Source organism: Notothenia rossii (assembly GCF_949606895.1).
Source record: "Notothenia rossii genome assembly, chromosome: 1".
In the NCBI taxonomy this organism is placed as follows: Eukaryota; Metazoa; Chordata; class Actinopteri; order Perciformes; family Nototheniidae; genus Notothenia; species Notothenia rossii.
In genome coordinates, this window is record NC_136912.1 from 38,402,833 (window position 1) to 38,474,921 (window position 72,089).

Sequence of the window (72,089 nt, forward strand, 5' to 3'; positions counted from 1 at the left end):
CCTGTAGTGTGTAGTATAGTTTTGTGCATATAAATCAGGGGTGGGGAACCTTTTTCCTCTCAAGGGCCATTTCAATTCTTTCAATATCCTCCGAGGGCCGTACAAATGATTGACCTCTGCTTAAAAAAACTAAAATCACAGCCCATTCATTTCGCCTTTCTTTCATGCTGTGCAAAGAAAAAGCAACCTCTTAATCCAGATATCTTACCATGACTCGTGCATGCATGCACGTGCACGGTTGTGGCATGACCACCAAAACAGAAAGATATGGACACAAGATGTGTGCAAATGTATTTAGTTTCCTATCCATGTGAACATGATTTAAGTTACCATCAATACTCTTCAGCAACGTCCGTTCCCTTAGAAATAAGGTGGAGGAGCTACGCCTCAACACTAGGATCTTAAATGAATACCGTGAGTCATGCATGATGATTTTCACTGAGACCTGGCTTCAGGAAGACTTCCCAGACTCATTGGTTCAGGTACAGAGCTTTTCAAACGTCCGTATGGACAGGAACAGTAACTCGGGGAAAGTGAGGGGGGGAGGCATTTGAGCTTATATAAAAGGACTCTTGGTGCAGCAATTACACAACAAAAGACACTGTGTGTACTCCCGATATCAAACTCTTATGCCTAAGTCTGAGACCATTTTACCTACCTAGAGACTATGGGAACATTTTTATCTGTGCTGTTTACATCCCACCCAATGGGAACGCATCAAAGGCTGCCTCACGTGTAGTGGACTGCGTGCACAAGCAGTTAAAGAACAAACCTGATGCACCTATATTTGTTATTGGAGATTTTAATCACTGTAAACTAGAACCAGCACTTCCGGGATTCCAGCAATACGTAAAAAATGGCCCCCGGAAAAATAACATTCTGGACAAATGTTATGGCAACATCAAAGATGCGTATGCTGCTCGGATTAGACCCCCCCTTTCAAATTCGGACCATAACACCGTCCAGCTAATCCTCACCTTTAAGGCTGCCATCAAGAGAAGTAAACCTGTCTCTAAAACTGTCAGTCTATGGCAGGATGAGCATAAAGAAAAGCTAAGTGGCTGCTTCCTGGCCACAGATTCGGAAGTATTCTACCAGGACAATGACACCGATACCATCGCTGAGACCATCACAGACTACATTCATTTTTGTGTCGATACTGTTGTGCCAAAAAAAAACATTAGGATATATCCAAACAATAAAGACTACATCTCATCGGATATTAAACAGTGTATCCGACGAAGAAATATCGCTTTTCAAAAGAACGATGCAATACAACTGAGATCAGCTCAAAGAGAACTAAAGGGGAAACTTAAAGAAGCCCGAGAGCAACATAGTCTGAGTGTCGGAGAGGCTTTCTCAACCAAGAACTGGAAAGAACTGTGGGACTCTGTTTAAGAAATTACAAATCTGAACTCCGGCAAGAGGGAGATGCATGTTCTGGAAGAGCTTAACAGAGCAAATGAACTTAAAGAGCATCTTGCAGGTAGTTTTTTTTCTACATTTATGCTTAAACTTGCTTGAAAATTACAATTAAAAAAGTGAATGTAGGATTTGATATGTTTTACGAGACATAAGGGCAGGAATTCAGAGGGAAAGGAGCAATTTTGAGCTCTTCTCTTAAAAAGTGCTTTTTTTTAAGGTCATACGTCAAACGCCTCATATTACATCACAAAGGGTAAACATCTCCGCTCTCTGACCGCGGGTATAGTTAGTAGTTGCGTTGAGTTGAGCGGTTGTGTTTTAGTGAGCTGGTATTTTTCGGTAGTTTTACATTGTATTTCACCATTTGTAATCATGGTGCAGTATCGGAGCTAGCGTTCGTTCCTAGGTGCGTTGTGCATCCACCTCCCTGCAGCACATACTCTCCACAGCTTTATTAGGAAACTGTATTACTTCTCTCTCCTCCCCCTTCGCTGCTCTCTCTCTCTCCCCTCCGATACAGGGCACCGTAAGACGTAGTGTGGAGTTGCATTAGGTAACGCTGTGGTGGCTGTACTGCTCCAGCCGTTTCCTTTGTGTTTGTTTGTTTCCCCCTGTCTGTGTTGTTTGTGTGGGCGTGGTGGCTGTCACTCCTGTCTCCCGGCTCAACCTCAACTCACCTGCTGCAATCAGCTGTGCACCCTCCCCGACTACACACCTGCTTTCCATCAAGCCATTTCAACGGAGGCTCCACAACCTTTCTCCGCTAGATCGTCAAGTATCAGCCGTATCTCGCGTCTCTCTTCCGGTACACAGCACCGTAGTATGGAGTTGCATTAGGTAACGCGAGATACGGCTGATACTTGCGCATTAGTTTCTGTTATGGATCAGTATCAACAGTCCTGCCAGTAACGTTACTATATTATGAATACTGCGTTAGTTATAGCCTGATATATGATAGCTAACTTCACAATGTTGTGATGTGACGTTAGCTAACATTCTGTAGCTAACGCCGGTCACTCACCAAGATAGCTGCCCAGTTCTCCACTGGTTCTCCTCACACCACAGCTCAATTTCTCTCCGATTGCCGTTATTTCTTCTAATCCTTGGCTGCTCCTGGTCTCTTGGACGCCTAGCAGGCTCATAATTATAAGGTTGTGGTCCGTCATATGCATTCGAATATTCATGTCCAACTTCTTCTGTGTCGAAACTAGCATTGGGATCCATGTTTATTAATACGTTACACCGGCCGCTCTCCCCCTTGTGTCCCCCGTGTTACGTCACACGTGGGAGGTCACGTGCCGAGGCTTTTTTATGCGGAAGTGAATATTTCTTACAAAAACGATGCCAGATGTCACTGTTGTGTATATTTCTGTATATTTTTTGGAAAAATCTAGTGTATTCATCATTTTCCTACACATTTATTCACAGGTGTCTTTAACCTGGAAGTTGCTCTTTAACAACTTCTACAGATGTAGCACTTAATTTCAGACTCCAGTTTACAGCTTCCTGCCTACGACCTCCCTAAAACCAGTATAGAGGAATGTTAAGCCCTCCCACTATTTTCCAAGAGGGCGTTGCCAGATTTTCAATTTCAGGTTTTAACCAGGAGATGGCGTTTCATTCACAAATACAGAAAGAAAAGTTTCATGGACTTTCAGTTGTGTTTTGAAGAGCATTTGAACACATCAATATTTTAGATCAACTAAAGTATATCTAATCTTGTAATTCAATAATATATAGTCTTTATATATTAAATAATCATAATAATAATGTAAATGTTTACATTACACTACTTTATTTGTTATGCTCATACTTTTACTTTTACAATCGTTTGCTTTAATATGCAGTATATTTTTTGTATATTTTTGTGTTTGCTTCCTCCTGCTCCCTTTCGGACACATACTGTATGATTTATTATTATTAATATAAGATAAGATGTTACTTTATTGATTGAACATTTTAGTTTAGAATGTGCTGTCCCACGGTAATTCAGAAGGCTCACAGGTCACATTCCGACCATTATTTAAAACAATAGGTGCTTTCACACCGTCTACAGTTTGATTTGTATAGAGGGAGCTCTGTGGCTGAATGTCCAGCGATTAGGTGTGGCGCATTTATCATAGGTGATCAGAGCTAACTACCTGCCGTCAGATTTCATTTAAAAAACAGATCTGATTTTAAGACTATTTCTGCGCTCATAAAGAATGATAAAAATAAGAATAATGCGTATTGAACTGGTTTCATTAATTAGTGAGTTTAATTAACACTAGAACCGCCAATCGGGTCAAGTGATGTGTGTTGTGTGTGTGCAATGTTACTTTTTTTCAATAAAATATTAAAGTCTCCCAGTCCGTGACTTTTCCTGTGTGTTATGTAGCACCCTATGTTGTTAAAAATTGCATTCTAATAGCGGGATTTGACGGGTTTAGGTAGGCCTATACAAAAACCTCTGGCGGTTCTAGTGTTAAGGTAATTAGGTACAGTAGAAGCCCTTTTTTATCAGTAACGAATTTAGCAGTTAAACATAAAAGTCAACTAACTGAGGGTCGCTTGCAATGACAGTGTTGTGTCTACTGTAAGCTTTTCACTCAGAATAACCTACAGTTAATTTAGCTGCTGGAGAAGAAAGATCAGGGGGGAGGGGGGGAGAGAGCTTTGGTTGATGGGCCATTAGTTGTGTAAATACACAGCTGAGAGCTGCCGTTTCCTTCAGACTGTTTAAAAAATGGTAACAACGGACTATTTTTCAAGATCAAGATCCCTCCGCTATGCTTTGGGATCCTGATCTGCCGACGAGGCTCCTTTAAAATACAAATATTTTTAGTGAATGACTGAGTTTAGGTGCGTTAATAACGTTTTAATGAAGTTGAATACAGTATATTCATATATGTCAGTGATTTCGTGTGTGTGTGTGTGTGTGTGTCGTGTGTGTGTGTGTGTGTGTGTGTGTGTGTGTGTGTGTGTGTGTGTGTGTGTGTGTGTGTGTGTGTGTGTGTGTGTGTGTGTGTGTGTGTGTGTGTATGTGCTGTGTGCAGCAGTGAGTGTCACGGACATGAATTCATAGATCAAGGCAGACTGGTGCACACTCTCCTGCAGTGGCGGCGCCAGAGATTTTCTCTAGGTGGTGCTGTGGGGTAGCTTGACGTTTCATAGAGGGTGCTCAAACTTTAATGGTCTCCCATTAATGCACCAGCGCTACAGTTTAATTTTCTACTGCAACTCATACTTGTCAACCCTCCCAATTTTCGCGGGAGACTCCTGATTTCATTGCCCTCTCCCGGTTTCCTCCCGGGGTCATATTTCTCCCGCATTTCTCCCGATTTCTGACAAAACTCAGGACTGTTTCCACTCTGACTTTAATACAACTACACCATTGTTTGGTTTCCATGGTAACACGTCTCATTAGTAGCGCGCGCAACTGAAAGTCTGAGTGGTTGAGATAGATATTCACAGAAAACAGAACAAAAATCGACAACAACTCTACTCTCTGCTCACTCCTTTCCTGCCCACACATATGCTCCATCAAGGATGGTGCTACAGGCCGCAAGGCATTGCACTTAGAACTACAATAAGCATGTTAATGTTAATCTAACAGCTCCGGCGATCCACTAGCACCTCCCCCATCTTGCATTTTGAAATGCTCCCGAAGATATTTTTTTAAATATTGAAGTTAAAAGCATCAATCTGGTGCACTTTGAGAGCAAAATGAAGAGATCTATGGATACATCTCTCAACATACATATGAAACACAACTGTAAACAGATTGACTATTTATTTATAGATATTTTACAAATCACTCCCCTTTTAACACTAGAATCGCCAGAGGTCGCTGTATACCTAAAACCGCCAACGGGTAAAATGTACCCGCTATTGATTTGCAAGGTACAATGTTATTTTATTTATCGTACAGAACAGTGAGTTTTGATTGCACAGGGATGACATTTATACCAATAGAATATGTGGACTCTCAGCTTTTCATATGACATAGTTTGTGCAGATAGCATGAAGTATAAAATATCGCTACAAGTGCTGATTTAAACGCTTGGTGTTAGACTTGTGTTTTGTTTAGGTACAAATCTCTCAATCTCTCTCTATCTATCTATAACTATCTATCGATCCATCCATGTTCTGTTCTATGGACATATAATTGTCTACATAAACAGACGACGCGGACTACTTCTCTCATTCCGAGTGTCCATCTTTATTCAACCTGCACACATGCATTACGTCCTCAACGTGAGCTCAGTCATCCAAGATCTTGTATTCTCCAAGATGTTACACTATCTATAACTATCTCTCTCTTTCTCTATCTATCTATCAATCAATATATCTATATCTCTCTCTATCTATCTCTCTATCTATAAGGAACCGCAGTAGACGAAAGGCGTTGCTATAGCAACACGTCATGTTTACGCTGCATTTTCTATGAGGTAAATATTACCCGCTGGTGGATATGGGTATAAATGGCAATTTATTTGGCGATTTTTTCAATCTGACTTCCTATTGACAATTTTTATCAACAGAGGGGGCTGTATAACACACTTTCAGGAAAAGTCACGGACTGGGACACTTTAATATGTTATGGAAAAAAAGTTACATACAATAAAAAAACAGCTGCGGGTAAAATGTATCCGTTGGCGGTTCTAGGCGGTTCTACTTTCCCGGGTCGCCGAGGATGCTGGCGTTGTTTGTTTGCCGCTCCTCCGCCCCAAATATTGTTCTTTAGTCCAGATTAGAACCTCTCCTGTCTGGCTCTCTACTTTTCAAACGTCAGTCATCAGCAAAAATAGCAGCATCTCCATATCGAATCGACACAGATCTTTGTGTTGTCATCTCCTACCTGCTGGCTCTTTCCTGCTCATCGGTCCCTAGCCCGCTAGCTAGCTAGCATTATCGGACCTAGTAGGCTGCTACCTAGATGCTCCTTGGCTCCCTGAAGTCTGCCGAGCTAACAATTCTGTCTCCACCCCAACTCCACCCTAACTCCAGCCTAACTCCACCCTAACTCCGCGGCTCGTGTGGGTCTTCCCATCCCGCTGCGATCAGCCGGCTTCCCCGCTGACATCGTCTCTCCCTGCCGCCTACAGCCGGTGGCTAACAAGCTAGCTAACAAGCCATTAGGCTGGTCACCCAGCTCCCACTCTGCAACAGGCTGTCAGCTCCTCCTACGATTCTCCTCCGGAAACCACTGGAATCATTCTCCTGATATGCTGTGGATTATCACTCTCATTTTATCTGGACTCACACCGCTCCTTCTTCCACGGTCATCCGGCTCCTGGTCTCTGCTGCCCGGGTCCCCAGCATTAGCTAGTTCCGTGCTAGCGCCACTTCACGGGATCATGCCGCCGCTCTACTCCCTGTCAGATCTCCACTCCTTTAATAACCGCCTGCCTCCGGACTGCATGGACATCCTCGCAGATAATGAAATACTCCGCAAACGCCGTCCTCCACACAGAGGCTCTGGCCGTACATTTTTATTTTATTCCACGTCTCCACACTCCATCCCGTCCATTCGGTCCTGTCACGCGCCCACACTATGCCATCACAACAAAAAAAACGTGAATCTGACCAATCTCCTTCCACTTCCCCGGTCCACACAACCACCCCCAATGCAACGTCACCTCAGAGCAGCCCTGCTCAACACACACTCCATCCACAATAAAAGCCACATTCTGAATGAATTCATTAAAGACAATAACCTGGACTTTCTGTATCTGACCGAAACATGGCAAAAGCCCCTGGACTATTTTTCTTTAAATCAAATCACCCAAGCAGGATTCACATACATTGACAAACCTCGCCCACAAGGGCGGGTGGTGGTATAGCTGCTATTATCAGAAAGGAAATAAAAGCTACCATAATCCCCTTCCTGATGCTTATTCATTTGAACACCTGATCTTTAAACTCTCTGGTCCCACTCCCCTGGTCACAGCCATCATCTACCGTCCCCCGAAGCCAAACCCCTCCTTTCTCTCCGACCTCTCTGACATTCTCACTCAGCTTTCTGCCATATCCCCATCTGTTCTCCTCTTAGGTGATTTTAACATTCATATTGACGACCCAACCTGCAAATATGCCTCTGAATTTAAGGAAACCCTTCATTGCTGCAACTTCTCTCACACATCAACTTCCCAACACACAGCCGTGGTCACATCCTGGACTTGGTCTGCTCCACTGGTCTCACCATCCATCATCTGTCCAGCCTCAATCTCCACGTCTCTGATCACCTGGCCATCATCATGGACATCAACATCCCCATCCAAAAGCAAAAACGCACAATAACCTACAGAAACCTCAAATCCATCTCACCTTCAGCAATCACTGCCTCCATTACCTGCAAGATGTCTGTCTCCCCCCCCCACTTTCTGAAAACCCATCTGCACTTGTGGACTATTATAACAGCACCCTCTCCTTCCGTCTCAATGAACTGGCCCCCACAAAAACTAAAAATGTCTCTTTCATACACTCCGCCCCCTGGTATACCCCCGAACTCCGCCAAATGAAATCAAGGAAACGTCAACTTGAACGCCAACACAAGAAAACCACACTAACAGTCCATCTTCAAATCTACAAAGACTATCTCCAGCAGTACAGTAATGCACTCAAAGCAGCCCGGTATAATTACTACTCACAACTCATTCAGTCTGGCTCCAGCAACCCCAAGCGTCTGTTCTCCACCATCAGCAAACTTCTCAAACCCTGTGACAACGCCACCTCGTCCTTCACCACCGAACAGTACAACTCCTTCCTTTCGTTTTTCCAAACCAAAATCAGCAACATTTACAGCAATCTGACACCCTCATCAGCACCCCCCACTTCCTCTCCTGTCTCCCCCCCTTCACCTCACAGCCCCTGTCCCACTTCTCCCCTGTGGCCCCCATGCAACTGTCCCACTTCATGACTGGAATTAACTCCACCTGCACACTTGACCCAATGCCCTCCAAATTTGTTAAAGAGAGCCTCCCTACCATCTCCCAGCTCATCGCCACCATCATTAACTTCTCCCTCAGATCTGGATCAGTTCCCCCCTCTCTCAAACTGGCTGATGTCACACCCATTCTCAAAAGACCTGGACTCACACCTGACATCATGTCCAACATCCGGCCCATCTCAAATCTCCCCTTTCTGTCAAAAATACTTCAACGTGTCATTGCCTCGCAACTAAAATCCCACCTCAGCTCCAATGACCTCTTTGAGCCATTTCAAACCGGTTTCCGATCAAAACACAGCACAGAAACAGCTCTTCTGAAAATCACAAACGACCTCCTCCTCTCCTCTGAGTCCAGCAACCTGAACATCCTCATCCTTCTCGACCTCACCGCAGCATTCGACACCATCAACCACACCATCCTGCTGTCCCTCCTCGAATCATCACTCAACATCACTGACACTGCACTCTCCTGGCTGAAATCCTACCTTACCGACAGACATCAGTTTGTCAACATCAACAACTGCACCTCCTCCACTGCTCCTCTGTCCCAAGGCGTCCCCAGGGTTCGGTGCTTGGCCCCCTCCTCTTCGTCCTTTACATGCTCCCCCTTGGCAAAATAATTAGTCGCCACAACCTTCAATTTCCCTGCTACGCCGATGACATTCAACTTTATATCTCAACAAAAACCATCACCCCCACAACACACTCCACTCTCACCAACTGTCTCTCAGAAATAAAAGCATGGATGCAAACAAACTATCTCCAACTGAACAGTGCCAAATCAGACATCATCATCATCGGCCCCCCATCCCGTATCAAAGATGTCCAGAATTTCAACTTCACCATTGACAGCCACACTATCTCCCCCCCCCTCACATCCGCAACCTCGGAGTCATTTTCGACAGTCAGCTCAAATTCAACCAGCACATAAATCACATCACCAGGACCGCCTTTTTCCACCTCAAAAACATTGCCCGTCTCCACCCATCACTCTCCTCCTCTGCTGCTGAAACCCTGATTCATGCATTCATCACTTCACGACTCGACTACTGCAATAGCATCCTCTACGGCAGGGGTGCCCACACTTTTTTGGCTGGTGAGCTACTTTTGAAATGACCAGCTAACCGAGGTCTACCAACCAAAAATAAAAACCCAAATTGCAAGGGTTGCTGAATAACACGTTTTATTTTTACATTGGATAACTACAATAGGGCTGCAACAAACGACTAATTTGATTATCGATTAATCTATAGATTAATGAAACGATTAATCGACTATTCGGACTACTACTGTGTGCCTTGCACAATTTCTCAAACGCTCTTATTTAGCCATCAACTTTTAGATTTAGTTTGAGGTTGTTTTAGGCGTGTGGAAACTAACAATGAAGACAATAAAGATGAATACTTGATTCAAAAATACATATATTATTAAATTAACTTAACAAATTGTGAACAAAATTAACATTGCTTTTTATTTGAATTAAATAAATAATATTTCACATCAAAAGAAACAACAATGTTTTAACAAATCTTATTAAATAATCTGATGACAGAACTGGAAACAGAATAGCTGAAACTTTAACAAAATAAATAACTCAGTTACCTCTAATCATTAACCCATGTTTGTATAATGTAGTTAACTCCGTGTGTTGCTGCTAGCATACATAACACCTGACGTGGAAACGTTACTCGTGGATGGGGCTACAGAGCTACTAGAAAGACAGTCGAACCCGGTGCATTCCTCCGTCTGAATGTGGTGCACTTTTGCTAAATGTTTAGACAAATTGCTCGTGTTACCGCCCTTACATGCTAAACACTTTTGGTGACGAGCATTGTCCACCTCAAGACGGGTAACATGTAACCACACCTTGGAGCGCTTCTCTCCACCATCTCCTCCGTATGTTGCTGCATGTAGCAGATGCGTGTGTGTAAACTGCCCCGCCCCCTTGCAAACAGACGGGGGAGAGAGAGATCTCTTCTGGATTGGAAAGATAGAAAATACACCGACCATAGACGCATTTGTTTGTCTTTTTGCATGTTAGAAACGAGTTGGCGACACTAAGACTAAGAGATAATGTTTGTGTAGCAATAATACATGACCTTTCTCTTTCTCAACTCGCTACTCGGAGGGAAGTCGCTGTCATATGCCTTGTGAACACTCCGATAATGCCTCTCCACGTTACCTTTCTTTGGCAGAGCGACGCTTGCTTTACAAATAAGGCAAATAACCTTTGAATGTGACATCACAAAAAAAGATTCTCCCTCCCATTCTGTGTGGAAGTGGTATGTCTTTAGCTTTTTGCTCGTTCCCGCACTCATTTAGTTGTTTGTCTCTCCCGGCACTTGACTGATTTTGTATCGCTTTGCATTCTGTGTTAACAGACTGGAAAGCAATAGGTCGCTTTTTCTGTCAATCAAGTCAACTCCTGAATTAAGTGGCAGGGAGGCCAAAGGAGGAGGGATCAAAACCTGTTTTGTCTATTTTAACGGAGCTGGATTTTTTTTAATTTATGAATGACTCGCGATCTACCAGCATTGCCGGTCGACGTACTGGGCACCTCTGCTCTATGGCATACCATCCAACCTCCTCAATAAACTCCAACATATCCAGAACTCTGCTGCCCGCCTCCTCACCCACACCCGCTCCCGAGACCACATCACTCCCATCCTCCAGAACCTCCACTGGCTCCCCGTCCATCAAAGAATCCATTTCAAAGTCCTCCTCATAACTTACAAAGCCCTCAACAACCAGCCCCCCCCTACCTCACAGACCTGTTGCACCACCACACCCCTTCCCGCTGCCTCCGCTCCTCAGAAGCCAACCTCCTATCCATCCCCACCCGCACCAATCACCGGACCTGGGGGGACAGAACCTTCTCCGTCGCTGCCCCCTCCCTCTGGAACTCACTCCCACAACCCATCAGAGACTGCACCGACCTCACCAACTTAAAAAAACTCACAAAAACTCACCTCTTCAATCCGGCTTTTCATGTGTGATTGTTTTTGTATTATTTGACTTTAACTTTAACTATATATTTATTTGTTTTTCCTTTCTTCTCTTTTCTTTTTTCTTCACTATTATCTGTAAAGCGTCTTTGAGCACCTGTAAAAGCGCTAACAAATTAAATCTATTATTATTATTAGTGTTAAAACAAAACGTTTGAGACCCACTGAGATAACTAGACTAAAGTTAACTATTTAAACAGTGAGAGAGTCCTTTACTTCACCTGAGCTGAGGTTATCTGAGACTCTCAGTCTGACAGGAGAGAGTTCTCCCTCCACTTTGTTGTTGAAAAAGCTCCTTATATCCGTTAGCTTGGCTAGCTAGCACCATATGCTAACCACAACGATCTCCGGTAGAGACCCACCGGTGCTCGCGCACGCACACAAAATAGCTCGTGCCACACACACACAGAGCAGAGCTTGAATGAAACACAGTGAGCCCGAAGTAAGCTACTTGTACTCACGAGGCCTATTATGTGCAGAATCCCTCTCGCTTTCAGGTGGTTTTGATTGAGTGTCCACACGTGGATGTTTAAGGACTAAAAAACAATCCATTTGTCACTTTGCTGTTTGCAAATAATTTGGCGCTCCAGCTAACAGGAAGTCACTCAAGTGTCACAAAGTAATTTAGCCTTTGGGTAGGTCAAAAAGCTAATGGGTGCTGGCCATTGGCCTAATCACCTGTGTTGGCTTTATGTTTTTGGTCAAACATTTGTTTGTTTCACATTTGGATTGATGTAATCAATAATTTTTCTAATTTAATAAAAAAACAAAACATATTTCTTGGGGGTGCTAAAGGGGTGCTTTGGCAATCCTGGGGGGTGCTTCAGCACCCTCTAGCTCCCCCCTGGTGCCGCCCCTGCTCTCCTGTCCTGCCAGGCGACACGCCCGTTCTAAGCCGTGTCCCTCACTCCTCACATCCCAAGCTGCATCCCCACAAAGTGTATTATGTTGTTACATCGTTTCAGATGTTATGTTTCAGTTGTGCTCTGTCTATGTTCAGTGATGCAAACTTATCACTTTTCGGCGAAATTCGCCGTTTTGAATCCAAAATAGGTCGTTTGTGTGATTCATGTAGATCTGCAATAAAAATATTTTTGGGGTATCGGGGGTTCTGGGACCCGGAGTAATCTGCGGCCGTGAGCTGTTATGTGCCATCATGACACGCATGGTGTTCTTTTTTTATATATTATAATGAAGTGCGAGCTGTGTGCTCGAGTCTTCCTGCCTGTCGGCTCTGCTCTCATGGATGTATAATAAGGCTCTGCTGCTCCGAGATGATGGTCTAGCTTCAGCAGCTACATTACCTACGGGTGCGTTCGTTAATATTAACTGTGCGTCCGGAATCACTGTGGCACAGACTGGACCGCTGGTGAACAGCTGTTAGAACGGGCCGTTCAGGTGTTCAGAGCAGAGCTCCCTGTCGGAGCAGCAGAGCGTGATGAGAACTGAAAAGTTTTTCTGTGGCAATATTATTAAAGGAATCGTTGAGCTAGCTAGCTAGCATATATTGTCACTATCTGTTCACGTTAGCTTTAGCCTTCTATTTCTAATAGTTTTTTTCATAGGCTATAAACAGAGGTGGTATATATATTGTACTTGAGTAAAAGTAGAAGCACTCAGATCTTGTACTTGAGTGAAAGTACAAGCACACAGATCTTGTACTTGAGTAAAAGTAATAGTAGCAGAGTGTAGGAATACTCTGTTACAGTAAAAGCCCTGCATGCAAAATGTTCCTCAAGTAAAAGTAGAAAAGTATTATCATCAAAATATAGTTAAAGTAGCGACAGTAAGAGTAGTCCTTGTGCAGATTGGTCCGTTTCAGAATAACATATATGATATGATTGATCATGAAAGTGTTCTCAAAGCTGGTAAAGGTGCAGCTTGTTTGAATGACTTTGTATACTGCAGGGTAGCTTGTGGATTTACTCCAGGTGGAACTAAAGTCTGATTAAACACTTGATTATATTTCACATCATTCATCCACATCTGTAAAGTAACTAAAGGTATTAAATACATGTAGGGGAGTAGAAGTACACCATGTACCTCTGAACTGTAGTGGAGTAGAAGAACAAAGTCGCAAAACATTGTAATACTTAAATAAAGTACAAGTATCTCAAAATTGTGCCCAAGTATAGTACTTGTTGAGTTTATGAACTTAGTTACTTACACCATGTGGCTATAAAGATAGAAAGACTAAGCCTTGCACAGAGGCATGAAAATACATTTTCAAAATGCTCAACAGTGCTGCCAAAATTATAAACTGACTGCTACACAATTAAAATAAATGCTTTTATATATTTCTATTAGATGTGACTCTTTGGCGTTTCTGTTATTATTAACACTGCTGGTTTAGTTGTTCTGACTGCTAAAATCCTCTGTTATTCCTCATTTTAAAGCCGATATTCCGTGGGGTGGGGGAGCCGGGGGCTCGGATCCTTGTCACCTTTTTCATACAGATGAGTTTGCATCCCAAAGCCTCAGTCACCTTAATTCATGTAATAAAAACATCTCTGGTCAGTAACACTTAAAGCTAAATGTGCAATACCATGTTCAGCTATGTTACTATTTATAATGTTATTGTTGTTACATCAGAAGATGTACATATTGGAATGATTTCTTGACTTACAGTAGGCTATTTATTAAATTACTATGAATATTGTCATTGTTGAAGGCTTTTAGAGAAGGATGAACTAACTATAAGCCTGAATTACATAACATTTTATATCTAAAAACATAAAAGCCACAATAAATAAATCACAATTATTGTAGTTATTTTTACCTCCCGTATTGCTTTCAACCCACCAGCTTTTATGGTGTTGTTACGTCACTAACTGTAAGCCTGTCACATTCTATGGTCACTCAGAGTAACCTACAGTTAATTTAGCTGCTGGAGAAGAAAGATCAGGGGGGGAGGGAGGAGAGAGCTGCCGTTTCATTCACACTGTTTAAAAAACGGTAACAACGGACTATTTTTCTTAGCGGATGCATTTCAATTTAAATCAATACATACAACTATTTTTTAAATCAATAAAAACATTTTCTAAATCCATAAAAGCATTTCAATTAATATTGGGAGTCATGTCGTTACTTTGCTGAGAATGTGGCCATGTAATAAGCGGGATCATTTGCAGCGACTTGTTCCTTATGGGGAAAATAACACCCTTCATGCAGATCAGGATCCCTCCGCTACGCTTTGGGATCCTGATCTGCCGACGAGGCTCCATTAAAATAAAAATATTTTTAGTGAATTACTGAGTTTAGGCACGTTAATAACGTTTTAATGAAGTTGAATACAGTATATTCATATGTGTCAGTGATTTCATGTCAATTCAGCGAACATAAACATAAATGATCATGGTGAAGATGATGATTAAAAATCGAGAGCCGGGCTGCATTTCCTCCCGTTCGTTTTTTCCGACTAAACAACATTATTTTGTTAAATAACAACATGGTGATGTTTTGTAAATGATTACATCTCTCTTATTTAGCACAGAGTATGATATCCGTGACATATGGATCTTAACAAAGTTCCGCTGTACATCCAGCATACTGTATCTGACTTTATTTCACATGAGCTCCAGTGTCGAACCCCACTGCACCCCCTGGTGGATCAATGATCCATTGCAGCTGGCTTCATTATAATTACATTTATCTATCACGGGGGCGGTCTCAAGTCAAGCTGGAGGTTTTCCCTTGAGCGAGGGCAGATCACGTACCAATCATGGCCCTCGCGTTTCAAACTGTCTGAAATGAATCGCTTCATCTGTACACATTTTTGATATTAATTCTGCTTCTAACATTGATGCATGTAATAACTTGTCAACCTCTTTAACTTGTGACCCAATACACAATAGAATAATAATAATTGATGATAGTGCTGTGGCCAGGGTTTTCAAACAACTGCATACTAAGAAGGCCAGTGGGCCAGACGGTATTTCGGCACTCCTGCTGAAAACGTTTGCAGATGAACTCACCCCTGCCTGGAGTCCATTATTCCAGCTCTCTGCTGACTAGGGAAGCATCCCTCAAATATGGAAGAAAGCTGTCATCCTACCAGTTGCAAAAAAAACATGCCCACATGACAACAACGACTTCAGACCAGTGGGTTTGACCTCAATAGTTATGAAGTCACTAGAACGGATTATTGTAGGGAACTTGCGAACTGAGGTGCAACACCTCTTGGACCCCTACCAGTTTGCGTACAGCGAGAGGTACAGATGATGCTCTGACCTCTACAACTCACTTTATTCTAAAACACCTGGAAAATCCTTTAACTTATGCTAGATTAATGTTCATGGACTTTAGCTCAGCTTTTAATATTCTTCCCCAAATTATGTTAAAAAAGCTCAAACAGATTGATGTGAACCCTTACTTAATCAGATGGTATCACTCCTTCCTAACTGAAAGACAGCAGCAGGTGAAAGTAAACTCGACCCTCTCTGACACACAGGTCATAAGCACAGGGGCACCACAAGGCTGAGTTAGCTCTCCTCTTCTCTTCACACTCTACACAAATTAGTGTAGGAGTCAGCACACACACAACCACATTATACAGTTTTCTGATGACACAGCCATATTTAGTCTACTGACTAGAGACTCAGACATTTCTATTTATAAACTTGAGATTGAAGAGGTCGTGAAGTGGTGTGAGGCGCACAACCTGGTGTTAAATGTTAAAAAAACAAAGGAAATGATCTTTGACCCCAAGTCAGTATGATCACAGCCCAGTCCTTATCAACAGGGAGGGAGTTGAGCAGGTTACACGTTTTAAATATTTGGGGATTTATTTTTGATGCTCAGTTAGGCTGGGCCCATCAGGTGGATCAGGTATGCTCAAAGATAAGCCAGCGCCTGCATTTACTGCGTAGGCTCAGGGTTCATGGAGTGGATAAATGTATCATGTTAATGTTCGACAGGGCAGCAATTGAGTCTATTATTCGTTATGGCATCACAACATGGTTTGGTAACTTGTCAGTTAAATCTAAATCACAACTCCAGAGCTTGATCAAAAGGGCTGGAAAAATAATTGGCATGCTTCCACCATCCTCTCTTCAGGAGATATTTGAGGAGATGGTGAGAAAGCAAGGCCGCAAAATCACATGCGACCCCAAACACATCCTGTATAGAGAGTTTGAGTTGCTGCCCTTGGGCAGAAGGTAAAGATTACCAAACTGTAAATTGAACAGGTATACGTTTTCCTTTGTTCCGCTGTCAATCAAGCTGCTGAACAGTCAGAAACAATTGTGATTATGCTGTGTTAGGAGTTGTTGGGAGGGCAATGTTTACAGTGTAGTTTGTGAAATCGAGAAGGTTAAATAGGGGAAGTGCATTATGTGTAAATAGGTATGGACACAATAGGGATATGTGCAATTTGACGGACACTATGCATAGATGCAATAGGCAAAGTGCAGTATTGATTTGTGTATGAATACAGTAGGGAAGGTGCAATATTTGATTTATGTATAAATACAATAAGGAAAAGTGCAATATTTGATTATGTATGAATGCAATAGGGATATGTGCAATAGGGAAAGTGCTGTACCTGTATGTTTCTTGTTTGTTTCTTTGCCATGTGATATGTGATCTCTGTTCTGTATCTATGACTGATTGACCTGAATGTTTTATGTGTATTATCTCGATGCCCAAGACAAATTTCTCCTAAGGGAGACAATAAAGCTCTATCTATCTTAAGTGGGGACCTAACCTCCTCTAGGGGAGTTCGGGGTGCATGCTCCCCCGGGAAGGTTTTTTAAAAATGTTTAAGTTAAAAGCATCAATCTGGTGCACTTTGAGAGCAACATTAGGAGACCTATGGATACATCTGTCAACATCCATATGAAACAGAACTGTAATCAGATTTTATTTTTCTTTATGGATATTTTACAAATCACTCCCCTTTGAAACTGTATACTTGTTTATTAATAACAACTTTTTTTTACTGTCATATAGTATTTTATACCTGTTTACTTTATTCTCTTATTTTTTTACAAAATAATGATCATATAAAGATGTGCCTTTACCTCACTGGTTGTAGAAAAAGTTTCTTATATTCGTTAGCATAGCTAGCTAACCAGATGCTAATAACAACAAAGTTATTGACTGTATGATCAGTATGACAGATGAACGGATCGCCACTGGGCTTTCAACTAAAGACACAGCCACGCAAAAACTGCGGCATGTGTACGGCTCCTTATGGGTACTGCAATTTCTGAAGTGCCGGAGCAGCATTCTGGTGCTCTCAGAACTACACCCCTGTCAGACGAGACATAGACCACGTGATGACAAGTTTGATGACAAACCCCGAAAACAAACGCAACAAAAAAAAGCTGCACGATATGCAAAGTGCAATGCACATACAAATCCCAAAACACATTTAAAAATAAAACATTCCGGAAGTGCTCCAGGCCTCTAGGGGCCGCGCTACGTGGAACAGATTGATGTATGACCAGACTTAGAGAGAACGAACAAGAGTGATGGAAATCGGGAGGAAATGAAGTTAATTTAAATGGAGAAAGATATAAGAAGGTAAGTTTTGTTTTTATACATAGGGAGTCATATTTATATAGCTAGCGTTAGCATGCCTAACTACTATACCAACTGAGGAGAGCTTCACGTGAAGAGGAGATAAAGTGAGGGAAGAACATTGTTAAAAGAGATGACAAATCAAGTGCAGGCAAATAAGTTAACACGGTCCATAGTGAGTACCGCGGAAAAAGGACATTTGAATTCTTAGCAGTTTGTTTATGTATTTGTGTATAGATGTTGCAACTATACAGAGCTTTAGCAATTGCCTGTAACTATGGTCATGCTAATAAAGTTATTGAATTGAGAGAGAGAGAGAAAGAGAAGTGACAACATGTGGAGAGGGACAAAGTAATGACAGGAGAGTAGTGTGCATTAGACATGCTAAAGAACAAATATAGAGAAGACATGCAAGGAGAGAGAAAGAGACAAAACACAGATTCAACGGTAAACATGATGTATCTTTCTATTTATTTAGCTAAACACTATTTAGACTATGTGTTTTTGATTGACTTGATTAAATGGATTTACTATATCAATGTATGTCTTTTCAGGCTGCCATGTTTTGTCCTTTCTGTGGTCATCATCTGGGGGACAGTTCAAGTGTCCTGTGGCTCCTGTGGCAAACGTACAGTTTTTGGCAGAAGTTGAACACAACCGTAAGTTCACTTTTTTTTTATTGTATCCGTTTCAAACGCAAGAAATAAGGATTCAACACACTACTCTGTTTAGAATACTAATTGGCAGATGCATACACTAGTTATCAGCATGAAGGACACATTTTTTCATTATCTGTTTATGTGAAATATGTAGAAGACATTGTTAAATTGTAGACCAATGCATGATTAAATACACAAAACATGTGTATTATATTATACATGAATAATTGTGTATTAGTTCTATCTTTATAGAGAACATTTAGAATCAGATTGTGAGACAGTGAGCGGCTGGGAAAGTCACACCGCCATGGGGCACAAACAGTTGCTGAAGTGATGTTTTCTTTGCATGCTCAGGCATTCCATAAGGATGGTCAGGAACTCAAGCTTGGGACCACCAGTGTCCCCTCCATCCTCAGTTTGTCCCTCATCATCATTGAACTTAACTGACATCTCATGAGAGGGATCGAATGAGGCACCTTTGAAGCCGTGGATTGCTCCATCCCACACATTGGCTCTATTAATATTGAACCTGCTGCAAGATGTATTTGTTCTTTTTGCAGAGAGTTCTGCAACAATGTGTGCCACAGTCAGGTATTCTGTGCTGGGAAAGACAAAGTGATGTATTGTAATATTAAATGATGAAGCTAGTAATACAATTTACAGTATAGAATAGACAAATTAAGTGGTAATAGTAAATATTAACCTCTTAAGCACTGAGCCTGTATTTCAGGTTTCAGGCTCCAAAATGCCACTAACACAGCAAAGACTATATCTTCACTTCTAAAAGGGGTAAATGAATCATATTTTCTCTCAAAGCAAGGTTACATCTGTGAGTTGGATGTAGAAGTGTCAAAATCAATCTAGATGTTTTTATTTGAAAGTAAATTCAGATGGAACATAGTAAAAACATGTAAATTATAATGTCCGCCTAAAAAAAAAACATTACTTATAGTGCAAACCACCCTTGAATGATGGGTTAGTAGACTAAAAGCTTTAGGAATCCAAACTATAACATATAATAAGTACCCTGTATCAAGATTGATGCAAAACAAGTGAAATTTGACCTTTTTAGAGAGGTTTAGAAAAATAAAGTCCAGGCGGACTCACCTCTGGATAATTTGGGAACCATCGGTTCCATTTGACCTTTTTCACTGTACAAATAATTGTATTACTTTGAATTATCACTATAGGTATTCATTCCATCCAAATACAACTGTTGTGAAAAAATTAAAAATTAAAAATGTAAAAAACATACTCTGTTATCCTCTTAGGCCCCACAACGCTAACAGTGAGCCTCTGGATTAGCCCCGAGCGAAAAATGCTAACCTATTATGCTCCGGAAATCACTCCTAGCTCCCTTATTACTTATCCCAGCTGCAGATCCAACACATCGTTTATGATCGTAAAGACACAGAATCTAACGGTGCCCACCTCAACACTGAAAGATACACACTTGCAACGTTATCAACAAAAACGTAAATCAAAAGAAGTGGCGCTAGGTAGCTACACAATGCTAACGTGGCTTACCTTTGTCTTTGTCTGGTCTAAACTGGTCTTCAATGGCATTAAAACGATAACAACGCTGATGTAGTTAATCCATAGGTTAATATCCAATGTGGCTGTGTCCCCTTTGAAATGTTCTGATAATCTATAAGCAATAAAACGGCAATTTCATTATCTGCTGTCCACTCTGTGCTCCGTGCGCTCTGGGTCCTGCAATTTCTGCTTCCTTACGTAGTAAACAATAACGGTACGTCTACACTACAGGCATCAAAAAATGCTTTCAACGCTTCGCCCATTCACTTGAATGGGGTGACGTAGAAGATTTTGAATCTTCGCCGAACTGCATTGTGGGGAGCATGGCATGGCTTTGCAAGCATCACGAGCATCTATCGGCATCAGCCAATCAAATTCCGTTTATGCAAATCCCGCCAGTGCAAGCGCAGCCAATCAAACCGCGTGCAAGCTGGGAGAGCCAGACCGCAGTTCATTTCCTCATATTCCAAACGAGATATTACGGTAGCAAATCAGCCGGTTCTTTACGACCGGAACTATTTACCGGGATACAAACCGGAGGAACCAGGCATGGAGGGAGGTGGCAGAGACAGTGGGTGAAACTGATAGTTTTTTCGCCTGTTTGGAGAGTTTATATCCAGTTTACTTCGTTTTAACATTGCTATTGCTTTGTATGTCGGGGGCGGGAGATTCATGTGATTGGTTGCTCGCAAAAAATCGCCAAGCTTCAGACACGCCCAGCTTCAAGATTTTTTCATGCCTGTAGTGTAGATGGGCCGTTAAGTCTGCTGCGTAAAGTGCTTACGCCGTCTGGCATTCTTCATACTTTACGCAGGACCATATATCTGGAACCCATCAGTCGATTTGGGTGATTTACACCTTTTTCTTAACCAAAATATCCAATAGAATCGAGGGGCAGTTCCCAAATCCACGTAAACATTACCATAGAACTATATAATAGAGAAGCAAAAAAAGCACATCTGAAAGTACAAGCCTGGACGGCAACATTTTATACCCAGTATATTGCCATAAATATGATGGTGGATTATCAGTAAAAAAATCCTACGTGACACAAAGACATTGGATTAACCTTGAGCGGCGTTTTTATTCCGGTGAACACAACTTTTGATCACAAATCAAAAAAGGTAAGACGTAATTATTGTAATATTTTTGAAAACGGATGTTGTTTACTTTCTCTTTTCTGGCTGATAGCTCCGCAATTCGGGGTCCTACAGTGATGACATTACATGTGTGGAATCTGTGGAGTCTCAGCTTTAATCAGATATCTTGTTTGTGCAGTGACGATAAGTAATAAGCGCATTGCTACCGTGAGTGCTGTGCAAAAGTCCGTTAGCATTAGTTAGCATTTTTTCGCTCCATGCTAATTCAAAGGCTTGGTATTACTCTTGTGTTTCTTTGAGCAAAAAATTGTTCATATTGTTAGTTAGCTGAGTTTCTTATCGTTAAAAGGGTATGGAACATTAATAGTTTCATAAATGTTAAGAAGCCCTGAGACATAGTCTCGTAAAAAAACGGTGGGGGGGGGGGTCTGTATGGAAAGCCAAAAGTGCCATAATACGGGGGTGAAAAAACGCGCGAACATACGGGGAGGTCCGTTTTTTCGCGCGAAAAAACGCGCGAACATACGGGGAGGTCCGTTTTTTCGCGTGAAAAAACGGGCCAATATACGGGCGAATGTTCGCGCGGTTTTTTATATGATAATGAGCCCCTCCTTCTGATTTCCTTAGCCAATAAGTTAAAAGTGTCTGTAACCAATCAGTGAAGGGTAAAGCCAGACCAAAACAATCTGTAGATGAAAAGTTCCTGACATGGTGAGGCTGTGCTGTAAATTGTGCATTATTCCAGATTCAGGGGACTAAGTATTAATTTGCCTTTGAATATAATAAATATATCAATCAATATATCAATATAACCTGCCTTCATTGTTTTTTTTAAATAAAATGGCATTACCCTTTTCCTTAAACCTCTGGAGTGTGAAGTGAAGGTATTTTCTCAATTTTTAGATGTCTCCTTAAATCCACTTTTAAATGTACTTCTTATAACATGGCATGGTGTTACATGTCAAAATGTTCAGTAGTCTCTGGTGTTGCTAGAAATGCAAATTCACTCACCTTAGAGCACTGTCTTATGAGAAACCTAGCTTAGAAATCCGATTTTTGGAAAACTTCAAAACTGTTGTGAAACACATATGTACTCATGTCATCCATTTTTTTTGGTGTTTCAGATTTTGTTCACCAAAGTCTTTGGTTCACAAAAGTAGTGAAATATATCAATTACACTATAAGCCTATATAAAAGTGTTGTTCATGTCTAAAATGAAAATGTGTAAATTATAATTTAGAGTAAAATATTTCCATCCCTCTACTTTCACCACAGAAAAGTTACATCAGGACTGAATAATGACTTCATATTCCATACCAAGGTTTATGTGATGTGTACAAATACAAATTCAGCATTTCAACTTTATTTTTCAACCAACTATTTATGTTAACATATGAAACTGTAAAATCTCAATATTTCCAATATCAGAACTTTTTCAACCAACTATTCATTATAAATGTAAAGACAGGGGGTCTTTGTCCATGGTCTTTGTCTGTCTTCCAAGACAGTGGGTCTGGCTGCTGTGTAGGTGGGGCTGATGGTGCATGGCCTGCTGGTGGCTGTGTCGGAGGGAGGTAGGTGGGATTGTCCCGGGTTGATGCTGGGATTGTCCCGGGTTGATGCTGGTGGCTGGATGGGAGGTACGTGTGCTAGGCGAGACTTCTTTGCTGGCTGGGTTGATCGTGATGGCTGTGGTGGAGACCTTTGTATCGAGGTGTATCTTAATCTTGTGGCAGGCACAGATGGAGGTGGAGGCCGCTGTAGGGATGCTGGTCCTCTGGTCCTCGGGTCCTTGGTGGTGATGGCTGTGGTGGACGCCTTTGTACCGAGGTGTATCTTAATCTTGTGGCAGGCACAGATGGAGGTGGAGGCCGCTGTAGGGATGCTGGTCCTCTGGTCATTGGTGGTGATGGCTGTGGTAGAGGTCTTTGAGCCACGGTAGATTTTGACCTGGGGGCCGGCACAGATGAAGGTTCTGGCTGCTGGATAAACGCCACCTCTGGGCCACTAGGCCCAGGCAGCTGTGAAATCTGAAGGAAAAAAAACATACCTTTACATTTAGCAAATCAAAATAACTGTATGACGTATTTTTCTCTAATCAAAAATGGAAATAAATCCACATGCCATATTATGACTTTTATGAAGGATTAAAGCCTTCTTCATTTCCAGTATATAATAAAGTGATAACACACACAACCCGGTTGACTGTACTCACTTTAACCTGGCTCTGTTGTCCACTGATAGGCATAGTGCTGTGTACCTGGACTCACATTCAGGTTCAGGTCCGGACTCAAGTCCAGAGGTTCAGGTTCAGGTCCGGACTTATAAGTCCGGACTTGGGTCAAGTTGTGTGAGTAACTAAAGTGAACTTATTGTGAGCTAATTATCAATTGAAAATAAACTCATAATCAACTCAAATTCAAACTCGTCAGGTTTATTGTGCCCCCTTCCAACTTGTGTCTACACCATGTATTTTCTATAACTCTACATGTGTTACTAACTACACAACACAACTACATACATAGTGATGTACATACAAGACTCAATCTGCAAGAGTACAAGTCTATGTGTTCTTGTTCAAGAACAACAGCATATTGACATTGTTTGGGTGAAGTGTTGCTCTTTCGGCAGACACTATATCACCATACATGCAAAGGAGTTAGCTTAGCTACACTACCAAATATGGCAACCAGCATCCCACGCTGTCAGTGTCCACTATGTCTAAGCCAGCTTCCCTTGACGTCACACAGATCTCGCGAGCAGTTGCGATATTTTGCGAGACTTTGTGAGTTCAGTAATGGCCGCCATATCAGAAGCCAAAACAATGTTTTTCGTCTTTTCTCAGCGCAAATTTCTCGATCTATGGAAGGTTTTAGATGGTTTAGAACAAAAAGGAGAATATACGTAAGTACCGGTTCCCGACGTTCCGGTTTTAACCGGACTTGAACCGAAACTTTTTACAAGTCCAGTACCGGTTCGGCGTACCGGTACGCAGCACATCATAGGCACAATATTAGCATAGCATTAGCGCGCTATTAGAATTTCAATAATATGAACAATTATGAACTCAGACCAGCATTTCACATATTTATACGAGCAGAATACACTTGAAATGTAAGCCAAACTACTGCACGGGAGTCATACACCTAGTAACATAGAAGAACAAAGAAGCTAGCGGACGCCATTAGCCACTGTAGTGGAGCCGAACTAGCTGACAGAATGACATTAAACTACACATAAAGAACAGTTTCAAAAACACTTCTTAGATCGAAATATGACATAATCTTTGTACACACTACTAACCTGTTGAACAGGAAAAATGAATGAAGCAGAGGGAACGTTGTTGCCGTTCCAGCCAGAATGCCAAGTCTGCGGCAGACACATAATAACAACACTTACTTTACGGCATGCGCTCAGCAACACATTCCCTTTTACGGCATGCCCACTGAGGCCTTTCCGTGTCCTATACTGCCCTCTGCTGTTTGTAATGATATACAATATTTAACATAAACATGCCTTCGAGAGTATAACTTAATTTATACAAGACAATATACATTGAAAATGTGCCCACATATTTATGCGGTTATCTGAATCATATTTTCTACCCCTTATATTCGAAAATATATGATTAAATATCTAAAATATGCGCACTTCGACGCTGCGTGGGTGGACTCCAGTTATATCTTTCAAACTAAATCTATCCACTATCTGCTTGTAGACTAACGGTCAAAGGGTCTAATATCCGGGAGGGCCGGGCTCGAGTCTCGGAAAGGAAACGTTTTTTTGTGTTATCTCTTTTCATTCACTTACAATCTTTGTATAAATGCAAAGTATTCCAAGGTCTGCTTCACCTTAATTGTCCCAACTGCTTGGCAACAGCTGTCTGTTCTCCAGTTGTTTAAGGTGGTAGCCTGTCGCCTGCGTTCATGTTTCAAATAAATGGGAATTGATCAGCCTCAGATGTATTAATTTATAAAAAAAAAATTTTTTTAATTCGAATGTTTCTCTTCAGTGCAATTGCAATTGCACATTGCATCATTTTTGTGTTCTTTGTTCTGTTTTAGAAAGGAAGGATTGTTTACTTTTTTCGTTGTCTACAAAACCGGAAAAACAACATAATTGTGCTTTTCCAGACACTGAAGAAAGAAAAATACCATGAATTTTCGGTATCAGGGCTGTTAGGGAAAAGATCAGGCAATATATCTTGAGAGAAAACTTATCTTTTGATCCCGTTTGAATTGTGCCACGAATTACACTTATGATGTTTGTCATCTTAAACAATCACTTCCATGTCAAAAAACTCAGTTTGTCGTAAAACTGTTGAAATATAAGACTATGAAAAATACGCAACTAGAAATAAGTGAAATGTGCCAACGTGACGGCCGTCTTGGTGTGTGGTGCGCGACGGGAGATGTAGGTCATTGACTGGTTTCAGGCAAAAAAAAAGTGTTACTTCACAGTTTTACGACACATTTAAATTTTTTTGACTTGCAAAATTATCTTTTAAATTGACAAAAATCATATGTGTAATTTGTGGTTCAATTCAAACGGGATCGAAAGATAATCTTTCTCTCTCCATTTACTTCAATACATACCTTTTCCGAAATAAGGTCCCATGGAGCTCAACCGGAAAGGGAGGGACTTCGCCTCTCTATAAGCATGCAGCAGCAGTAGCAGCAGCCGGAAAAATGTCCACGAGAAACTTCATCTTGCGTTGCAAAAGGACAATAAATGACTGCACAAGACTTCTCCAAACAGATGATGCCGGTCATGCCGTGTTACAATCCACAGTAACGAGGTAAGGGCCAAGCCTATTGCTACTGTTAGAAATTAAAATCAATGTTTTAATGGGGAAATGTAGTTTAAACATGCCGTCAGTTTTAATGCTCTTTTATACTGAAAAACCAGAAATTCTTGTGCACAAGCAGTTAAGCTTTTATTCTGAAAATCCTTCATCTCCGGTTAGCATTTAGCATGTGGCTAATATACGATTTCCTGAAGAGGTGAATTTAGTAGCGAAATGAGAGAGTGGTGCAAACCGAAGCCTACTGACTTAACACTACAACTATAGATGTCGAGATACTACCATGCTGAATATTAAATGAAGGTACAGTTTATTTGAATACATTATTTACAGACGAGAGTAGCATGTGACAACATCCGGAATGACCGGAAACCAAACGAGCCGAGAAGTATTGTTTAGAGTATTGATTACAGCGTTTAGAATGTGTTAAATGAAGAGTGATGAAAGAGAATATGAGGAGAAACTGCGTGTTAAGCATATATTGAATGTGAAAAGAACCTATCCTCTGTTTAAATGCAATAACGGACATTAGAGACGAGGCGAGCCGGCTGGCGGGGAGGAGCCAGCAGACGATATATAAACAGCACCGGAGGAGAGATCCGGGCTCTTCTCTTCCCTATCGAGGAGAGCCAGATCACAGCTGTTTGTCTGACTGAACAATATTCTGTCTGTAACACTACCGCGCCTCTTTTAATTAAAGTACCCAATTGAACTTTCACAGAGACTCCATTTAGTCTCCTATTTTAAAGCTTCTCTCCTGGTCGGGAGAATAACGTACACAGTTAACACTACTACCAACACAAAGGAATGTAGTTTGTTTTTGCATGTAACCTAAACTGAGGTTGTGTGAGATCTTTCACACTTACAAATTCTGTCTTCTCCCCTATTTCACCAAACCGTTTACTGGCAGGTTAGAAACCATGGAAAGGAGCCTCGAGTGGTCACGGGGCAGGCTAATTAACGTCCCTACAGCTGATCTTTTACTTCAGGACCTTCGGGAATATATACTTGAAGTCCGGAGATCTTGGCCTACCACACCCGCACAACAAGGTAGGTCGATGTGATAATTGTTCACTTTAGCATAGGCTTTCGTTGATAAACCAGTGCTAGTATTGTTGAGTACTAAGTGTCCAACAGGCCAATACATTTTAAAGTAATTATTTGTTTTAAATATGGGTAATACCAATATAAACACCTTTTTTAATCTGTAGTTGCCAGCTATTAATTACAACATTCTGGTGAGACGCTCTGAGTCTCGAGTTGTCCACTTAAAACTGTACTCCAAATTCCACCTTTATATCCTGCCACAGTAGAGGAGACGCTATTCCCCCTCCCCCGTCGAGGGCAGTCTGGCCATCTGTAGTACACCACGTATCATCAAACGTGTGAATGAGGACATTGAAAGGGTGCCAGAGGGGGAGTCTCTGTCTTCAGGGTTGGAAGACACAGACTGCAACTATGTATCTCTATGCCCATACACATTTATGCTTTTGTTCTTACTGTATACTACAACTATAGTGTATTGCATGTCCACTGGTTTAATGCCAAACTGCATTTCATTTTTTTTTAAAGTATCTTTAGGCTGGGCAATGACAATAAAATAGACGCATTGTGTGCGTTTCTGGCACAACGGCATAAATGCGTTGCTTTTACAACAATGACAATAAATGTAATCTAATGTTTTGCTGTTGTTGCAGGTCATTCTGGCTACCACGCCCCACTCATTTTGTTGGTTGGTCGAGGTCCCCCACAATTCAGCATTTCCAGAGAGCAAATCTCTTTTTTGAGGAGCTGTGGTTTTACAGCAACAAAGATGGCACAGATATTAAAAGTATCTCTGCGCACAGTGAGACGGCGATTGAGGTATGTAGCAATGTCTTCAACATTGGAAGTGCCATCTTGTCTCAATTTATTGTAAACATCCCAAGGAGGGGTTGTAGCCATGTTACACTATGCATGTTGTAAAGTAAATCTGAATACCGTAGGTCTCATATATTTAAAACATGTTTATTTTTCAGGCAGTTCCACATGCTGCGCTCTGGGACATACTCCACCATCTCAGATGCTACACTAGACGACCTCATCAAGGAGATAGTGGCTGGGAATAACCAGATTGGCCCTGAATCTGTCAGGGCACAGCTGCAGGCCCAGCAGATGTGGATACAGAGACGCAGAGTGCGGGACAGCATGAGGCGGATAGACCCAGAAGCAGCTTCACTGGACATGTCCTCTCAAGCTGCAGAAGACAACTCCAAAACAGTGGAGGATCTGCAGAAGCAACTGCAGGAGTTAAGAGTCCAGCGAGAGTTTTGCTAACAGAGGTTTGCTGGCTCCGACGACAACATCCGATTCTATACAAGGTAATGTTTTGGCTAAATTCTATCCAAGTTTTTGAGATGGGTTAGCTTATAAAGAATCCTGTTTACCTGCCGTGTGACCGCTGACTATATGCATGCAGTGTTGGAATAAGTACTCAACTTAACTGAAGTATAAGTACAAATACTATGGTTTTAAAATACTCCTGAACTGAACATGTAGAATCATAAATCCTGTGTTTTCATATATAAAAAGTAACTAGAAACTATGAAGGTTAACTAAATGTGGTGGAGTAAAACATATTAATACTAACAACATACTGAGAATATTTTACTACAAGTGGAAATCTTCAAAACCTTACCAAAGTAAAAGTATGTCAATATCCACTGCGTTTCCCCCAGTTGCACACGTAAGAATGAAGAGTAAACGTAGTCGTTGTGTGTAAAATGTTCCCTGTATGTTTTAGATTATTATTACTGCTGCTAATGTAGTTGCTACATTTTACTGCTGTAGATTACTATACCTGCACCTAGTGCCTTCTTACTCAGTCTATTTGAATTGTAATGTATTATAGCAAACAAGAGGAAAGCATTAGCCCATGTGTTACAGTTAACACGATTGTATTTACTGTCAATTAATGACTGACATGTGTCTTTTGTGTACAGATTCCCGAGCTATAACCACCTGATGGCCTTCTGGTTTTTAATTGAGCCTTCAATTCATTAAATGGTTTGTGTTACTAGAGCGATATCAACTGCCAAGAGTAATGAAGAAGTGGTTACACACGCACGTCCATCAACGGTAGGTTATGTTTCTTTTAACACACAATCTAAACACAAACTGAAGGGAAAATGTCTCTCCGACATTTCATTGCTTTTGTGTAGGCTAAAAGGCTAAAGTACTCAATCCTTTTTGAATACATCAGAGAACTAAAACAACTTAATGTTTTTCCCATAGTGTGCTACACTCATGACATTAATATAGTAACCTTTTTTTGTTTTTATCTTCCAGAGACAGCTGCTTCAGCCAATTGACGAGTTCTTCCTTTTTCTATGCTTCCTGTCGGTGGGTTTGAAAGAGAGGGACCTTGCAAACCGCTTCAACGTACACCAGTCCTCTGTGAGCCGCATCATTGCAACATGGACAAGTTTTCTTACAACTTTATTGGGGTCACAGTGCATCTGGCTTACACCTGCAGAAGTTCAAGCCCACCTCCCAGAGGCATTCAAAGATTTCCCAGACACACAGGTGATCCTGGATTGCACAGAGCTGAGGTGTCAAACACCATCCTCACTCCTCCTCCAAAGTGAAATGTATTCTACATAGAAATCTCACTGCACCAAGAAAGCCCTGGTTGGCATAGCCCCACATGGTGCAGTGACATTTGTTTCCAGTCTGTATGGTGGTTCTGTCAGCGACAAGGAGATTTTCAAACAATCTGGAATAGCTGCGTTGTTGACTGAAAACATAGCAGTGATGGTAGATAAGAGCTTCCTGATCAGCGATTGCTGCAAATGCAAGGTGTACTGCCCACCTTTTCTGTCAAAGCAGAAGCAAATGCCAGCCTATGAGGTGAGGGAGACACAGGCCATTGCCAGACTGAGGGTTCATGTAGAGCGTGTCATTAGGAGGATAAAAGAGAACAAACTTTTTGATGGTGAATCCCACATAGGTATTGTTTGTATTCTTATCGATAGTCATGAACTTTCTCTTGTGACAAAATAGACTCTCCGTTAGTAAACGTTTACTCTGTGTAAAAGTGATTTCTGTGTGTAAAAGTGAGGTAACATGTGTAGATGAATAACATCAACTTGTATTCGTCCCACACATACACACCTATAGATGTAGTTATATTTGTGTCTGTGACTTTATATTGAATGGGAAATAACTGGAAAATACCTGTGTAAGAGAGAGACTCCTGTCCCGCCTCTCCATTTTATTTTTAGTTGTGCATTGTTATTTGTGCTTTAGAAACATTCCACTTGAACTTTATTTGAATGAACTTAGTAGTAATTATTGTCCTATATTTCTTTCAGATTTCACAGCTGCCTGGGCCTAGGAGAAAGAACCTCCATCTGTGCCTGCACCAAGGTCAAGATCTACCGTTGCTCAAGGGCCTTCACCAGAGCCATCACCACCGAGGACCAAAGGACCAGCATCACTACAGCGGCCTCCATCTGTCCCTGCCACAAGATCAAGATACACCTCGGTACAAAGGCCTCCACCACAGCCATCGCGATCAACCCAGCCAGCAAAGAAGTCTCGCCTAGCAGACGTACCTCCAATCCAGCCACCAGCATCAACCCGGGACAATCCCACCTACCTCCCTCCGACACAGCCACCAGCAGGCCATGCACCATCAGCCCCACCTACACAGCAGCCAGACCCACTGTCTTGGAAGACAGACAAAGACCATGGACAAAGACCCCCTGTCTTTACATTTATAATGAATAGTTGGTTGAAAAAGTTCTGATATTGGAAATATTGAGATTTTACAGTTTCATATGTTAACATAAATAGTTGGTTGAAAAATAAAGTTGAAATGCTGAATTTGTATTTGTACACATCACATAAACCTTGGTATGGAATATGAAGTCATTATTCAGTCCTGATGTAACTTTTCTGTGGTGAAAGTAGAGGGATGGAAATATTTTACTCTAAATTATAATTTACACATTTTCATTTTAGACATGAACAACACTTTTATATAGGCTTATAGTGTAATTGATATATTTCACTACTTTTGTGAACCAAAGACTTTGGTGAACAAAATCTGAAACACCAAAAAAAATGGATGACATGAGTACATATGTGTTTCACAACAGTTTTGAAGTTTTCCAAAAATCGGATTTCTAAGCTAGGTTTCTCATAAGACAGTGCTCTAAGGTGAGTGAATTTGCATTTCTAGCAACACCAGAGACTACTGAACATTTTGACATGTAACACCATGCCATGTTATAAGAAGTACATTTAAAAGTGGATTTAAGGAGACATCTAAAAATTGAGAAAATACCTTCACTTCACACTCCAGAGGTTTAAGGAAAAGGGTAATGCCATTTTATTTAAAAAAAACAATGAAGACAGGTTATATTGATATATTGATTGATATATTTATTATATTCAAAGGCAAATTAATACTTAGTCCCCTGAATCTGGAATAATGCACAATTTACAGCACAGCCTCACCATGTCAGGAACTTTTCATCTACAGATTGTTTTGGTCTGGCTTTACCCTTCACTGATTGGTTACAGACACTTTTAACTTATTGGCTAAGGAAATCAGAAGGAGGGGCTCATTATCATATAAAAAACCGCGCGAACATTCGCCCGTATATTGGCCCGTTTTTTCACGCGAAAAAACGGACCTCCCCGTATGTTCGCGTTTTTTCGCGCGAAAAAACGGACCTCCCCGTATGTTCGCGCGTTTTTTCACCCCCGTATTATGGCACTTTTGGCTTTCCATAGGTCCACTGGGGGGACCCTCGTACTTAAGAGGTTAATACCTTTGCTCCATTTTGTCTTCTGGCTCAGACTGGCTATCAATAATGATAAGTGCATACCCATTTGTGTCGTTGCTGCAGTAAGAAGACAGTTGAATAATTATTTTCAAATACATAATATGTGCATGACAGTCATATTTACAAAAGGATGTCGATCCTCTTCCTATTTTGTTTCAATACATTGGATTCTAAACTGAGAACAGTACTTTTGTCATACTCCTGCACAATCCTTGTAAACATTTGAAATGGATGCAAGAAACAATATCTGATCTTTGACAAATATTTGTGGGTGTTTTTTGTATCGTCTTCACTAAGACGTAAGATGTTGTGGGTGTCATTTGGAAATGTATGAAAGTATAATTGTTCTGCTTCCTGGCAATGTTACCCACTGTGATTGGAGGCTATACAAACAAACACATGTACAAATAAAGATACACACCACACAACTGTGTCACAATGCAACTGTCAACCTCGTTTACCTATAGAAGTTGTTCTGACCCGGGGCTGACTGGACCTCTTCCTGGAATGGGGTTGGTGCTCCATCCTATTTTTACCTAGGAAACAAGTGCACACAAAGGCATTTATTGATTTCATGTTCACAAATTCAAACCTCCATGGTATAATTACATTTTTAATTAGTCTTACACGATCAGACGCTGGTTGTGGGTGCCTGAGAGGTCTGATAAAGGTAAACAACAAATATATTCAAACTACTGTACTGTTAAAACATTCTGCTTCTTGTGGCACAAAATAATATGTTGACAGTGTTTTCTTTGACCCTGGCGAACTGTTGTCCATTTGTGGAGTGCTCACTTTTGGAACATTTGGAATGTCCCACACCTGCATACACACAAATGACTGACTGAAATAAAAATAAATTCACTTTACTTAAGAATAGATGCCACGATAAATCCAAACTGACCAAGGTACATTATATTGTTGACCGTCCTTTAACTCTCACATTAGGATTTACATTGGGGCGCAATAAACCAACTCCCCTCTGCACCTATAATATATCTATATGATGTCAAGAGTTACATTTAGGTGCACAGTGCTGTCTCTTGACTTGCAAACTCTTCTTTTACCTTCTTATACTGTATATCAACTTTTTCCACTTCGATCAACTTTGTTTCCTCGGCTTCAATTTGCAGCACTCTTGTTCGTTCTCTCTATGTCTGGTCAGACATCAATCGGTTCCACGTAGCGCGCCCCTAGAGGCCTGGAGCACTTCCGGAATGTTTTTTTTTTTGTATGTGTTTTGGGATTTGTATGTGCTTTGGACTTTGCATATCGTGCAGCGTTTTTTTGTTCCGTTTGTTTTCGGGGTTTGTGTGTATTTCAATCGGGAGAGACTTCATTTTGTACAAGAACATTTATTGACACATGTCACATGATAAATGTTAAGTCTTTGGCGATTAGACCCCGATCCTGAAATCGTATATCTAAAGGGGGAAATGCAGCCGTGAGCATATAGGGAACCTCCCGGGGTCTAGACACTGGTGATGATGCTGAAGATCTGGATTTGATGAGGAGATGGGATGAAGAGGAGGAGTGATGAGGTCTTTGGATTAACTCTCCTGGCATGACAACCTGAAATCACAGCTGACTGCAGGAGAGAGGAGAACCATTTTAAAGTTTGGCTGCAGCACGGTGATTGGCTGCTGGAGAATGAGGTGAATGAAATAGGTTAAACAGAATGCCCGTGATGAGCTGATTATAAGCAGCTGCGGACTGAATGTATACCAGTCTTCCTGAAAAAATGTACGCTGAACTTCATTTAGTTTGCATCATTTCTGTAAATGCAGCGTTTTTCTGTTGTATTTGTTTTCAGGATTTGTTTGTTTTTAATTTCAGGATTTGCAGCTTTTTCCTGCTAATGTATGCGTTTTTCGCTGTTGTTCCCATGGATGTATAATAAGAACTGGATACAACGTGGGAGGCGGGGCCTTATTCATTCCTATGAGAGTTGCTCATTGGCGCATGATGATAAAATGGCCCAACCTTTGAGAGAGCGAAACGTCACATATTACCCGGCATGCCTGAGAAGTACCCGTATGTGCGCTCATAGCGCATGCGCAACTTTAACCAAAATGCTCGTTCACATCAAGCACGTCAATTTGCGTACACGTAACAGCACCGTGCGTTCATGACAGCATGGTAATGATTTGTTTTTATGATGGATTTGATATTAACGAGGCGGCAGTTAGCAGCTAGCGGCTAGCTAGTAATTATGCTAATGTACACATCAATCGTTATGTACCGTAATTTTCGGACTATAAGGCGCACATGAATATAAGCCGCAGCAGCTAAATTGAATGATGTGTATATAAGCCGCACTGGACTATAAGCCGCAGGTGTTTTAATGCTTAATTACCATATGTAAGGGTTCGTGCACAGAGGGGATTGTCGGGAAAGAGATGGCTGTTTGAGGAAGCTCCCATTTATTAACATTTCAACAAACAAGTTGCATATTTGCATAACGTATTCAAGTGTTACCATTTAGTGCAATAGTAGCTACAACATGTACTGTGCTGTGTAAACTGTACTGTATCACATAGTGTTTCAGACACACAAACTTTTCAACTTTCAAACTTAAACGGTGCGCTCCCAGCGCACGTACCGGCAGTGATCTACAGCAGTGGTTTTCAACCAGTGGTACGGGGACAAACTGTCTCGCTCTCGTAATGTCTGTATGTCTTGCTCTCGTTCTGTCTCTCGTACCACTCTCGGTTCCACTTTAACTTTTGCGTGCTACCTGTCTCACTCTTTTCCGGCCTCCAGCTTTTCCTGCTGGAGCCCGCCGCTTCAAGGTGGGGGGCGTGGACCGGCCATAGAGCCCATAGAGTTAAAGGTGGTGGACTGTAACCTGTCAAATCCATAGATTTAGGAGGTCCCCTAGTGGCCGTTAGATGTAAAAATCCATAGATTAGCCGCACCGTTATATAAGCCGCAGCATCGAAAAATGGGAAAAAAGGCGCGGCTTATAGTCCGAAAATTACCGTACTTATATTACGCTGTAACAGGATCTAGATATCCAAGCAACAGAGCTTCATTTAGCATGAAAGAATTATTGCAGTGCAATAAGCTTCTTAGTGCAATAAGATGCTACAGGGACGTTAATCTAACGTCGGTAATATTAACTTTATTTAATACAACATTTACGGTACAATATATAATCAATCATACAGCCCATGTAGTATAATAATAAATTACAGCGAACATGTGCAATATATCCATTATTACAGCTCCGTGGGATGGCAGTAAGACAATATGGGTCCGTTCTTGTTGTGCATCCATGGGTAAAGATAAACGCAACTCACATTGGTTTCTGAAACAGCATCTCTGTAAACTACGTGTATTCACTGAATTTCACTCTCTGCCTTTAACGGCTCGTTGTAGCTCCAATAGCTCCAGCCCCCACCCTCCCTGTGAGCACAGTGTGCTCTGATTGGTCGGGACCATGCTGAACACGTAACATGAACGTGCCGGGCAGCGCGGTCCCGTGGGTTAGATGCGCGTTCATAATGCAGAGGGAAATAACTCTCAGAATAACGTTATTAGCAAATTTGTACAACTTGAGGAATGAATGTTTTTAATAAGGGCTATACAAGTGTTCATACTGGGTAGTTTATTTAGTTTAAAAAAAAATATCCAACGATTTACAGACCACTCTTTCCCCATGTAAGTCAATAGGAAAAAGTGTTTCCGGGACTGGCAACCAAACGGAAGTGTAGTACCGCCGTTTGGCCACCACGAATATTTTCATCTGAGTCCGGCGCACTTCCTGGGGGCTTGGTTGTTCCGCGTTTGCACCTGCCGGCCACCGTACGTATACAAATGGTCTCGGGGTCCGTATACGGCCCGGAGGCCGGAGGTTCCCCACACTGTAAAATGTTTGGCTGTAAAATTACAGTAAATTACTGGCTACTAGTTGCATAGATTTCACATTAATTTACTGTAAATATTTCACAGTAATTTACTATATATATTTTACAGTAAATTAGAATAAAAGTACAACTAAATACTGTGACTTTACAGTTGCCATGCCCATGAAATTACTGTGCAGTACAGAGCTGTGGTAGTATGGTACCTTGCTGTACATAAATTACAGTAATTACCTGTATTTTCACACTATTACTTGCAACACAGTAGCCAGTAATTTACTGTAAATATACAAATGTAAATAATACGATAATATATTCAAAATTTTACTAGTTAACTTGGATTTTACCATAACTACACGATTCAATCAGCTCAATCAACAGTACATTTATTTACAGTACAAGTACATTTCAGTGTCTTGGACATGTTGTTACGGCCCAAACCTCCACTCCACGGTAGTGGCTCGCGCTGAGACCCGCAACATGAAAGAATACACACAATAACCGGTACTTGGTAACAAGCATTTATTGATAATCAGCCCTTTGCTCACACAAGCGAAACGGGAAACAAAAACAGGTCTGGAGGACTGGCCAAAAGGAACAAACAGAAGGATGGAACCCGAGCCAGCCACACCACGGACAGTAGGACCCAGAGCTCCCCCCAACCAGAAATCAAATATAAACCCTATGGAAAACAAAATAAAGCCGCAAAAACTGGACTACCAGGTGCTCCAGGCTAAACATAAACAAATCTGCAAAAACATGGCCTACAGCTCAAAATGGCAAAGAGGTATTCTAAGGAGAGTGTCTCCCGGCGTTAGGATAGGCGAGACATCCTTCTCCTCCAGCTTCTCCTTATATATACACAGCTGAGTTGAATTTGGAACACCTGGGCAGAGGCGGAGCCAGGGACAGAACAGGTGCACCTGTAGCAGGGAGACAAAGAAAACAAGGAGGGGAGCACGTAACACATGTCACAGACATCCACTGGAAGGCAACCATTTTTCTGAAGAATGTGCTGACATGGGGGTTTAAATTGCAATGCCTCTTTTTGGCTTTCGAACCCTTCTCAGGATTAATGCCCAGGAAGCACCTGAAAACAATAAGCCAAGACAACAATTTCAATTTTACAGATGTATATGTTGCATCGTTTATTTTAAGGCACATGCAGCGGTGCCCCTTTAAATTTAAGTAAAACCTGCAACAAAGAAAAAAATGTGTATTTAAAGCCAAGCAAGAGCGATAAAAGCAAGAACATCACTTAATTTGTTGTGTTATCACAGAGGATGGTCTGAATAAAGTATTTTAATCTGAAATAATACAGTAACATGTTGTGAAACCCTGGTAATAATTAGGGGTGCACCGAATGGGAAATTCTTGGCCCAAACCGATACCGAAAATAGGAAACAGTTGGCCAAAAACCGAATGCCGAAAGGCCGAAAATGATTAATAGAAATATATATAATGTATACATTTTTTACCAATTTTGTTCAGCTGCCTGATTATGGAAAAAGACATGATTATGGCAAAACTTAACTTCAATAATAATCACTAGTATGGGTCCATAAAACATTTATTCAGCACTTTTGAATGCATACAGTACATTAATTCCAAGTCAAGTCCATTTTATTTTCTCTGTAGGATAACTACAACAAAGTGCATTCAGAACAAAGCCAAGGTGCTTTAAAACTGCATAAACATCTAGGCCAGTAGGCCTACAACAAAATAGTGTAAATAAAGACTGTAACAGCCAGGGCTTCAACAACAACAAATGTCGAAGTGGTGAAAGTCTATGCAGTTACACCCCCTCGAGAAATGTCAGCTGAACACGTTTTACAAATCGCAATCCGCGCCTCTTTCTCCGATATTTTTAAATATCTCCAAGCGGCAGACATGTTGGCTGTGAGCCAGCCGCGAGCATGGTCGCGCGCCGTGCTTGTCGCCGCGTTTTGATTACGTCATCACAACAACACGTTAGCTTACCAACGTAACCCTGTTCTCTGACATTCGGTGACATTCGTTTATCTACAGAGATCGGGCTCAGAATAGACCGGAAACTATTCTTTTACCGTTCAGTTTGAATTTCACAATAAAGTTAGTAGTAGTATTTTGTTTTGATATTATTGTTTTTTATTAACTACTAGACCGCTGGGTCATGTTAAAACCATCTTTTCTGTGTTGCTGTGGGTTTTTTCCATCGCTTTTGTGTTACAAATATCAAAACAATAACTATATCTGTCGTAAACTAAACCAGAAACAGCAGTATATTTTTATTTTGTTAACACTGTAAACTTGACAGCTTTTTAACCCAAACCACCTACTGGTTAAAGCACGTTATTACACGTTTAGAGTAATGCAATGCAGCTAGATTGTGTTGCTTTTTAATGACTGTTTAAAATGCCTTTTTCTTAATGTCTTTTATTATTATTAAGTACGGTGGCCGGCAGGTGCAAACGCGGAACAATGGCCAAAAACACATACATTAGCAGGAAACAGCTGCAAATACTGAAATGAAAAACAAACAGATCCTGAAAACAAATACAACCAAAAAACGCTGCATTTACAGAAATGATGCAAACTAAATATAACACACAAACCCCGAAAACAAACGCAACAAAAAAACGCTGCAAATACCAAAACGATATACAAAGTCCAAAGCACGTACAAATCCCAAAACACATTCCGGACGCGCTCCAGGCCTCTAGGGGGCACGCTACGTGGAACAGATTGATGTCTGACCAGACAAAGAGAGAACGAACAAGAGTGATGGAAATTGAAGCCGGAGGAAACATCGAAGTGGAAAAAGTCGATATATAAGAAGGTAAGTTTTGTTTTGATACAAAGAGCGTCATATTTACCCAGCTAGCGTTAGCTAATACAGATAACAATCTGTATATCCTTTCCGTGTCCGGGCCGGGTGAGGTTTCCTGTGTTGAGTCAAATTAAGCCGCAGTCTTACACGCTTCTCTGCGCTCTCTCCTAGGCAGTCATCCATAAGAATCCCGAACGCAATAAAATACCCAATATTAACGGTGTGTGTGTCTGCCCAAGGACAATTTAAGGTAAAACCTAATAGAGGTGTCATACATAATAACATAATAAAAGTAAAAGTAACAACTACTACAGTGCAACAAAACAGGAAGATTAAATGTGGTCTCTTAAACATAAGATCTCTAGCATCTAAAGCAATATTGGTAAATGATTTAATATCAGATTATAATATTGATATATGCTGTCTCACTGAAACTTGGTTGAGACATGAAGAATATGTCAGCATAAATGAGGCCACTCCACCCAGCCATATCAATACTCATATTGCCCGAGGCACGGGCCGAGGAGGTGGAGTTGCAGCAATCTTTGACTCGAGTTTACTTATCAATACTAAACAACAATTTAATTATACCTCCTCTGAAAGCCTCGTTTTTAGTCTTACGCATCTGACCTGGACAACTTTGCAGCCAATCTTATTTGTTACAGTGTACCGTGCACCAGGTCCTTATTCAGAATTCTTATCAGAATTCTCTGAGTTTTTATCAGCTTTGGTACTTAAAACAGATAAAGTAATTATCGTAGGTGACTTTAATATTCATGTTGACGATGATAAAAATAGCCTTACTGTTGCATTTAACTCTATATTAGATTCTGTTGGTTTTTGTCAGATTTTAAATAAACCAACCCACTGCTATAATCACACTCTCAACCTTGTTCTGACTTATGGTATTGAAATTGAGCAACTATTAGTCGAACCGCATAATCCTGCTTTATCCGACCATTTCTTAGTAACTTTTGAAGTACTGTTACTAGACTACAAAGCATTAGTCAAAAGCTCTTGCAGCAGAAACCTATCTGTTAGTGCTATAGCCAAATTTAAGGAAGAGATTCCACCAATACTTAACTCGATAGCATGTCTGCATGTAAGGGAGGAAACTTATACAAAATGTACACCACCCCAAATTGACTGCATGTAAGGGAGGAAACTTATACAAAATGTACACCACCCCAAATTGATCATGTTGTTGATAGTGCTACAGATGCGCTGCGAATAAAATTAGACTGTTGCTCCTTTGAAAAAGAAGAAAATAAAACAACATAGATTAGCTCCATGGCATAATGCCGAAACCCGCAAAATAAAGCAAAAGTCGAGACAACTTGAAAGGATATGGCGTTCCACTAAACTTGAAGAATCGCGTTTAATTTGGCATATTACTCTCAATGAATATAAGAAAGCACTGCGTAAAGCGAGAGCAGCCTACTACTGTTCATTAATAGATGAGAATAAGAATAATGCAAGATTTCTTTTCAGCACTGTAGCCAGGCTGACAGAGAGCCACAGCTCGACTAAGCCTTCTATTCCCATAGCACTCAGTAGTAATGATTTTGTGTGCTTCTTTAACGATAAAATTGTTACTCTCAGAAACAAAATTAATGACCTCTTGCATTTGACCAGTATAGTGCTACAACAGCTCCCGGAAACGTAAGTTCTAATATTACACTAGATAGTAAACTAGAATGCTTTTCAGCCATAAACCTTGAACAATTAAATTCAATGATTCTCTCTTCTAAACCATCAACGTGTATCTTAGACCCGATTCCAACTAAGCTGTTAAAAGAAGTTTTTCCATTAATTCGCACTTCTTTATTAAATATTATGAATATGTCTTTATTATCAGGCTATGTTCCACAATCATTAAAAGTAGCAGTGATAAAACCGCTTCTTAAAAAGCACAACCTCGATCCAGAGGTTGTAGCCAACTATAGACCTATTTCTAATCTTCCATTCCTCTCAAAAATTCTTGAGAAAGCAGTCGCAAAACAGCTGTGTGATTACTTACAAAACTATGATTTATTTGAAGATTTTCAGTCTGGCTTTAGAACACATCATAGCACAGAGACAGCTCTGGTTAAAGTCACAAATGACATTATAATAGCCTCAGACAAGGGACTTGTCTCTATTCTTGTCTTACTCGATCTCAGTGCTGCATTTGATACTATCGACCATGATATCCTATTGCAAAGACTAGAGCACTTAGTTGGCATACAGGGAACTGCTTTAGGCTGGTTTTGGTCCTATCTATCTGAACGCTCTCAGTTCGTACGGCCACAGGGCTCAGTGCTCGGACCTATTTTGTTCACATTATATATGCTTCCGTTAGGCAATATTATAAGGAATCATTCTGTAAACTTTCATTGTTATGCGGATGATACTCAACTATATTTATCAATCAAGCCTGATGACATTAATCATCTAAATAAAATTCAAGACTGCCCCAAGGACTTAAAAACGTGGATGACCTTACATTTTTTGATGTTAAACACGACCAAAACTGAAGTTATTGTACTTGGCCCAAAGAATCTACAAACAAATTATCTAAAGATATACTAACTATGGATGGCATTAATTTGGCCTCCACTGAGACTGTAAGGAATCTTGGTGTTATATTTGATCGGGATTTATCCTTTAACGCCCACATAAAATCAATTTCAAGGACCGCCTACTTCCATCTCTGTTTGACGCGGAAAAGCTAGTCCACGCCTTTGTCTCCTCAAGGCTGGACTACTGCAATGCACTCCTCATCGGGATCCCTAAGAAAAGCATCCAGAGGCTCCAGTACATCCAGAACAGCGCTGCTAGGATCCTGATGAGGGTGCGCAAATATGATCATATCACCCCCATCCTGAAATCACTGCACTGGCTCCCCGTGGAATTGAGGATCGAATTCAAGGTCTCCGTCCTCACACACCAGTGTATCTATGGAACAGCCCCTCCATACCTCAAGGAACTCCTCACCCCCCTTACCTCCGTGCGGACCACCCGCTCCAGCAACTCAAACCTCCTCAAACCCCCGAGGACTAAGCTCCGTACCATGGGAGACCGGGCCTTCTGCTCGGCTGCCCCCAGTCTGTGGAACGCTCTCCCCGACCAAATGAGAGCATCACAGACCGTGGAGGTTTTTAAAAAAGGCCTCAAAACCCACCTCTTCAATAGAGCCTTTCCCTAGACCTTTTATTTATTTATTATCACCCTTTTATCTTATTTTATTCTTTTTACTTATTTATTTTTATTTATTGCTTTTTATTCTTTTTACGATGTTAGCACTTCGGGATTTGAATGCAAATATGAAGTGCTTTATAAATTAAAGCCATTATTATTATTATTATTATTATTATCTACGTAACATTGCGAAAATCAGGCATATCTTGCCTCAAAACGATGCAGAGAAACTAGTCCATGCATTTGTTACTTCAAGGCTGGATTATTGTAACTCCTTATTATCGGGGTGTACCAAGAAGTCAGTCAAGTCGCTTCAGCTGATTCAAAATGCTACAGCTCATGTACTAACCAGAGTTAAGAAAAGGGACCACATTACTCCTGTTCTGGCTGCCTTACACTGGCTCCCTGTAGAACACAGGATAGAATTTAAAATTCTTCTTCTCGCCTACAAAGCCCTTAATGAGCAGGCGCCATCTTATCTTAAAGAACTCATTATACCCTACTGTCCTACTAGGTTATTGCGTTCCAAGAATGCAGGGTTGTTGGTTGTTCCTAGAGTCTCTAAAAGTACAATGGGAGCCAGAGCCTTTTTTCTCATCAAGCTCCACTTTTGTGGAATCAGCTTCCAGTTTGTGTTCGGACGGCAGACACCCTATCTGTTTTTAAGAGTGCGCTTAAGACCTTCCTTTTTGATAAAGCTTATAGTTAGGGCTGATTAGATTCAGCCCCAAGTTTTGCTGATATAGGCATCTTACTTCTTCCTTCTCTCTGTCTATACCTGTGTACTCTCATGTTCCGATTAACCCAGCTTCCCCAAATGTCTTTCTTTTTGGTGTCTATATACGCCGGGATCCGGAGTCATGGATGATCCTGCGGTCCTGTGTCATGGATCGCGAGTCCTGGATCTTGAGTCGTGGCTGTGGTCCTGGATCATAAGTCCTGGATGGATATCCTTGTGGATTCATCTTCCTATTATACACACATGCATTTCCAAACATTTGGACTACCTATGTTACAAATGTATTATCTTTTCAATTTACACACGGCATCTATTGCACGTCTGTCCGTCCTGGGAGAGGGATCCCTCCTCTGTTGCTCTCCCTGAGGTTTCTCCCATTTTTCCCTTTAAACTGTGGGGTTTTCTCCGGAAGTTTTTCCTTGTACGGTGTGAGGGTTTAAGGACAGAGGGTGTCGTATTGTCAGACTGATATTCTGTACAAACTGTGAAGTCCACTGAAACAAATGTAACATTTGTGATATTGGTCTATATAAATAAACATTGATTGATTGATTGATAGCTTGTTTGGTAAAAGAGTTTGCAAGTCAAGAGACAGCACTGTGCACCTACAGGACTGTCTCAGAAAATTAGAATATTGTGATAAAGTTCTTTATTTTCTGTAATGCAATTAAAAAAACAAAAATGTCATACATTCTGGATTCATTACAAATCAACTGAAATATTGCAAGCCTTTTATTATTTTAATATTGCTGATTATGGCATACAGCTTAAGAAAACTCAAAAATCCTATCTCAAAAAATTAGAATAGTTCCTCAGACCAAGTAAAAAAAAAAGATTTATAACAGCAAAACACAATCAAACATTTGAAAATGTCCATTAATGCACTCAGTACTTGGTTGAGAATCCTTTTGCACGGATTACTGCATCAATGCGGCGTGGCATGGAGGCAATCAGCCTGTGGCATTGCTGAGGTGTTATGGATGCCCAGGATGCTTCAATAGCGGCCTTTAGCTCATTAGCATTGTTGGGTCTGGTGTCTTTCAGCTTCTTCTTCACAATACCCCACATATTCTCTATGGGGTTCAGGTCAGGGGAATTTGCAGGCCAATCGAGGACAGTAATGCCATGGTCAGTACACCAGTTACTGGTGGTTTTGGCACTGTGGGCAGGTGCCAGATCATGCTGGAAAATGAATTCCTCATCTCCATAGAGCTTTTCAGCAGACGGAAGCATGTAGTGCTCTAAAATGTCTTGGTACACAGCTGCATTTACTCTGGGCTTGATGAAACACAGTGGACCAACACCAGCAGCTGACATGGCTCCCCAAACCATCGCTGACTGTGGGAACTTCACACTGGATTTCAAGCAACTTGGATTTTGCTCCTCTCCAGCCTTTCTCCAGACTCTGGCGCCTTGACTTCCAAATGAAATACAAAACTTGCTTTCGTCTGAAAAGAGGACTTTGGACCACTGTGCAACTGTCCAGTGCTTCTTTTCCTTAGCCCAAGTCAGACGCCTCTTCCGTTGTCTTGAGTTCAGAAGTGGCTTGACTATGGGAATACGGCTATTGTAGCCCATTTCCCGGACACGTCTGTGAACAGTGACTTTTGATACCTGGACTCCAGCTTCAGTCCACTGTCTTTGAAGCTCCCCCAAATTCTGGAAGCGACTCTTCTTCACAATGCTGTTAAGGCTGCGGTCATCTCTCTTGGTTGTGCAGCGTTTCCTGCCACATTTCCCCCTTCCAACAGACTTTTTGTGGATGTGCTTTGAAACTGCACTCTGTGAACAGCTTGCTCTTTGAGAAATTTCTTTTTGTGTCTTACCCTCCTGATGGAGGGTGTCAATGACGGTCCTCTGGACAGCAGTCAGATCAGCAGTCTTCCCCATACTTGTGATTTAGTTTACTGAACCAAGCTGAGTGTTTTTCAAGGCTCAGGAAACCCTTGCAGGTGTTTCGAGTTAATTAGACGATTCAAGTGATTCGTTGAACACCCTACTAGTATACTTTTTCATGATATTCTAATATTTAGAGATAGGATATTTGAGTTTTCTTAAGCTGTATGCCATAATCAGCAATATTAAAATAATAAAAGGCTTGCAATATTTCAGTTGATTTGTAATGAATCCAGAATGTATGACATTTTTGTTTTTTTAATTGCATTACAGAAAATAAAGAACTTTATCACAATATTCTAATTTTCTGAGACAGTCCTGTAAATGTAACTCTTGACATCATATAGATATATTTCAATCAGGAGAGACGTTGATGTATGAAATACATCTTTATTACTGGGACTCGTCATATGAATGAAATAATGATTGCCAGAATTGAGACAGGAGAATGGAATGGTATTTGGCGATTAGGCCCCGGTTTGCAGGATTATCATTCAGGAGGGGAAGAACCGCTCCGAAGGAACCCCCAAAGAAGTGAAATATGACAAACTGAGATGTAATGAGTTTCTTACCTTGTGGGCTGATTGCGGTGATCTATGGATGAAATGAGAGATTAACATGTGGATTAAACAATCGGCCGGAATCACTGCCGGGCTTACGTACTATCACTAAACAACGGCCGGAATCGCTGCCGGGCTTACTGTACATCAAAAGATGCTGACCCGGAGGTCGACGGCCGGAAACCAGCGCCGGGCTTACGTACTACCACTAAACAACGGCCGGAATCGCTGCCGGGCTTACTGTACATCCTAAGATGCTGACCTGAAGGTCGGCGGCCGGAATCAGCGCTGGGCTTACGTGAACACTACCACTACACAAACGGCCGGAATCACTGCCGGGCTAACTGTACATCATAAGATGCTGACCCGGAGGTCGACGGCCAAAATCAGTGCCGGACTTACTTGAACACTACCGCTAAACATTGCCGACACGAAGGTCGGTGACCCGCGATATCCTGAACGAAGCCCTGAAATGCTATTAAGACACCACCACCAGTTATATGCATGTTTACCATAGGTAAACTGAAGAGATCTTGGATTGCCGGCACAAGCCGATGCCCGGGCGAAGAGGGAGATGTAGACAATGTAATGCAGCTGTTAGCACCTGCTGTGCACTGAACCTGCTATGACGCACTTAGTGTCCAGTACTGGCTACTGAGCCTGGAGGAGAAGTAGCTTCAATGGGATGTAGCTTGAGCCCTGCCTGCCTGCAAGAGGGATTGTGGTTGAAGCTAGAAGTGGGTGAGGCTTCGCAAGCGATGAGGGCCCGTTCCGCGTGAAGGCCGAAAGCGCCGCATTTGAGCGGCCCTGATGCCAGTGATGCCCTCTCGAGAGACTGAAGGCGTACGTCAATTGTTTGCCTGAATTAGCCCATTTCCATTTGCCAGAGGAACTTCCGTGGAGCCCAATATCCTTGTCTTTTCCTCCAGCGTCCGGGTTTGCGGGGTGGCCGGCTAGAACCGCTAGTCAACTGGGGAACGCCGCCTGTAGCTTAATCCGCAAGACTGCGGAGCTGATGAATATATACCTGGAGCTGCGACGAGGCCCTGCTGCTGCTTGCATATTGTCACCTGAAATGACAGCTGACAAGAGGGAAGAGCAGATATAAAGGGATTAGCGGGTGCAACGATAGGCTTGTCAGAATGGAGAGAGGAGTGATTGGTTAGCTGGGGAGTGACGCCCCTGATCACTTAATGAGGGAGGAGAGGGTAAAGAAGTGACGTGTAATATGGATGGAGAGCTTGGTCTTCCTGCTTGAACTTGCGCTAAGCTTCATTATAGGTGCAGATAGGAGTTGGTTTATTGTGCCCCAATGTAAATCCTAATTTGAGAGTTAAAGGACGGTCAACAATATAATGTACCTTGGTCAGTTTGGATTTATTGTGGCATCTATTCTTAATTAAAGTGAATTTATTTTTATTTCAGTCAGTCATTTGTGTGTATGCAGGTGTGGGACATTCCAAATGTTCCAAAAGTGAGCACTCCACAAATGGACAACAGTTTGCCAGGGTAAAATAAAACATTGTCAACATATTATTTTGTGCCACAAGAAGCAGAATGTTTTAACAGTACAGTAGTTTGAATATATTTGTGTTTACCTTTAGCAGACCTCTCAGGCACCCACAACCAGCGTCTGATCGGGTAAGACTAATTAAAAATTGAATTATACCATGTAGGTTTGAATTTGTGAACATGAAATAAATAAATACCTTTGTTTGCATTTATTTCCTGGGTAAAAATAGGATGGAGCACCAACCCCATTCCAGGAAGAGATCCAGTCTGCCCTGGGTCAGAACAACTTCTAAAGGTAAACGAGGTTGACAGTTGCATCGTGACACAGTTGTGTAGTGTATATCTTTATGTTTCATGTGTTTGTTTGTATAACCTCCAATCACAGTGGGTAACATTGCCAGGAAGCAGAACAATTATACTTTCATACATTTCCAAATGACACCCACAATATCTGACATCTTAGTGAAGACGATACAAAAAACACCTACAAATATTTTTCAAAGATCAGATATTGTTTGTTGCATCCATTTCAAATGTTTACAAGGATTGTGCAGGAGTATGACAAAAGTGCTGTTGTCAGTTTAGAACCCAATGTATTGAAAAAAAAACAGGAAGAGGATCGACATCCTTTTGTAAATATGACTGTCATGCATATATTATGTATTTGAAAATAATTATTCAACTGTCTTCTCACTGCAGCAACTACACAAATGGGTATGCACTTATCATTATTGATAGCCAGTCTGAGCCAGAAGACAAAATGGAGCAACGGTATTAATTTTTACTATTACCACTTAATTTGTATATTCTATACTGTAAATCTAGCTTCATCATTTAATATTACAATACATCACTTTGTCTTTCCCAGCACAGGATACCTGACTGCGGAGGACATTGTTGCAAAACTCTCTGCAAAAAGAACAAATACATCTTGCAACAGGTTCAATATTAATAGAGCTAATGTGTGGGATGGAGCAATCCGCAGCTTCAAAGGAGCCTCATTTGACCCCTCTCATGAGATGTCAGTTAAGTTCACTGATGATGAGGGACAAACTTAGGATGGAGTGGACACTGGTGGTCCCAAGCGTGAGTTCCTGACCCTCCTTATGGAATGCCTGAGAATGAAGAAAACATCATGTCATAGCAACTGTTTGTGCCCCATGGCGGTGTGACTTTCCCAGCCGCTCACTGTCTTAAAATCTGATTCTAAATGTATAATGTTCTCTATAAATGTTAAGCTCCTCGTAAAGAGACACAAACTAGAACCCGCTATGCAAGAACACTGGGACGGAGACTTAGGTGAAGCGTCAAAAAGACTGGATTTAATAAGTCCACAAAAACCAGGCAGGGGACAAAGCAAACTCTGAACAGAGTGGGGAGAACGTGGAGCAGGGCTGAGACGGAGGTTGGGCTGGACGTGGCAGGCAGGACGGAATGGAATGTGGAGTTTCTGGAACAGGCAAAAAACAAAAAACAGGATTAGCATACAAAAAAAAAATCCAACAGGAAGAGTATACAAAAGTACTAGAAAATCTAGTCAGCCGGAACTGGATTTTACCACTGTGAGTATACAAAGAACTGGCGAAGTCTGATGATTGAACCGGGGTTTTAAGCAGCAGCAGGTGAGTGGTGGTAATCAGTGATGATGAGAAACAGGAGCGGAGGTGAGTTGGTGGAAAACGGAAAGTAGGTCAACCACGCCCAGCCAGGAAGACAGGCAAACAGATAAACAAACAAACAGAAAAAAGGAGAAGGAGGTACCGCAAATCCTCACTTGTTTGGATGAGCCCTGTGAAAGGCCCTCACCCAGCATCGCTCCTCGAGGCCATAACCCTCCCAGTCCACCAGATACTGGAAACCCCTGCCCCGACGTCTGACGTCCAAAAGACGGTGCACCGTATAGGCAGGGTGATTGTCGATAATACGGGCGGGAGGAGGGGGTAAGGCCGGAGGGCTCAATTCACTGGTGTGAACCGGCTTAATCTGATACACATGGAAAGTGGGGTGAATTCTCAGAGCTCTGGGAAGCTTCAACCGGACTGTGGAAGGGTTAATGATCCTTAGGATGGGAAAAGAACCAATGAAGCGTGGGGAAAGCTTCTTGGACTCAGAGATGAGAGGAATGTTGCGGGAGGACAACCAGACCGACTGGCCTGGGACGTATGGAGGAGCTGCCTTTCTGTGACGGTTGGCTGATCGCTGGTTCCGTGCAGAAGTCCGGAGAAGGGCAGATCTCTCCAGATCTTCTGACAGCGACGCACATGCTGCTGGACTGAGGGAACTGCTAAGTCTCGCTCCTCTTCGGGGAACAGGGGCGGCTGGTACCCTAATGAAGCCTCAAAGGGGGAGAGACCAGTAGCAGAGCAGGTGAGTGCGTTGTGGGAGTACTCAACCCAGGAGAGATGAGAGCTCCAAGTACAGGGGTTTCGGTCGGTGATGCAGCGGAGAGCTGACTCCAGGTCCTGATTTGTTCGTTCTGTTTGGCCGTTTGATTGGGGCTGATATCCAGAAGTCAGGCTGACTGAAGCTCCCAGGGATTGACAAAACTCCTTCCAAACTTGAGAGGTGAACTGGGGACCACGGTCTGAGACAATGTCGGAAGGGATACCATGTAACCGGAAAACATGTTCTGTGAGGAGTTGGGAGGTCTCCAGGGCTGACGGGAGTTTTGGAAGAGCAATGAAGTGAGCCGACTTGGAAAACCGGTCTACTACAGTGAGGATTGTGGTGTTGCCCTGGGAGGGGGGCAGCCCGGTAACAAAATCCAGTGCGATGTGTGACCAGGGACGACTAGGGATAGGTAGGGGCTGGAGCAACCCTGCAGGATACTGGTGGGAGGACTTACTCCTAGCACACGTGGGACAGGAAGAAACGTACTCCAGAGTGTCCCTGTTGATCGTTGGCCACCAGAAATGTCTCTTCAGGAAAGAAAGAGTGCGGTTTACTCCGGGATGGATTGAGAACCGGGAATTGTGGACCCACTGTAGAACCTTGGAGCGGGCAGCATCAAGAACAAACCAACTGTTTGGAGGACCATTGCCTGGGTCTGGTTGCTCTCTCAATGCCTCCAGGATGGTGTTATTAATCTCCCAAGAGAGGGCGCCTACTACACAACTCTTGGGAAGGATTGAAGCATCTGGAGGCTCGGAAGAGTCAGGAGAGTATAGCCTAGACAGAGCATCGGGCTTTACATTCCTGGAGCCAGGGCGGAAGGTGAGGCAAAAGTCGAAGCGACAGAAGAACAGAGCCCACCTGGCCTGTCGGGAGTTCAGTCGCTTCGCAGACTGGATGTAGGAGAGATTTTTGTGGTCCGTCCAGACCAGGAAAGGCTGCTTGCTGCCTTCGAACCAGTGTCTCCACTCCTCTAGTGCCAACTTTACAGCCAGAAGCTCCCTGTTACCAACATTATAATTGCGCTCCGCAGGAGAGAGGCGACGTGAAAAAAAAGCACAGGGATGGAGGATGTTATCAGGACCGGCCGTCTGAGACAAAACTGCTCCTACTCCAGTGTCAGACACGTCCACCTCCACAACAAACTGCTTCTCTGTGTCTGGCTGAATAAGGATGGGAGCTGAGGTGAACAAGGACTTGAGTTTGATGAAAGCTCTGTTAGCCTCCAGAGTCCAACAGAACGTGATGCTGACGGAGGTGAGTCTGGAGAGAGGTGCAGCTACCTTACTGAAGTTCCGGATGAAGCGACGGTAAAAGTTGGCAAATCCCAGAAACCTCAGGAGCTCCCTCCTTGTAGTTGGGACTGGCCACTCCACCACTGCCTTGATCTTTCCAGGGTCTGCCTCCACCTTGCCCTGGCTGATGATATAGCCCAGGAAGCTGATCCGGTTCTGGTGGAACTCACACTTCTCCGCCTTAACATAGAGCTTGTTCTCCAGCAGTCTCTGTAGGACCATGCAGACATGGTTCTCGTGTTCCTCCTGATTCCTGGAGAAAATCAGGATGTCGATTATGTAGACAAAGACAAAGCGGTTAAGGGAGTCACGCAAGACATCATTGACCATAGCCTGGAAAACTGCTGGGGCGTTAGTGAGACCAAAAGGCATGACCAGATATTCAAAATGGCCCAATGGAGTGTTAAACGCTGTCTTCCATTCATCCCCCTGGCGGATGCGGATCAGATGATAGGCGTTTCGAAGGTCAAGCTTGGTGAACAGGGTTGCCTCTTGGAGAGGTTCAAAAGCTGAGGTGAGAAGGGGTAATGGGTACTTGTTCTTGACCGTGATATTGTTTAACCCCCGAAAGTCTATGCAAGGTCGTAGTAACTTATCCTTCTTGCCTACAAAGAAGAACCCGGCACCCACAGGAGAGGAGGAGGGATGAATAATACCAGCAGCCACAGAGTCCGTGATATAAAGCTCCATAGCCTCCTTCTCAGGACGGGACAGATTGTAGAGGCGGCTGGAGGGTAGAGGAGCTCCAGGGAGCAGATCAATTGGGCAGTCGTAGGGTCGGTGGGGAGGAAGAGAGAGAGCCCTCTCTTTGCTGAAGACCCGACGCAGGTCGTGGTAAGTAGCAGGAACACCAGTTAAATCTACAGATGCATCAGAGCAGACAACAGGATTTGGGGAAACAGAAGTTGAAGGTCTGGCAGAACACAGGCAGTTAGCGAGACAGTGCTGATCCCATTCAATAATCCTTCCCTTAGCCCAATCAATGTGTGGGTTGTGAGTACGTAGCCACGGGTAACCCAAAACCAGAGGTGTGGAAGGAGAGGATATTACCTTTAACTGGATAAGTTCACGGTGGTTTCCCGAGGTGATTAAAGTCACAAGGGGTGACTGTGCTGTGACTGAGGAGATGATTTGTCCATTTAGAGCATAGGCAGTTAACGGTTCCTCTAGAGCAGACCTGGGCACTGTACGGCCCCCGGGCCACATACGGCCCTTTGGTTGACTCTGACCGGCCCGTGTAAGGTTAATTGGAAATTACAAAATAAACATATTTTCTAATTTTACCTCATGCATGGACTAAAGCTGCAATGCTTTTATTTTGAAGTTGTTTTTTATTCACGTACATAATGACGCAATACGTCAAATCAAGACGTGCGCGTTATTGGATAATTGTCACAAGACGACTTTAGCGCTCAAAAATGTCAGCTGATGCTAAAAAAAGAAAGGTAGATGCCGAATGTAGGGTTTTCAACAAAAGTTGGACTGCTAAGTATTTATTTACTGAAGTCGGAGGTAAAGCCGTGTGTTTAGTTTAAGGGGAGCAGATCGCCGTGTTCAAGGACTACAATTTGAGTCGGCATTACGAGACGAAACACGCGGAGAAATACAAAAACTTGACTGATGCTGAAAGGGCGCGCACATTGAACGCTTTGCTAGCTAAGCTGCAAAAGCAGCAATGCTTTTTTACCAAGCTTCACACATCAAAGGATGCAGCAACCAAGACCAGCTTCGTGATATCCCACAAAATAGCTCAACACAGTAAGCCATTCTCAGAGGGGGAGTTTGTCAAAGAGTGCTTAGTGGACTCTGCAGCACTAATATGCCCTGAAAAAAAAGAAGCCTTTGAGCAAGTCCCGCTGTCCAGGCGAACCGTGACGAGAAGGATCGAGGACATTGCGGGGAATCTGGAGCTTCAGCTGCAACATGAAGTGGCAAGTTTTGACTTTATCTCCTTGGCTTTGGACGAGAGCTGTGATGTCCGCGACACAGCGCAGTTACTCGTATTTGTCCGTGGGATAACGCCGGACTTCAAGATTACGGAGGAGCTGGCAGCAATGCGGCCGATGAAAGGGACGACGACAGGGAGCGATCTGTTCACGGAGGTAAATGCGTGCATGGACACGCTGGGACTGAAATGGGACAGACTGGCAGGTGTCACAACAGACGGTTGTCCAAATCTTACAGGTAAAAATGTTGGACTTTTGAAACGTATGCAAGATAAAGTGACTGAAATCGATGCAGATCAGAAATTGGTAGTTTTGCATTGTATTATACACCAACATGTGTTGTGCAAGTCAGTGCTAAAGATTCACCATGTTATTGATGTTGTTACTAAAATAGTAAACTTCATCAGGGCACGGGCATTGAATCACAGACAGTTTGTTGCACTTTTGGAGGAGCATGAGACTGAGCATAGTGACATCGGCTACCACACAGCTGTCAGATGGCTCAGCTTGGGCAAAGTGCTAAAAAGAGTTTGGGACTTGAAAGCAGAGATTCAAGAGTTTTGTGAGAAGAAAGGCAAAGACATCCCAGAGCTCTCAGACGAGGACTGGATGGCAGATTTTGCATTTGCTGTTGAGGTGACTGCACTGATGAATGAACTGAACACCAAACTGCAAGGCAAGGGCCTTTTTGTTCATGAAATGCACAGCCTGGTGAAGGCTTTCATGAGAAAGATGCAGTTTCTTTCAAGCCAACTGGAGAGCAACACTCTCACTCACATGCAAACCCTGAAAGAAGTCACACCATCAGCTGATCACCTCCACAGGTACTCATCCATGTTAGGAGCATTGCATGGTGAGTTTTCAAGGCGATTTGAAGATCTCCGAACAATCAAGGATGAAATGCTCATGATTTCCTCTCCCTTTACCTGCAGTATGGATAATGCACCCAGTGATGTTCAGCTGGAACTCATTGACCAGTCTGATGCAGTACTGGCAGAGCGCTTTAAGTCAGGATCTCTGCTGGATTTCTACTCTTCTCTCGAGGAGGAGAACTTTCCAAACATGAGGAGACATGCTCAGAAGATGTTGGTTCTCTTTGGCTCTACCTACATATGTGAACAAACATTTTCAAAGATGAAGTTTATGAAATCCAGGTATAGATCCTCTCTCACTGATGATCATCTGTCAGCTGTGCTTCGCATCTCCACCTCAGACATTCAACCTGACTTCGAGGCACTCGTTAAAGCCCAGCAGAGACTAGATTTCTCTCACTGAACAAGAAAAAAGAACTTAAAAACACCAAATGAGGTGGTTAGACTACAAATGTAGGCATGTAAAGGAACCAACTAGCAGTGAACTGGGACACTTTCTTTGGAAGCCTTTTCTCAAAATCACAGTTCAGTGATGTTCAGTGACAGTTCAATATGATGTATCTTGCTGAATGTTTGGAGCACAAAGACAATGTTGTGATGTCTTAAGAATGCTAAGAACCTTTACACAACTTTCCAACAGTATATGAAACTCAAAATGTGTTTTGTAGTGAATGCGACTGAAAATGTTCACTAATATGAGTCAGAAATGGTGAAAAACGTTCACATTTTGTTTACCATTGTTTTGGGAAATTTGATTGAATAAATTACATTTTTTGTAAGGCAACCTCACTTTTTCATTGCTCAACTATAACATATACTCTTACCAGCTTGTCAAAACAATGCTATTTACTGCTTTTTATAAAGAAATACAATTAATATTATGCAGAATTGAGTTCAGCCTTTTGGCCCGGCCCTCCACAATATTTTTTGTTTCTCATGTGGCCCCATGTAAAAAATAATTGCCCACCCCTGCTCTAGAGGCTCCAGGCAGAGTCCCAGTTGTTCAGCTAGCTCACGGTCCAAAAAGCTATCCTCCGCACCAGAATCAATGAGAGCCTGGAGAGGCAATGTCATAGAACTAACACAGAGCTTGGCGGGAATTAGAAAACGACTCAAGGATGGGGGTAGAGATGATTGCTGTGGACTCGTCAGGAACCCCAATCTCACTGACGAGCCTCCAAGTTTGGGCGTACTGGGCAGTTGGGAATGATATGCCCAGTCTTTCCAAAATACAGGCATTGGCCTGCACCTATCCGGCGCTGACGCTCCTCCGGAGGAAGTCTAGCACGACCCAGTTGCATGGGCTCCTCCTGAGAAGAGGTGCGCACGCTGAATGACGGGGGGAAAGAGGGAGGTCTAGACACAGAGTGAGCAGAGTAGGAGGACAAACTGGGCTATCTGAGTGAGGCTGGTGAATCCATCCGTGTCTGCTCAGCTCGGCGCTCCCGCAGACGACAGTCCAAACAAGACACTAAGGAAATCAGCTCTGAGAGATCCGCTGGAACGTCTCGTGCTGCCAATTCGTCCCGAAGCTGGTCCCTTAATCCTCTCAAAAACACCGCCTTGAGAGCCGCCTCGTCCCATCGAGCCTCTGCAGCGAGTGTGTGAAACTCAATTGAGTAATCAGCCACTGTCCGGCTTCCTTGTTGCAGGCTAAGCAGCTTATTCTTGGCGGAACCAGAGGAGTTGGGATGATCAAAAACAGCTGAGAACCAATCAGAGAAGCTCTCAAAACGTAGAGTGTCAAAATCCACCGAAGAGTTTAAAGCCTCTGCCCAGGTTAAAGCTCTCCCGCGGAGCAAACCCAAAACAAAATTGATCCTCGTTGCTTCTGCAGCAAATGCAACAGGACGCTGGCGAAAAACCTTGTTACATTGAAACAAAAAACCTCTGCATTTCTCCACCTCTCCGTGAAATGGCTCAGGATCGGTGATTGGAAAATCCTGGCGAGGAGAGAGCAAAGGAGCTGGACTGGGAGATGCCTGAGATGCTACCGTCGAGGTAGTGAGAGCGGAGATCTGGCACGCCAACTCAGAGACATGATGAGCCATGGACCGGTTACTATCAACCAACGCTCGGATGAGCTTTTCGGGTTCACCCAGGAGGGAGCCCTGACTTGACAGGGCATGAAGGATGGGGTAGAATCCGCTCCGGATCCTGCGGGGTTCATTCTTGGCCAGTTCTTCTGTTAAGCTCCTCGTAAAGTGACACAAACTAGAACCCGCTATGCAAGAACACTGGGACGGAGACTTAGGTGAAGTGTCAAAAAGACTGGATTTAATAAGTCCACAAAAACCAGGCAGGGGACAGGCAAACTCTGAACAGAGTGGGGAGAACGTGGAGCAGGGCTGAGACGGAGGTTGGGCTGGACGTGATAGGCAGGACGGAATGGAATGTGGAGTTTCTGGATCAGGCAAAAAACAAAACAGGATTAGCATACAAAAAAATCCAAACGGAAGAGTATACAAAAGTACTAGAAAATCTAGTCAGCCGGAACTGGAGTTTACCACTGTGAGTATACGAAGAACTGGCGAAGTCTGATGATCGAACCGGGGTTTTAAGCAGCAGCAGGTGAGTGGTGGTAATCAGTGATGATGAGAAACAGGAGCGGAGGTGAGTTGGTGGAAAACGGAAAGTAGGTCAACCACACCCAGCCAGGAAGACAGACAAACAGATAGACAAACAAACAGAAAAAAGGAGTAGGAGGTACCGCAAATCCTCACAATAAAGATAGAACTAATACACAATTATGAATGTATAATATAAGCTGTGTTGTGTATTTAATCATGCATTGGTCTACAATTTAACGATGGCTTCTACATATTTCACATAAACAGACAATGAAAAAATGTGTCCTTCATGCTGATAACTAGTGTATGCATCTGTCAATTAGTATTCTAAACAGAGTAGTGTGTTGGCTCCTTATTTCTTGCATTTGAAACAATAAAAAAAGTGAACTTATTGTTGTGTTCAACTTCTACCAAAAACTGTGCATTTTTGCCACAGGAGCCACAGAACACTTGAACTGTCCCCAGATGTTGGCCACAGAAAGGACAAAACATGGCAGCCTGAAAAGACATACATTGATGTAGTAAATCCATTTAATCAAGTCAATCAAAAACACATAGTCTAAATAGTGGTTAGTTAAATAAATAGAAAGATACATCATGTTTATCGTTGAATCTGTCTTTTGTCTCTCTCTCTCTCCTTGAATGTCTTCTCTATATTTGTTCTTGAGCATGTCTAATGCACACTACTATCCTGTCATTACTTTGTCCCTCTTCACATGTTGTCACTTCTCTCTCTCTCTCTCTCTCTCTCTCTCTCTCTCTCTCTCTCTCTCTCTCTCTCTCTCTCTCTCTCTCAATTCAATAGCTTTATTAGCATGACCATAGTTACAGGCAATTGCTAAAGCTCTGTATAGTTGCAACATCTATACACAAATGCATACATATAAACAAACCGTTAAGAATTCAAATGTCCTTTTTCCGCGGTACTCACTATGGCCCGGGTTATTTGCCTGCACTTGATTTGTCATCTCTTTTAACAATGTTCTTCCCTCACTTTATCTTCTCTTCACGTGAAGCTCTCCTCTCCTCAGCTGGTCTAGTAGTTAGGCACGCTAACGCTAGCTATATAAATATGACGCTCTATGTATAAAAACAAAACAAAACTTACCTTCTTATATCTTTCTCCACTTAAATGAACTTTCTTTCTTCCCGATTTCCATCACTCTTGTTCGTTCTCTCTATGTCTGGTCATACATCCAGCTGTTCCACGTAGCGCGCCCCCTAGAGGCCTGGAGCACTTTCGGAATGTTTTTTTTTTGTAATGTCTTTTTTTGTAATGTGTTTTTCGGTTGTATGTGCTTTTGACTTTGCATATCGTTTTTGTATTTGCAGCGTTTTTCTGTTGCGTTTGCTTTCGGGGTTCGTGTGTTGTAGGTTTAGCTTGCATCATTTCTGTAAATGCAGCGTTTTTCTGTTGTATTTGTTTTCAGGGTTTGTTGGTTTTTCATTTCATTATTTGCAGGTGTTTCCTGCTTATGTGTGTGTTTTTGGCCGTTGTTTAGCGTTTGCACCTGCCGACCACCGTAATTAACTACTTGTTACTTGTTGCTAGGGACGCTGCTATCGATATTATTTCTGTTATGTTGTGTAACTGTTTAATGGTGTTATCTTTATTGCTACCCCCTTCCCCGTCAATGTATAGTGTTGGTCCACAGCGCAAACTTATTAGTTTAACAAAATCCGCATCTAAAATTGTGGCATAGATAGCTTACGTTATTTTCCCCTGTGCAATTCTCCATTTACTCAACATTAACACATAATTATCCTTGTGTTTATTTATTTGTTTGATTAATAAACACAAGTTGGAGTCCGTCAGGACCGAGGGTCGGAGCAGCTCATTTGCTTTAGAGGATATTACACCCGGAAGTAAGTATTCTTTCCGCTTCGCTTGACAAACCCTGTGATAGTCCTCAAGCTCTGTGATTGGAGAGTGTGCTCCGAGGGTTACGCCGAGCGCCGAACAACACTTTGAAATGGGATGGAACCACGGCAGACTGTCCAAAACTGGATTTGAACGGGTCCACCGGGTGATTACATTACATTACATTACATTAATTGATAAGCCTGAAACATGGTCAGAGGCAAATTTTGCAAATATGGCAGTAGCCATCGATCATCTTAAGATAAGATATACTTTATTGATCCCAAGTTGGAAACATTTGCGTTACATCAGCATGTGTATCAGTTGTAAATAGGCAGCGGTGTTTATTTCTAAATCATTTAGTATAATCACACAAATGTGTTTTATATTGAATAATTCTGTATTCGTTATTTATTGATTGTTCAATACCTGACAAGGCCGGAGATGAAATATCTATATACATCCTATAAGAGTATAATACATATGTATAATATCCAGGGCTCGACATTAAGGACTGCCCGATGGTCCTGGGCCAACTAGTATTTAGCTCGGGCAATGAAGCCTCAACTGCTGGTGGCCCGATCGGGCAATCTATTATGCTAGGGTGACCAAACGTCCTCTTTTGCCCGGACATGTCCTCTTTTCACACCCTGTCCGGGTCGTCCGGGGGGGGTTTATAAATTCATGAAAATGTCCGGGTTTCGCGGACCGTTTGCATGTACTTAAATTGACTGGCGCATTGCACAGAATACTACGGTACTCTGTTGCGTGTGTGACGTAATCCCTGAGTCTGAAGCTTTGTGGGCGGCTCTACAACTACGCTGACACACAAACAGAGGAAGGGGACAGAGCGGACCGCAGCTCAGATTCACAATGCCAAAGCGCAAATGTACTTTTACAGATGAATTGCAGAAGAAATTCCAAATGTACCGACCCGGTCGGAACAAATGGGAGGCGGAGTGCACCGTGTGCAAAGCTTGCACATACGTGTGTGTGTCCAATAAAGGTGCAGGCGATCTTAAAGCGCACATGGACACAGACAAACATTGGAAAGCTGTGCAAGGTGAGAGTTTGTCGGCAAAGTTGACAGACTTCTTTGTTAGACCAGGCAAAACAGAGGATGCTGTAAATGCAGCGGAGGGTGCGTTTGCATTTCACACTGTGAAACATCACAACAGCTACAGATCTATGGATTGCAAAAGTGCCTTGCTAAAAAAAGCATTTCCAGACTCTGACACTGCCAAAAAATTCAGTAGTGCACGCACTAAAACCGAAGCCATTGTCAATGGTGTTATAGCGCCCCACTCGATAGATGTCGCACATGAGGCACTCAAAGAAATCCAGTACTGTGGTGTTTCTACAGACGGGAGTAACCACGGAGCAGTGAAAATATTCCCAATCATAATCCAGTACTTTGACTGGAAGAGGGGTGGCATGCAAACAAAATTAATCGAGGTTAAATACACACCAAATGAGACAGCAGAAACCATTGCACAATATCTCATTGAAACATTGGCAAAAAACAATTTGTCTGAAAAATGCATTGCATTTACTGGCGACAATTGCAACACAAACTTTGGAGGAATCCGACGTGATGAAGGGGGAAAGAATGTATTTGCCAATTTGAAGAGGTTGCTGCAGAAGAACACTCTGATCGGTGTGGGTTGCCCAGCACACATATTGAATAATTGTGTTCATCATGGGGCAGAAACAATAGATATTGACCTTGAGAATATCATGTTCAAAATCTACCAGTACTTCCACATTTACACTGTGCGCACTGAGAGCCTGAAGGAGTACTGTGATTTTGTTGACATTGAATACAGAAGGATGCTTTCTCACAGCAAGACAAGGTGGCTGTCATTGTTCCCAGGCATTGAGAGGATGATACAGATGTTTCCAGCCTTAAAGGCATTCTTTCTGTCTCAGCAAAAACCACCCATAGTGATCAAGAAGTTTTTTTAAAACGAATTCAGTGAGATCTACCTCTGGCACATGCACTCACTCATGTCTGCGTTCCACACCCACATTCAAGACATGGAAAAGGAGAAGAACTCCATTATGGAGGTAAAGAAAATAATGAACAGCATCCACACCATTCTTCTTGAACGCAAGAGCAACAACTTCATGTCCCTTAAAGTTAAGGGACTACTGGCACAAAAGCGTAGTGATGGACTTGGTAAGGAATATGACCAGTTCTGTGCTGATGTGCAAGGCCTGTACAGTACATGTCTGGAGTATCTGGAGAAGTGGATGACTCCCATTGAAGAGTTCTCCACATTCACGTGGATGGATCTGAGTGAGCCACCAGAGTGGAATGATGTGGAGGCCTGCATCAAGTTCCTAGGAGAGAAGGGGGTGGTAATTGATGATGTCAAGTGTTTTGACCAGGTCACCAATCTGAAGAGATTCACAGAAAGGTGCAACCGTGATGAGGAGTTCAGTGGCCTGCAGGTGCACCAGAAGTGGACCAAATATTTTGAGGAGGCCAAAAGCATTGCATGTTACTCAGAACTACTGAAGATTGCACAGTTTGTCTTTGCACTTTCCTCTCACAATGCAAATGTTGAGAGGGTTTTCTCACTGACGCAGAGCCAGTGGACCAAGGAGGGGAACCAGCTGTCTGTTGAGTCACTGAAGGGGATTCTATTTGTGCAATACAATTTGAAAGACATGTCTTGCAAAGACTTTCATGCTTATTTGTTGAGCAACCGAAAACTGCTTGGAAAGATCAGCTCCACAGCAAAATATCGATGGGCAGACAAGGAGGATAAAGAAGAAAAGCAGGATGAAGAAGATTGAAGTATGCAGCTATGCAGAGAGAGAAAGCTATGTAGCTGTGGGAGAGAAACTTTTAACTTTTAATTTTAAATTGGGACCCTAGAAAACTGTTTGAAGCTAGAAATATGTGAAAAGTGGTCGTTTCACTGTGGTTGTTTACAATGACAGGGCCTGGAATTGTGTTTACAAACATTTAAAGTAGGCTTATATTTGGTTCATGGTGCCTTAAAATGTGTTTGGTTTGATTTAGGTAATCAAATGTTATGTTATGTTCACTAATGGCAATTATGCAAATGTGAAATCCAAAACTGCATAGTGCAATTTTAAAATAATTAGATTAGTATCTTTGTGAGGTTACTGTTTTATTGTTTACATTGACAAGATACAAAGAGATTATTTGTTAAAGCTGGATTTTCTATTTTCTACTATTTCATATATTTTGTTATTTATTTTTTGTCTAGTAAGACTTGAAAAGAGAGCTATTATTTTGTTACAGGATGATGTTTAAGTTATTCTTGTGCATTTGAGATTTGTCAGAGATAATTCTAGGCATAATAAAGCATGTTGATTGTTGAGTAACCTTGGTTTGGTGTGTCTTTGGTTATAGAGAGATATTATTGTGTTATATACAGTAAAATAATATAAATAATAATTGTATATCCATACAGAGGAGGCATACTTTAAAACAATAAGGCATCTTTGAGTAAACGTTGAGTATCATTAAGTATCTCGAGGCTGGGGGCAGCATGTCCTCTTTTTTGGAAATCAAAATATGGTCACCCTATATTATGCCAGTATCATGCAGCTCGCGGATGCAGTAATGAGTGACCCGACAGTAAAACTAAACATATCTATAACTAGTCTAGGTAGTTTGAGAGGTAATTAAAATAGCTACGTGTGATATTCTAACCTGAAGTGTGTGTTTTGTCCGCTCACCGCTGCATGTGTCGACTCGTCAGCAGCAGCTGATCTCTCTCCCCTCAGATTAGACTTCACTCGCGTTTATGTCCATATCGATCAGATCCAGCTAGTTCTAACTAATGATATGACTACCTGCTTATTAAAAGACACCTAAACAATAAGTGTCGCTATGCAACTGGGTGAGGCAACAAAGTATAGCGCAGCATTATGCATTTATTTACATGCCCACCGGAACACCGAGGCATTACCAACAGATCAAAGCACAATCAATCCATACAGGACATCTCTTTCTCCACATTAAGTGTTAGACATTAGAATTGACTATTCTTGTCTGTCACATACTCTTCTTGTCTGTCACATAAGTGGCGCAACTGAAGCGGTATTGCGCTAAAGGGAAATTATTTTGACCAAAGAGATTTGCCGGCTAACGGGAACTCTGATGTCGCCATTTTGTGTGCTTCACGGATGCGCTCGGCTCCTCTCGACTGCTGCTCGGGTCTGCTCGGTCAGCTTCCGGATGAGGAAGCATTCATTCGACCAACTTACAGTAGATAACATAACAAACATTTTTAACAGGGGCCATAATAGTGTAAATAATGTTTGTTTTGGGAGTTACAACTGAATGTAATGTGTTCTACTTTTTTACATCTGGGAAGGCATTTGCCTTCATCAGATGGAAAGTGTCTTGACCAACAACTTAAGTATTTCTTATAGCTATACAGGGCATGCAAGCGAGCAAACACAAACAAGAACAAACAAACAAGTGAAATGAAGAATAAAATTGAAATTGTACAATATAATATTGTGGTGGTTCATCTTATAATTCAGTCTAGAGAATGCACCAGACAGCATCTACAGTAAGACCTGCAAAAATCTTTTCTTTTTTAGGGTGAGGCCCCCCAAACCCTTCGTGCCATTTCGTCTGCGCAAATTTTTCAGGGCAATCTCTATTGGGCTCAGGGCCATCTGTAAATTAGCTTAGATGGCCCACAGGGCCATCTCCCAAAATCCTTAATGTCATGCACTGATATCAGTTAAAATAAGTGCTTCAACATAGTTAACATTGCTGGAGGTATGCACAAATATTGATAGATGTCTTGTAATGCACTATTGAGGAACCTGCGACCCAAGTTTTTCATTCATTGCATAACTACACCCAGTGGCGGCCGGCCCATAGGGGCACTAGGGGCGCCGCCCAACCTCTTCCCACATACAAAAAAAAATATTAAAAAAAATATTAAATAAAAAAATATATATTTAAAAAAATATATATTTAAAAAATATATTTATTTTTTATTTTTAATGAACAAGGTAAATATCATACAATTGGTATCAGTAAAATTTATAATCTACAATAAAATCTTGTTTAAAATTGTACTACGATGTCTAAAGTTACTGATAAATCACATGTTTCCTGCCTGGCCTTGCCCTTGGCATTAGTTTATAATTACGGGGCGCTGCCCCCGAGCCAAACAGCAGCAACCAGCACGTTGCAAAAGTCTCAATAGTAAACTGTGCCGCCGAAACATAATTTCAGCCAGTCAGCGCCGTCAAATATTTTGGTCACGAGGGCGCTCACGTTGGCGCCCACGTTGCTTACGTGCGTTGACGTGAGTTGTTTTTTAGACTCGTGAGGAACTGGGGTAGTATCTATAGTAACGCAGTGTAGGCGGAGCCGTGACTTCATCTTCAATGAGCTCCCCAGAAAAACAACACAGCCGTTAGCTCTTAGCACTCAGAGCTCACAGCTCTTCATATCTGTTCAGAAACTAGACAAAAGTTAAACAAGTACAAACCAGATAGTGTCTGTGTCATGGCGAATACTGTCGCTGGTTTATCTATGTATGTATATAGGCCGTTGTTGTGAGTGTGGACGGTCGGAGCATTTACAACGTTAGCTTAGCCAAATCTCCATTAGAAAACACGCATTTTAAAAGGTTTTTCGCCTGCCGTCTGTCTGCAGACTTGTCAAAGCCTTAATTCATGGTTTTTACTATCCGGTATCAGTATATTGTTACTTCGGCATCATTTTGAAACGTGTATTACAATTAAATCACGGTCAAATATGTTCATCTTGTTGTAGTTGTAGCCCCCTTGACAGCGATTCTCTCTCTAGTTTAGCATACTCAGCCCGACTCAGCCTGGTTATTCCTGGCCCTAGAACCACGATTTTATGGGGCCATTACATCACCAGAAGTCCCAATTTAAGGGGTCATTTCTCCCAAAAAAAAAAATGTATTCACTATATCAACAGCCCCACCAAAAATATTTTCCACCAGCCGCCACTGACTACACCGTTTGTGAATATGATATGTCAATAAACCTTAGAAAATCTTGAAATCTTGAAAGGGATGTGCAAAATAGTCATTATATACAGTCTTTAATTAACTATTAGTAGAGAATAACGAGTAATGAATATACTTTATAGGGATCCTATTAATATATAAGAATACAAATAATGAAATTCAATAACATGCTTTAACCACCACGTGTCCCTTTCTATCAGCTGTGCACCTTTATGGTGTAAATACAGCCTATCTACCAATTGGATCAAATATAAAAGTCAGCCGAATTAGTGTTGATCCTGCAAAGAGACGTATTGTGTGAAAAGAAATGTAAGATGTTGTTTAATTGCTGATATATTTATGATCCACGTCAACTTTTCAGTGTTGGCGGCAGTTCCTCATGTTTGTCTAGAAGTCTTCTCATCAGGGCTCTAGAAATAGAGAACTACGGCAGATATGCAATATTTAATGCAGCCGAACCGTGTTTTACAATGCCGTTATGTGATGACTTTCAAAGAGAAAAGCAAGCACACTCGGAATAAAGTATTATTTTATTTTTTTTAAATGTTTTCGGTCTGTTTCCGGTATTTGTTAATGACGATGTGATGTGAGATGTGAGACTGGAATTGCACAGGGGAAAATAACATATCTTTAGATGCGGATTTTGTTAAACTAATAAGTTTGCGCTGTGGACCAACACTATACATTGACGGGGAAGGGGGTAGCAATAAAGATAACACCATTAAACAGTTACACAACATAACAGAAATAATATCGATAGCAGCGTCCCTAGCAACCACCTTGGTAACAATGAAAACGTTCTATGGACGCAATTTCCTAATGTAGTCTTCGTAATAACTAGAAAACTAAAGATCATGTACATCCACTGCACACATAATCTGAAATAACAACTCATATTTCTCGCATCAAATGACATCAAAACGCATTTTAATGGCCAAACTAACTTTAAAATAGGTATTTTCCACCGAGAATAAAACGAAGTTCGGCCATGTTTTTTTTTTCTGCAGGGAGAAATTTGAAGATCAAGTGACATACAGTAGACGCCAGCCATTGGAATGAATGGTGAAAAAAAACGGGGTTTGTCAAACGGAGTACATGGTGTAGTCCTAAACGATAGCTGGGGATTCTAGTGTCTGCTGCCATCCTTTACTCCGAAAAAATATTAGTTTCTCCGAATCGAAGGGGAAGAATACAAAAGCATTGCACACAATTTAAACCAATCAATGTTGTGTATTTAACAAGGATAATCTGGTGTTTTTTAGTCGATGAGTAGTGCAGATATCACTGTAAAATCAATCGACAGTAAGGGGAATACTTACTTCCAGGTGTACAATTCTCCGTTATCCAATGGGAATGGACGCTCACATTGCCTTTAAGGGCAGCCGACACAAACGAATGCCGTGCTTCCATGAGCGTCAAATCCCGCCGCAGATGGGAATACATTGCAATCAGTTGAAAGCTATTTGCGTCCCTTTATGAAGCTGAAGGAGCCTAGGAGCGTCACAACTGCACGCCACGTGACCCTGACCAAGCGTCGCTCCTGGAGGATTATGGAGTGAGAGTGTGTTGTACAGGTAAAGACTGTAAAGTGGTAAAACAGTAATTTATTGTAAAATGTTACAGCTAAATATTGTGAAATCAGGTTAATATTTTACAGTGCACCCCTGATATAAATGGTCTGCTAAGGCTAAGGTGTCTCTCCCACACACTCTCCCCCCCCCCTCCTTTGGACTCCTCTGTTTACTCCCGCAATATGATCCTGAAAATGAGCATAATATGTCGTCTTTAAGTAAATGATTAAAAGCCAGCCTGATGAGTAGAAGTCAGAGTGGAAGAATTAAACCTTGTGAGTAAACAGCAGGTCATTTCAGTTTCTGCTCTAAATATTAGGAGAAAGTGTCAAATCACAGTTTATCAAAGAGTAATTTTAACCCCATAAGGATAGGGTTGGGCGGCGGGATTTCTAGGAAGGCAGAGCACATCTCAGACGAATCTGAATGTTGCTGGTGAGAGCTGTCTTTGTGTTCAAAATATGCACATTTCCTAAACCGTATGAATGGAGTCCCTGTGTAGTGGAATGCCGCCTTTCAGACAGAGAAATCCCTTGTTCTTCTTCTGTTGTTCACTGACAATTACAATTTCCACAAGCCACAGGAGCTGCTTCATGGGCCTATTATCTATACTGTAAGAACATATCAATGTGTGGCTTTTTACATTTGTATTAAAGGATTTAAGGAGATTACAAAAAGATTGGCCCCAAAAGAGTCATTGGAAACTGGGCAGCGGGGCATACACCGCTAGTTAAAGTCCAGGGTGAGGAGAATAAATAACTATTTTGCTAACAAGTAATCTTGCAGAGAAGTAGTGAACTCTGTGTAGAAGTGTTGGAGTTTCTCAGAAGCATATTCACACAGCTGGATCGATCCTGTCAAAGTTACTATACATCTTGTTGGAGATGACAATTGTACTCACTCTCCACATTCATTAGGGAGATCCGTCACTGCCATTCATTGGGGGCTTCATAGGCATCTTTAAATGGATTATCCAATTACTGCCTTTCAAATGCCATGACAATGCAGAGCAGATCTGCGGTCAGGCTCAACCAATTTGGGACACTGCTTGAAATTCAATTCAGGAAATGGAATCAGTAATCAGAGTAACCACTGGTCTATTTCTGTAAGAATTTTATTTTATTTTTTTAAGGATTGGCTTTGATTTAGGCTGCAGTCTGTATCAGCAGCTCACATTGTTATGGGTGGATGGTTTTGCAATTAATGGCAGGCTGAGACACAAACATGCCAACACATTTGGGAAATTGAAAGATGCTGAACTCCGATGTTGAACCCCCTATTTGTGAGCCCACGGCAGGCTGATTGCTCCTGACCCCATGTCTGCTCTCTGCTATGAGCGAATACCAATAAAGTATTATCGTATGGGAAACTTATTTATCTTCAGGAACTTTACATTTCAGTCCAAGAAAGCCATAGCGCCATTTATAGCACGCCTCACCTCCATTCTTTCTCTCTTTGACTTCTCTGTCTTTTTTTTTGTTTACTTCCGTCCTCTTTTCAACTTTTACTTGTTCACCTAGCCCCTTACAATTCAAGATTTGATCCAAAATGTATTTGGCGTCTTTTAACTCCGGGTCTTTTGTTGGAAACTGGAATGTTTTGGCTCGGAATAAAAGGACATCACTATTACTTCCACAGAGTCCCACTGTTGTTTAATGCTCGAAAGCTTTTATAGGGCTCAGGGTAACCCCGGGAGCTGTGGGGGGAGCAACGTTGTAAAAGTTGAGAAAAGACACTTTATGAATCAGTGTCACTGTACAAAGAAATGACTGGTTATTTTGATGCAAAAAGTTCAGGCAAGTACTTTGAGTTTAGAGGGCATATTGTGCATGTTGTGTTTATTTGAAAAGCCAGACAAGCTACAAGCACTTTGAAAAAATATCAATAAACATGTGTTGGTAGCACGCAGTGGTGGAATGTAAGTAGGTTTAATAAAGACATTTTATGTTTCTCGTACTTTTGTTGAGTATGTCCATGTTATGCTAAATATACAGTACTTCTACTACATTTCATAGGCAAATTAAAGGTACGTTTAATCCATTACATTTAATTAAACATTCATAGTTACTAATTTAAATATAAACATATGTTATGCTTGTACGATATGGTGAAGTATCAACTACTGATAAACCCAGCATTTTGCAAAATATCTCAAATTGGCTCCACTTTAAAACTACCAATTACGTTTGCTTTTACATGTAGTTTTGTAGTGACACAATATAGTATTATATACTGTAATGATAGAACACTGTAAAAAGAACTGTTCCGCATAATCAAAGACACGGCAGGCAAAAACATTTCAATTTTGAGATTTTGTGCTATTTTGATTCCATAAGATGTTTTCTTTCAGTCTTTTGGAAGGAAAACGTACAAAATACACATTTATGTGTTTATTTTTACTATAGTTTGTCTATTTGCGTCTGTAGATTTCTCCTAAATTCACCAAAAGTTAGCATTCTAACGTAACATAAAGTACCCCAACCGCTGTTTGCACCATGTAATGAGAGGTATCGTTGGAAAGCTCCGTGGGTGTTTCTCAATGTCAAGGAAGGATGCTCCAGAGCTACTATTTCAAGGAAGCTACGTCATTGAGTCCCACCGAAGGACTGTTCCAATGTCCAGGCTCCTTGGAATTCTACCGAGCCCGGCGTCCTTCGTAGCTAGAAATTTCGAGGTTGCATATGTGTATCCTCTGCGGTCTTAAAATCCCCACAATGCTTTGCCCACGGACCAATTTCCAAATCTTTGGCGGAAATCGCGCTCCATTCAAGGCGGGGCCTTGCATATGACGCACACATGTTAGCCTATTCACCATTCTTCGTTTTCCGAGGTTAGGAAGGATTCTTGCCTCGCTTCTGAAGGAAGTGACTCGGAAGACATGTCCTACCAAGGAAGCATCCTCGACATTGAGAAACACCCCGTCTCTCCTGCACAATCTCATCGGATCCAAATATGGTAATTTCCTTTGTATCAGCAACCAATGGTGAAAGTACAAAGGGGTCTTAAACCAAAAAACGAAATCTCATTTGCTGGTGTCAATTTCTGACAATGTGATTCGTTCAGATGCGTCACGTGGTGTGCTAAAACACTTCTTGGTTGAGTTTTCGCTGGAAATTAAAATCTCAAAATGGCAAAAGAACAGCGAAAAAAACGTTCACAGAGAAGAGGACAACAATTGTCACTTGCACGAAGCAAGGTTCGACAAAAAACAAATGATCACGAACAAGAAATACCTTCACGGCGTGTGTCAAGGCGCAAGCTGTCATTCAAAGAACAGGAGGGTTAGCTAGCGCCACACAGCAATCTTTAAAGGTCGTTTTCTCAAAATGAGTTTTTTCTCCTATTCTGAGTGAGACATGTCCACTTCTGTAGCACTTACTTACACCAAGCCTTCCAGTTTTATTCCTATCAATATTCTGAAGGTTTTTACAGAAGAGTTTGTTTATATATCATTCATAGCCTACATTTTATGACATTTTATACCTAAAAACATGGCGAAAATTGATATTTTACGGCTGTTGACAGTATTTTCTGATGTATGGAGTGATAAAGAGATATCCAAAATCCCTTCTGTAAAAACTTTAGATTCTAATATGACGACAAAATGAAACAAGAATTTCGATCGTGGCTTTATCCTAAGTTCAGAATTGTGTTCCTGAAATGTATTACAATATGCGCATATTTAATGAAAGTATGGCTCATTTGAATGGGGGGGTGCGGTGCCCCTACAAATATAATCGAATTCTGTTGGAAACACTGGATAATAATAATAATAATTTTAAAAGCAAGAATTTGTTCATAAAAAGCAGACAGCTCAGCCCGCATCTTCCTTCTGCAACATCCTCACAAATCCATTCCTGCTATTGGCAGGATATCGATTCCCTGTGAATTGATGGTGAGTCCAGACGGGGACAGCGGTGTGAAGCGGTTACCGTATCACACACACACACACACACACACACACACACACACACACACACACACACACACACACACACACACACACACACACACACACACACACACACACACACACACACACACACACACACACTGGTTGATAACTGTCTGCAAGCCATGTGGTCCCTATCCATTGCAGCACCATTAATCCAATCCAATATGTCTGCTTAATGCTGTGTGCCATGAGAAGAGGCAACACTTATCATTTTTAATGTCTCTGATAGGAGGAACACTCCTAAAAAAGGGAGGGTGTAATCGGACTTCACTATAAGAGCATCATGTAAAAGGGTCGTTTCACCCATATTACACAAAAACATATTTTCTCTTCCCCCTAGTAGGATATAGCCATGCAGATACTTTTAAAGTGGTTTAATGTCGCTACAACGGTGCAGTTGGTTGCAGGAGGTTGTAGAATAATATAGATACATTGAAAATTCTTCAGCAAACCAAATAATAAGTGGTCAGGGCTGGGTGGGTTTGAGCAGACTCTGATCACATGCTTCATAATAACCCATGGAGAAAGAAAATGCTTCTTGAAGCATGTTATTATTCATAAACATAAACCCATGACATAAACTAACAATCGTGTTACGGATCCTTTCGATTACTTTTTTTTTTTTTTACTGAATTGGGCCTTTGACTGGACACACTGTTAAATTACTTACTCAGACCAACTTTAACCCTTTGGTACATAATTTGAATCAGCCTGCATGACTTATCTGGCTAGATAAAAAGTATTGCTACAACATATAGATAAAAAAGACTTAAAAAATTAAAACAATTAAAATAACGCCCAGCAAATAGATACAAAAACTCCTACAGGGTTTTTTCAAGAAAAATATAGTATGAGGGCGATAACTTCACTTCCTGCCAAAATTACATCCCTGCCCACTTTCCGGCGAAAATAAAGCATTATATATATTGCACCTCAAACAACAAATAAATCCGAGTTACGGTTTATTTACTTCCTCTACAGAGAAAAAGGACAGTAAAAGAAACGATCAAGTTCAGAAAACAAAGTTTGAGTGTAAGCCTGCCTGCGAATTCCACCGCCAGACCGACCGCACATCGATCCCTATTTATTCGGAGCTCCATAAAAACAAAACTGTCTATGCCATCTGACGGTCTATTTGACACAATTGTCATATTTCTGGAGTTCAGACAAAAACATCAATAGTGCTAATAAACCCATAATAAGGTTCAATAGTAACATTTTTAAAAGTCTAATTTCTACAATATTGGCGCATAAAATCTAGAGTGTTGACCAGGTTGAGGAAATACTTTGGTTTTTGGCGAGGAATAGATAGAATTAGGTAATGTAGTCACACATCTTCTATTACAAAAAGGGCAAACTATACACTGGCACTGGACATAGACATCAATAATGTGAAATTCTGGGTCATTGGCTAGTACTTCCCACTGAAGTGGAGAGGTGTAGCAGTGGCGGCTGGTCAATAAAGGGCACTATTCATTTTTTACATTTTTTAAATAGAATGTAACTAATTATCCTCAGAATGTATGCCTTGTGTACAATAATGTTTAAAGGTCACTTATTATGCAAAATCCACTTTTTGATATATTTTATATTTAGCCCCTCTGTGTAAAGAGATTCTGAAAGTTTCAGGAAAAACTATTCGCTCACCTTTTTCCCTGATCCATTTCTATAAAAACCTGTCTGAAAATGAGCTGATCAGATTTTGGCCACTTTATGATGTCATAACGATTTTGTAGCTTGTGTAACCATTAGCCAATCACCAACCAAGGTAACCCCCCCCCCCCCCCACTTTATCACCTGAATCTCCTCCTAGATCACCTAGATCATTGTGTTTTTTTCAACTGAATATCTCGGGGGGAGGGGCGTGGGGAGGGGCTCCTTACTTCATCTAAAGTAACAGACAGAGAATCAGCACTTTTAAAACAGGGCTGAAACAGAGGGGATTATGGGATGCTACAGTGCATGATCTGTTTGGTGTTTCGAGTCAAACACTTCAGAGATATGTTTAGTATATATCTGAGACCTATAATATATTGATGAAAAACTGTATAATAGGGGACCTTTGATATATAACATCTTAACCATTATTACAGTATGTTTCATGACTCTCTCTCGTTCTAGTTAAGGTCAACAAAATGGTGACCGTTGTCACCCGAAAACTATGCAAGCAAAACGTAAATTCAGCCAATTATCGTCCTCAGATCTGATGGCCAGAGGGCGACAAATTCAGCGCCCAAGGCAGTGTGTGCGTGGGAACACTTTTACATTTGATAAAAAATGGCTGCTTGTAAAGTACTTCTGAAGACTCTCGACTTCGGTGCCACTTAAAACAGTTTATACTGTATAAACTATGTCCATGACAAGGTGTTTGGAAGTTTTGACTTATAGTTAACCACACTGAAGATTATGGAGGTATACCACACTACAGCTGAGTTGAGTTTTTTGTAAGGTCAGAACTAGTCAGTTAGCAGTATTTGTAAGCCCTTCTACAACCTGTCAGTAAAAGCTTCCCTGCAGTGCCAGCCACTTTGAATCTGTTGATTAGTCTTCTCATATTTGTAAGGCCTCAATTTGTCCACCCCCCTCCTAACGTCACTAGAATTAATCATTTAAGGTGTTATTTTTCAAAAATGTTCTTCCCGGGGAGCACCTCATAATGATTCATATTTAATTCAAAGGTATGATTACAGTAACTCCTCACTCTAACAACTGTGGGATAATAAATGTGGCAGAATGTGCAGCGCTGAGCTGTCATCACCACAGATGGGTCATTGAGAACATATGACACTGGTCTTAAAACCAATGTGTCCATATCCAGCAGAACACAACATGTGTCAGTAGAGAATATGAGCAAGTTTTAAAAAGACGCATGACAATCCTTTAATCTTAATTTGAAACAGCCTATAGTAAAAAAGACTCCCCTCTCGAGGCTCATTTGGCTCGTTTTATTTGCCTTCTCTGCTGTGAACTAGGAAGCTGCCAGCTGGTTTAGTAGCTGTGACCATTTGTATATCCCTTTGTGCTCATCAGCAATCACCATAACCTCCAGTCATTAAACACAGTAAGCTGAAAGGCTGATATTAAAGAGATGAACTTCTGGCCTTGTTTTTTCCCAATCGTTCCCACCGCCTAAGACTCTTAGTCTGCTTGTCGAGACAGGCAAACATGATGTCCCCTTTTTAACTGATTACTTAAAAATGTATTATTTGGTCCAGACTACATGTTTCACATTACTCGTTTTA

At 41.7% G+C, this 72,089-nt stretch overlaps 1 protein-coding gene and 3 long non-coding RNA genes across 10 annotated transcripts; 3 read left to right on the forward strand and 1 right to left on the reverse strand.

Annotated features, from left to right (window-relative positions):
- The first annotated feature begins 21,611 nt into the window (after window positions 1-21,611).
- On the forward strand, window positions 21,612-21,990 carry LOC307040429. The gene is made up of 2 exons (XR_013808485.1): window positions 21,612-21,668; window positions 21,711-21,990. It is a non-coding gene; the product is annotated as an uncharacterized lncRNA (long non-coding RNA).
- Window positions 21,991-23,860: 1,870 nt separating this feature from the next.
- LOC307040394 (uncharacterized protein) lies at window positions 23,861-30,893 on the forward strand (the record flags this gene model as incomplete). Of its 7 annotated transcripts, none has more annotated exons than XM_079683179.1 (8): window positions 23,861-24,082; window positions 25,789-25,976; window positions 26,893-27,032; window positions 27,680-27,845; window positions 28,001-28,342; window positions 28,964-29,099; window positions 29,310-29,417; window positions 30,335-30,890. In XM_079683179.1, 5 exons carry the CDS (start codon window positions 23,861-23,863, stop codon window positions 28,296-28,298), a joined length of 1,014 nt encoding a protein of 337 aa, XP_079539305.1. In that variant the 3' UTR covers window positions 28,299-28,342; window positions 28,964-29,099; window positions 29,310-29,417; window positions 30,335-30,890. The 7 variants fall into 7 exon arrangements, with proteins under 7 accessions (XP_079539305.1, XP_079539307.1, XP_079539303.1 ...); XM_079683181.1 differs by having other exon boundaries at window positions 29,310-29,363; XM_079683177.1 differs by having other exon boundaries at window positions 29,310-29,546; window positions 30,335-30,889.
- A 490-nt stretch (window positions 30,894-31,383) lies between these two features.
- On the reverse strand, window positions 31,384-31,760 carry LOC307022602. The gene is made up of 2 exons (XR_013803451.1): window positions 31,704-31,760; window positions 31,384-31,663 (listed from the first exon to the last, which is right to left on the reverse strand). It is a non-coding gene; the product is annotated as an uncharacterized lncRNA (long non-coding RNA).
- Window positions 31,761-46,399: 14,639 nt separating this feature from the next.
- Window positions 46,400-47,132, forward strand: LOC307015504. The gene is made up of 3 exons (XR_013801557.1): window positions 46,400-46,507; window positions 46,609-46,673; window positions 47,078-47,132. It is a non-coding gene; the product is annotated as an uncharacterized lncRNA (long non-coding RNA).
- The last annotated feature ends 24,957 nt before the right edge of the window (window positions 47,133-72,089 follow it).